General features: G+C 38.6%; 1 long non-coding RNA gene across 1 annotated transcript; it reads left to right on the top strand.

The window, feature by feature from the left end:
- The first annotated feature begins 25,172 nt into the window (after window positions 1-25,172).
- LOC138923218 (uncharacterized) lies at window positions 25,173-58,030 on the top strand. Its single transcript, XR_011436536.1, has 5 exons — window positions 25,173-25,328; window positions 40,510-40,550; window positions 42,628-42,678; window positions 52,875-52,993; window positions 53,528-58,030. It is a non-coding gene; the product is annotated as an uncharacterized lncRNA (long non-coding RNA).
- The last annotated feature ends 14,059 nt before the right edge of the window (window positions 58,031-72,089 follow it).

Genomic DNA, 72,089 nt, shown 5'->3' with positions numbered 1-72,089 from the left:
TACCAACCTAAGAAAGGACAACAGGCAGCCAATGTGACATACATTACTGCTATATCAACATCTTACGAAGACAAAAGTAATGTCATACAAGTTCCTTCCATCCCAATTTGCCATCCAAAAACTGATTGGTGTTACAAACATTACTCAGTACAGTGGTCCCCTTGCCATACAGCGTATCCAAGGCAGGGCAACCTCTTTGGGGCCAACGTACTGAATTAGGGACCTCATGGACATCTTTTGAGTGACAGTCATACTTGGGCCTTCAACAGATCAAGTCAGAAACCTATAACATGGAGCGAACACGGCCTATCTGGACCCCTTTTACAACTATCTCACAATGAGACAGTGTGCAGCCCCCTCACAAAGGAATATGGAGGATCGGGTTGCCTTTTATATCAGGACAATTGTCCCATGGCAAGTATGGGAATGAAACTGGCAATTATTTACTAACATTGGTCAAAAATGTTTCTCATACCCTTATGATTTGTACCACCCATCCTTATGTGTTATTATGGGGAAACAGTGTCCCTGCTATCCAAGAATCTTCTGGTATGTATGTGGTTAATATTTCTCCCCCATATTGGCATTCTGATTGTTTAACACATTATAATGTAACCTCATTGAATGTGACCTATGTAATGGTGTTAAAAAGAAGAGCACATATTTGGTTACCTGTTTCTCTAAATCGGACATGGTCCGAAGAGCATGATCTACATATCCTCCTTGAGTCCATGAGAAAATTATGCCCTAAGCAGTTTTGGCTACGCTAATCGGGTTCATTGTGTCCGCGGTGATTATCATTGCATCAGCTGCTACAGCTACTACTGCCTTGGTTAACAGTGTTCAAACAGCCCATAAGGTGGAGTCCGTCTTGGTAAATATCACTCAAGAATTACAGACACAGGTGGATATTGATAAAGGGCTAATGTCAGGATTGTAGGCATTAGAGGCAGCAGTAGAGTGGCTGGGAGAGCAGCAAAATGCATTATATATGCATATGAAACTAAAATGTGACTGGCAATTTACCATGCAATGCGTTACCCCCCTACTGTATAATAGCTCGCTGACATCTTGGCAAGAAATAAAAAAACATTTACAGGGGGCATTTAATACCTCCCTGGCCAATGACATCACTGGGCTACAAGCTCGGTTAGAGAGGCAGTTACAAGAAGTACATAAGGTGTTCTCTCAAAAAATACTTTAAGACATTGAAAATGGGTTACACTGGCTAGAGCCCTCCAATTGGTTCTCAGGCCTCAATTTACGCATATTTGTTAATGCTGGTGTGATTTTGATATTATCTATGTTAATAGTTTATGTTTTACATCTGCTGTGCTCCCTGAAAAAACAAAGTCAACAAGAGCAAGCATTGGTTATGATGGGCCTTCTGGCCTCAGCACAACATGATGCCTTCCTTGCTTTAAAAAACAAAAGGCGGGGAAATGTAGCTGCCCCTGACATAGGAAGGGTTAATAATCACTGGAAAAAGCTTGCCAACAAACTGTGACCCGGAGGTGAGAAGGCCGGTTAGCCAATGACGGGTAAGACCCCCTGGGGGGGCAACCTAAGCCAGGCGGCGGCCGCCCGGGGGCACAGATGGAGAAACGATATCGATATCGGGCGCAAGAGGGACCGTTGCCTAAGAGACTTTGCCTGCTCTGAGATAAAAATATAGGAGCACAGCAACAACATGATAATACCAAAACAGAGGCCAAGGGAGGGCTCCTTGAGAAATCACTAAGAATTCTTGGCATTCGCTAATTACTTCATCCAGAACACCTGTGTATGTTTAACAGATGTAAGCTATGTATATATTGAAACGCTGGTTATAATAAACTCAGAGTGGCCATCAGCCCTCTCCGCATCTATCCTGATGTGTACATTGGATTGCGACACCGACACTTCTTTAGAGCAAAATGCCCAATAATAAATGTAGGAAGAATGGTTGTATTATAAAAATAATCATTTGATAGCCTTCATAGTAATAATTGATTCAGGCAAAAAAAATGAATAAATTTCAAAACAGGAAATGAAATGAGAAAAAAATATTTACATAGTTTCAAAATCTGTCCCCACAAAATACTTGTTTATTTCAAAGAGAAAAGAAAATAATTGTATAGAGGAGAAATCTGAAAGACACAACTTTAACCAAGTAACACCAATGTTGACAGCACTAATGATGTGACAAACACATAGGGAGTAGGACCAAACAGAATTCATTGAGAACATGGAGTCATTTCTATGTTATTTGGGACAAAAATTATGGAACCAATCATGAGAAAACTCAAATTGAATATTGAGTAACATTCGACAAAATAACTTGCATGTAGTCCTTAAAAAAAAATCATAAAAGATTAGAAAAAACTTAGAAACTATTACAAAAACACTAAAAAGACATGACAACTAAATTAAATACATTATCTTGGACTGGGTCATTTGTAAAAACAACAATACTGAACACTTCTGGTTTCCAGTTCCACATAAGAGGATCTTGGAAGTCCCCACTCCATCCTAACAAGTAAAAAGCTGAACAGACTGAAAAGGTAACAATTCTTCTTGGATTTATGAGGGAAAGAACAACATAGGACAAACCACTGACCCCAAGATTGTAGACATAGACAGCATATACAGCGAGTCACAGCTTACTGGAGCCAAGACTTACCAGATGGAACTGCTGTGGGGACCAGTACCTGCATAGGAACACGTGAGCTGTAGTTGATGAATTACTGGAGGCTCAGTGCAGACACTCTGATAGTTAAAGAAGCCCCGGAGACCCAGTCATAGGAGGGGCCCCTCAATTTTGTGAGATTTACCCCAAGGAGCTCAACCAGGTTCTCACAGTAAATATCAGGGAAAAATTCCCCAATGCTTCCAGAAGGGAGTGGGGAAAAGGAACCATTTTCAAATGATTCAGAGCTCTCAGTTCTTTTTAACAAGGCCTGTCCTCAGAGGAAACTAGTTAACCAGAGCCTAACCTACTGGGGAATTAGCAAAGCCTCACATGCCCAATGGAAGGGAAATTCCCAACTCTAGCGCCTTCTAGCTGTCCTGTCCCATGTAAAGGGGTAGGAAATACCAAACAAACAGAAACATGTACTCCCTAAGAACTGAGAACTAATCATAGGACTATAGACTCCTTCCTCTTCCCCCACACCTCACCACTATATTACTACAGGCCTATTTACAGCACTTACTTTTATCTGGTTCATCATGTCCAGCTATCAAGCAAAAATTACAAGGCACACCAAAAGGCAAAAAACACAGTTTGAAGAGAAAGAGCATCAGAACCAGATGTGGCAGGGATGTTGGAATTATCTGACTGGAAATTTAAAATAACTGTGATTAATATGCTAAGGGCTCTAATGGATCAAGTAAACAGCATGCAGGAACAGGTGAGCAATGCAGAGAGATGTAAATCTTAAGAAAGAACCAAAAAGAAATACTCAAGATCAAAAACACTGTAAAAGAAATGAAGGATGCTTTTGATTTGTTTATTAGTAGACTGGACACGGCAGAGGAAAGAATCTCTCTGTTGAGGATATATCAATAAAATCTTTTTTTTTTTTTTTTTTGAGATTGGCACGTGAGCTAACATCTGTTGCCTATCTTCTTCTCCTCAAAGCGTCCGCACACATAGTCGTATATTCTAGTTGTGAGTGCCTCTGGTTGTGCTATGTGGGATGAAGTCTCAGCATGACTTGATGAGTGGTGCTATGTCTGCGCCCAGGATCTGAACCAGCGAAACCCTGGGTTGCCAAAGTGGAACATGCAAACTTAACCACTAGGCCATGGTTCAGCCCCTATCAATGGAAGCTTTGAAAAGCAAAGAGAAGACAGACTGAAAAAAAAAAAAAAAAAAAAACAGAACAGAATATCCAAGGACTGTGGGACAACTACAAAAGTTGTAACATATACATATGATAATACTAGAAGGAGAAGAAAGAAACAGAAGTAGTGTTTGAAATGACGTCTGAGAATTTCCCTAAATTAATGTCAGACAACAAACCACAGATTCAGGCAGCTCAGAGAACATCAAAACACTGACAACACCAAATCCTGGTGAGGATGTGGAGTAACAGCAGCTCTCTTTCATTGCTAGTGGAATGCAAAATAGTACAGCCACTTTGGAAGACATCTTGGCAGTTTCTCACAAGACTCAACACACTCTTACCAGAAGATTTGGCAATTGAGCTTCTTGGTATTTACCCAAGGAATTGATAACTTACATCCACACAAAAAACTGCACAAGGATATGTATAGTAGCTTTATTCATAATTGTCCATACACGAAAGCAACCAAGATGTCCTTCAGTAGGAGGAATGAATAAACTGTGGTACATCCAGAAAATGAAATAATATTCAGTACTAAAGAGAAATGAACTCTCAAGTCATAAAAAGACACGGAGAAAACTTAAATGCATATTGCTAAGCAAAAGAAGCCAATTTCAGAAAGGCTACATTCTGTATAATTCCAACTATCTAACATTCTGGTAAAGGAAAACTAGAGACTATGAAAAGATTAGTGGTTGCTGGGGAGGGGGAGTAAAACAGGCAGAGCACAGAGGATTTTTAGAAAACACTCTGTGATAATATAATCAGGGATACCTGTCATTATACATTTGTCCAAACTCATAGAATGTACACCACTAAGTTACCCTAAGGTAAACTATGGGCTTTGGGTGATTATGACGTGTCAATGTAAGTTTATGCTGGTAACAAGTGTTCCTCTGGTAATGTTGATAAATGTGGGAGTCTGTGCATGTGTGGCAGAAGGGGATATGTGGGAAATCTCTATAACTCCCCATCAATTTTGTTATAAATCTAAAACTTCTGTAAAAAATAAGGTCTTAATATAATAACATCCACCATGCTAAACAGGAATTTGATGTTTATTTGTGGATTTTTTTTAAAGCGTTTTTTTTGGTCAGCTGTGCAAATAATACAGACATCCAAAATTAAAGGAATACCGAAATAAATATGGTATTTCCTCTGAAAAAGAATATTGGTAAAATTGGCCAAATCATTAAAAGAATTTGTGGATTAGATGGTTGTAATTATTAATATCAAGTTCTTGATTTGATGAGTTTTATATATGTGTAGGAAAATGTCCTTTGATGTAAAGAATGCACATGAAATTATTCAGGTTATTGAAGTATCATGCCTGTAAATTAATCTTAAATGGTTCAAAAGTATTGCACATACACATGGATATTTACTTATGGCAGATTTAGAGAATTATGAAAAAGTGCTAAATGTCGACGGTTTCAGAATCTAAGTGAAAGTTTAGAGAATTCTGTTGCATTATTCTTACAATGTTTCTGTAACTTTGAAATTCTTTAAAAGTAGGAAGCAAAATAAAAGTTGTTAAGAGTGCTACCATGTTGATAACTGACAGGTTGTTCTCTTGGAGAAATATTCATGGGACAAAATACTTCAAGGAAACAGCATCTTTTTTATTTTTTCCTGACAAATCACAGCTTCTTAACACAAGCTGCCATTTTCTGGAAGGCACCAGATGATAGATGATGCATCACTAAGGGAAAGCCCACCTTCTTTCCTTGGTGACGGTGGCAAAGCCACCACTCTGAGACTAAAATAGGGTCAAGCGACACTTTAAATCTGTACTCTAGAGAACATTTTCTTTATTTTTTTGGTGAGTAAGATTTTTAACCCCGAGCTAATATCCATTGCCAATTTTCCTCTTTTTGCTGAAGATGATTAAGATTGGCCCTGAGCTAACATCTGTGCCTATCTTCCTCCACTTTATATGTGGGATTCCTGCCACAGCATGGCTTGATGGGCAGTACGTAGGTCCACACCTGGCATCCGAACCCACGAACCCCAGGCCACTGAAGCAGAGTGCACGAACTTAACCACTACACCACCGGGCTGGCCCTGGAGACCATTTTCATATGTGTTCATTTTCTAGGAATGCTAACTTCTGTGTCTGAGGATTATAAACCACTAGAATACAAATTTAAGAAACTTCTGCAGAAATTTCATAAGAGATTTTGAAGTGTCACTGCTACATAATTTAGCTGTCTGAGAGGACACGGGCCTAGCAGGAAATCCCTTGCAAAGCTTTTAATTCTGCTTTAACTGTCTGGCACTACTTCATTTTATCTTCGTAATGGCCATCTTAGATATCAATATATCTATTAATTAACCTTCAGAAAAGAAAAGGTCTTCCAATTTTTTAATGATGATATTTGGGATCAACCCTAACTTCTCAAGGCTATGTTGAAACCTCTTTGGTCCTTTTCCACAATTGCGCTGCTCTCTTTGTTCATCGCCCCACATTTGATACATGCTATAAGCCTGATTAAAAAGGCACCTTCTACCTTCCAGAAGAAATCCATCCCCAATTCCAACAATGATTGCCCTTTGTTGATTCTTATCCTACGTGCTTCATTCTACAGTTATTTATTTACATCTTATCTTCTTTACTAGACTGAGATTGTAAGCTTCTCAAAAGCATATTGGGGTTTGTTCATCTCTGTAGTCTCCACTTTGTTGAGAGAAGATCCCAAAATATAGAACTAGTTCAATGCATTCTTGTTAAATCAAAATAATATTCCAAATATCAATAATTTAATAGTTGTGAAAGATTTTAGAGTGACTTCCATCATCCTTGCCTCCTAATATTTACACTCTTGTGTAATTCTCATCGCTAGAGTACAGGCAGATCAAGTATACTTGATTTTAACCAAGAGAATATGTCAAAGGTGACAGAGTATATATAATTATGTACACTTGAATACAATACATAAGATTATAACTCCCATCAAAAAGGCAGACACTTTCTCTGCCTGGCTTTAAGGAAGCAAGCAGTCAGTTGGGAAGGCTTTGTGACAAGGGGTTGAGGTTGGCCTCTGGCCAACAGACTGCAAGAAAATGAGGACCTCTATCTCACAGCCTGCAAGAAATAAATACCACCAAAAATCCTGTAAACTTGGAAGAAAATATTTTCTGAGTTGAGCTTCAGATAAGACCGTAGTCCCACCTGACACCATGATTACAATAAAGCCATTAGAGATGACCCTTTGTTTTCCATTTCTATGTTTCTTGTCCCCTAATCTCCTTCATGAGGTCAAGGCCTTCAACCTATTTTCCTTTCCTCATCTCCCTACCCCAAAGTAGCAGTGACTCCAGAATCCAGACTAATTATAAAATGTGCTTTGTCATTGAAACTGAATTTCCAGGCAAAATTCTGGGAATGTGATAGATAACCTCCCACTCTTCTGAGTCTCAAGCACTGTCTACCTTTGAAGCACTTTTCTTTCATATGAAATATCTATTTTCTATCTTTGTCCACTCTTTAGTTTTTCTACACGCTACTCCGTCTCTCTTCAGAAATGCAAGGTGACTCCTCTGGCTTAAACTCAGTGTCTGGCAGGAGAGTCCTCCATAAATGCTTTCCAGGTGAAAATTCAGGGGCCAAAAGCCTGGGAATCACATAATGGAGTTGCCTAACCAATCCCTTGTTACAGAGACAAAAAACATAGTCCTGAAGTTAACACCCAAACTCTGCAGCTTCAAGAAAGTTCCCAGAATTGCTTACTGACAAATAGAAAAATAATATTCTTTTTTAACACATCAGAAAAGTAAGGAGACCCAACCATCCATGTACAAATCCAGACCCACGGTATGCATAAAGCATTTGCCAGCTAAATGGTTTGTGCGTTGTTCTTTATGGTCCTCGATCCAGGGCCAAGGATGAGCTGGGAGACTCAGGAAGTGCCACTTTTCCCTAAGATGTTTTGTTCAGTCTTGCAAGGTCAGCGAGCCTGCCTCAAGTATAGTGCTCAGACTCATCCCTGAGTCTATGGGGCAAAGGGATTCTCTTCTCCTAGTAAAAACACAGTAATGAGGATCTAAATAAGTCAGCCATTCTACTTGTGTTTCATGTAAGCAAATAGAGCTACATATGTCTCTCTGTGGTGAAGGTAAAAAGACATAATGTCAATGTGCCTGGTAAACCTTAGAAGAGTAGACGCATACAGAGATTGTTGTTAATGTTAATTATCATTAGTGAGCACTGACCAGGTGCGAGTACTGTGCTGGATACTTATGCATTATCTCACTTTGTCTTCCCCAAAACATTATGAAGTTAAGTATTATTAGCAACATGTTACAGATGAGAAAACTGAGGCTCAGAAAGCTTGAATGATTTAAATCTTTCCAAGATTCAGTAAATACCAGAGCCAGGATTCACACTCAGCTCCCTCTGCTCCCGAAATCCATATTCTATAAATCGTTCATTTATTTTGTTCTTCTGTTATGCGGCTTTGGATTCATACTTACCAGGTAAGAAAATCCATTAAAAAGAGTTTTCAAATTTCCAGTAAAGTTTTAGGAATGAAATCAGTATCTCCTTGCTTGGGTCTTCATGACAATTCATAAAATAAAACTATGACTATGAGAGTCTCCTTGAGCTGTTGCCAGGAACGGACCCCATAGCTTACTGAGATAGGGGACCCAAGACATACCAGGGAGCAGTTGTGTTGACTAAGAAGGTGTCAATTTTTCATGGCCCCATCTTGGACTGTAACTAAACTGCCTACAGTGCTTTCTCATTCCTCACCTTTGAGAACGTGGGAGTGAGGAGAAATTCATTAATATAAGCCACTGCTCCTGCCTGCTAAAAAGATGACACTCATAAACCGCAAGCTAGGTCCCTATAAAGAAATGAAATCAAAGATCATGACTCCCCTGACAAATCTGAGGAACAGGTCTCGATATTTTTATTTGAGAGACATTCAAACCATTTCAAGGAAATTTCCTTTTTTGGCCAAAAGCTACATTCTCTGCGATGAGATGATCACGTCTCTTTTAAGACACACATGAAAGTGTGTGCATGGGCACACAACCACAATCACACACCTGTCATCCCATGTACATGCACCCTAATTTTACCTTGGAAAAAAGAAAGGGCTGACAGGCAACATCTCCCGGGACGTGAGGATAAAAGAACCAGGCATTAAAGCCTGGGGAGTGGGGTCCAACATGCTGGAATTCAATCTCTAGATCTTTTAAATAGTAGTGAAATCTCTGAAAATGATTTTTTTCTCTCTGATCCTTAATTTACCATCTATAAAAATAAGGGCAAAAAATATCTACCTTGAGCTGTTGCCATGAGGATTTAGTTAAGTAACAAAATGCATGTTAAAAAAAAGAAAAGAATTTAGCACACAGGCTGGCATGGAATGAGCCCTCGACAAATGCTTTCCTTAGAGAGTGTGAGTTTCGAGATTCCCAGTGAAGAGACAGGCTTCTACAGTGTGAATAGAAAAAGGCTGGACTTTTGGTTCAAAATAGAAAAATGGTGGCAAGGTACCAGGTTGCAGGTTCCGAGACATGAATCCTCTCTTGCATTCTGAACCAGCTTTACTTCAGCAAACAGTTCTCGAGAAGCTACCACATGCAAGTTATTGTTTGTATTTCTTGCATTTCTCTTCTTCAAGTCTCCCTCCTGTCTGTCTCCATGAGCACATTTCTGGTCTTTCTGGGGAAATCCCATTTGTCTCCTTTTCAGGGAATTAGACAGACAGCACAGTTGCACAAGTAGATACATCATAATATTTTTCCCCAGACATATGCTTTATTTATAAGGCCCCATTCACTTCAAATTGGGATACCATAAGGAGGAAGGAGAAATCCAGAGAAGCCAGAGGACAAGATAAAAAGGAAGGGAGAATAAAACAGGGAATAAATGGTGGAAGACAGAGATGCTCAGAATCAGTATCCTTAATCAGTTCCATGAAGACAGGAACTACATCTATTATGCCCATCCCATTCCCTTAGTCCCTAGGGTAGAGCCTTACAGATACCTGTTGTATGAATGAATAAAGTTGAGAAGAAAAAGGCACTACTGGAGATTGGAAAAAGTAATTTCAGTAAACTAAGTTATTTTTCAGCAATTAAAAGCATTGTGATTATTTTCTTTTTCTTGAGAAGGATCTATGACTTGAATTTGAAGGCAAGGATAAGAGCACAGGGGTCCCCGCTCCAGGCAGGTGATACCGTGCACAGTAGGGGACAGAGAAAACTGGAAAGTCATAATCCCAGTCATCTGCCTTTTCCAATAAGTCCTCACTTCCAGGGACATGTCTCACCCAGGGGCCAAAAATCTGGATAAAATTTGCATTTCTTTATAGTTCTTCTATAAAAATATGCATAGTGTCTTCTCTTGCCCATATTTTATTATGTTTTTTGTTTGTTTCTAAAGCAAAGGCAGAGATTTTGAAGAGCAGGGGCTGCAGAAAACTGGTTGCCGCTGGATGCAAAGAGAAGTCTCCTGAAGCTAATATGTCCCAAAGTGAATGAATCATAAAACTCAGTTTACCTCATCAAGTTGTATTCTCTAGACCAAAGAAGGGTTTTATTTTAATAATTATCTCATGGTTTTCTTTGCATAGGTGTCTTCTGTGAAATACTTCAGTATGAAGGCAGGAGACCAACCACACTATTCACAAAAACAGGGAACCCTGAGTTTGCCATGACTAATGTCAAACAGCCAGTTAGCTTCCTTGACAGCCCTCAGTGCCACGTGCTATGGAAATGAACAAAATAAGTATAAAACAGAATTTCAGCATCCTGTACATTAACTTGCAAATTAATTCTGCATGAGATATCCATGGCCTTTTCCAGGTTCAAATCTAAGCTCACATCCTTTACCAGGACTCATAACTACCAAAGCTATCTTGCATCCAATGCAAATTAGTTCAATAGTCCTGAACGTCAAGGGTAGGTGGTACCTCAGTATCAACCAGTGACCTGTTGTCAGATAGCTGGATAATGACTCAGGAAGTGTACAGAGCAGCCTTCATTTTAATAACTCTCTAAATAATTTGCAACATTCCTTCATCTGCAACTTTTTACCAACTCCTAAATCTACATTTTCTTTGTCCTATAATTTCCACTGAGCTTTGTATCCAGCTTCTCTTCACTTTTCTGTGTTAATTCAACTGATGGGTGTTGGGCATCTAACATGCTCCAGGAACTGTGCTGAGTGCTGGGGCAGAGTGTTAGAAAGACAGCCACAGTTCTTAGCCTTTTGGACTTTATATTTTAGGAAGGTAGGTAGAGGGAGGAGGGGAAACACTGAAATACGGAGGGGTAAGAAGTATAAAAATCATGTAATTAGTGACAAATTTTAATCAACTCCAGTTACATCTTGTCTTAGGCTTCTTTAAAGTTGTGATTTATTTCGTGACTACTTTGAACCTGCATTTACAAATGGTAGTTCAATAAATCCAACCAACATCCCTAGGAAGCGATTGCCTTTCCCATTTTATATATGAGACTGAGTTTCAGGATATTATGAAATAATAACAGAAATGGCAACAATGTTAATAGAATCTAAGATGTGCCGAGCCAGTAAGATATGACAAGCATTTACTCACACTATCTCATTCAACCTCATGATAATCTTATGAGGCAGTAATATTATCCTCATTTTACGGCTGAGGAATAAAGTTCTGAGAGTTTAGCAACTCTCCTGAGGTCACAAATCTATCAATTAGAAAAGCCAGAACAGAAATTTAAGTGAAACTATTCCAATGTCTCTACTCTTAAGCACAGATGAAAAAACTGAGGCCTAGAAAGGATAGATCTTGCCTTATGATCCACAAGTGGAAGAAGATTTGAAACCAAACTCATCTGACTCTAAAGTCCCTGTTCCTCCCCTTATGCATGAAAGGTCAATCTCCTCCCAATTCTAACATACGCCCTGAAGATATCCCTACTTGGTTAGTTCATACCCTGACTATCTCCAGAGTGGAGCCTTGTCTCCCAGGCAGATAGAAAACAGGGGTGGCTACCACCTGCCTCAGCCTTCTTGCCCAGAAGACAGCCTTGCCTCCTGTCTCTGCCAGTCTGTCTATCTCCTTGCCTCTGAGCCCTTTCTCTTCTGTACAGCCTTCTTCCACTTTAGCATGTGGTGAGGCACTCACTACTCCACAACCCTCTGCTCTCACCAACTCCTGCAGTACCGTGTTCATCTGCATCTGTGTATGCTGCTCTGGCAGTGCTCCTCGGTTGTGTTCATATGTGTGTATACGCACACAAAACAAGCCAGAGCAAACGGCCACAGCTAAGGACAAAAGATGGGCAGATAACCAGAGAGAGAAAGGGGACAAGGACATATCACAGAGATGAGAGGAGACTGTGGGAAGTCATCAGAACCAAGGGACAAGAGCTTTCTAGAAGCAAGAGACAACAAGGAATGGTTTCCTCTTACTGTGCTAGGCACCATGCCAACTACCTTAGGAACTTTTACTTTGGAACCCATGCATCCCTCCTGCAGGGAAGGTACTATCATTTCATATTCTATTGAAGAAAAAAATATATAGATGTTGACCAACTTTTCCAAGGTCATACAGCTAATAAGTGAAACAGTTAAGACTATCCATATTGCTCTGGTGTCAAAAAACATTTTCTAAAAAAGTTAAAAATAAAAGTTTTCTGCACCAATCTTCTCTACTGTGGCATGTATGAAAGAATGTCAGTGAGATTGAGGACAGAGCAAGGGCCTCAGTCATTAGTGACTGAGACTTAGGCGATCCTTTAGGTTATTATCTGCACCAGGATACTTTCGAGACCAAAAGCAAGTGCTGTTAATAATTACACCAAGACAATAGGTGTGAAAGGGGATTTATGGTCACCCTACCAAGAGGGCATTGGTGACCTTCTAAAAAATAGTAGAACGCTGAAATGGAAAGCAGATAGCAGTGACTAAAGAGATAAGAGAAGACAAAGATGAGCAGAAAATGAGAAAAGTAGGAAAGAGCTTGGCCCTTTGAGGGTGAGATTTTAATTTTGTAAAACATTTTAAGGTCACTTGTAATCATGTCAGAGATTAAACTTGAGGATGTTGCTCTTCTTCTGAATCCAACTGTAACTATGCAACAACGGCACCATTATTCTTCATTCCTTGGAAGCTTCCAATAAAAGAAAACAATGCCTAGGATTAAACTCATTTACCCTAACTGTTTTCAGGACTTTATGAGACTAAGAATCTGAGCAAAATGTAAACTTTACTCTCGGGAGCTTGCAAACCCTGAGGGAGCATAGCATGTAAATATACAGTGAGTGACTGTAATTGCAGTATTAAAATTCCTCCTGCCTGACCCAGGATAGTTTATGGGCTGCTAAATTAAAAGCTAACCTAGTTCGGTGTCAGGGGCCTCTGGAGACTATTTTTCATTTTATCAAACTACACCTGCACCTGTGGATGGAAGCCCAGGGACAGAGACTTTTGCCTTTGTGATGCATGAGGAGAACAGAGGTGCCCTCTCAAATAACTTCCCCTGCCCTCCCCAAAGAGGTCAGGCCTGACACTCAGCATTTGCTCTCACTTAATCCTGCTACAACCCTCTGAGGTAGGCACTTCTCTTATCACTATTTTAGAAATGAAGTAATCAGAGTTCAGAGAAGTTTAGGCTATTCACCAAAGATCACATGGCTAGTAATTGTTGGCAGTTCTGCACACTTTCACCACTATTGTATTAATATATTAAGTACTTTATTCATTAGTTTTACTAATCAAAAATATTAATTATCTTCTAATGTCAGACCCTGTGAGATGTCTTGCCTTGGTACTCAAGGAACGACTATGGTCCCTGGGGAGACTTGGAAATGCGAGGTGATGATAAAATGGAATGGCTGATTAAGATTCAAAAGGGAAGTAAACGCTAAAGAGATTTAGGGGAGAGAGTTCCAACTGGAGCAATCAGGAAAGATTTTAAACAAACAAGTGAGATTCGAACTAGACTCAACAGGAGGGATTTAGAAAGATAAGAAGGAGTAGGTGGCCTTCCAGGAGGAGGATTAGAGGCAGGGAGTGTATCTGCTTGCAAGGCAGGCTTTGAGAATTTTAGGGCTGAATAAGCATCACCTCCTGTTGCAAAGAGTACTGTGTTCAGTACTAGTTTCTTGGCTAGGAATCAACATGACATTGAACTACATCTGCAGTCCTGATCTCAGTTTTCTCATCTATAACACAGGGAGATTGGCTGGATGACACATGGGGTCCCTTCCAACTCCAAAGCATACTGTTGTTTAGACCAACATTGTTCTGGCTTGAAAAGAATCCCTTTGCTCTGAGACAAGATCCATTATGGTCAGGGTATCATTTCAAAGATATTGTGATGGAAACAACAAAGTCTTGGTCACCACCAACCACTTCAGGGGTCACTGTGGCTGCTACTTGATAATAATCCACTTGTGTGGAAAACAATCACTCAGATCATGTGTAACAGGCCTTGGGGAAAAGGAGGTGATTAGGCACCTCCTTAACAAGCTTGCAGTCTAAGAGGTCATAACCTGCAGCCATGGGCCAAATTCAGGTCATGGATTATATTACTACACTACTCAGTTTTCAAAATGCTGATCAGTTACCAACACTTAAAAATTGCACAATTTCATGGGGCTGGCCCAGTGGCATAGCAGTTAAGTTCACACACTCTGCTTTGGTGGCCCAGGGTTTGCTGGTTTGGATCCCAGGAGCGGACATATGCAGTGCTTATCAAGCCATGCTGTGGCAGATGTCCTACATATTAAATAGAGGAAGATGAGCACAGATGTTAGCTCAGGGCCAATCTTCCTCAGCAAAAAGAGGAGGGTTGGCAGTGGATGTTAACTCAGGGCTAATCTTCCTCAAAAAAAAATTGCATAATTTCTCATAGAAAATCCTGTTACTCTAGCTGGAGAAGCAGTAGCTAAGAAGGAGTTGGGGGTGGGGCAGTCTGGTGTCACAGTGGTTAAGTTCTCACACTCTACTTTGGCAGCCTTGGGTTTGCAGGTTCAGAGTTCTGGGAGTGCACCTAGACGCTGCTCATCAAGCCATGCTATGGCAGTGTCCCACATACAAAATAGAGGAAGATTGGCACAGGTGTTAGCTCAGTGACAATCTTCCTCAAGCTTGGCAATGGATGTTAGCTCAGGGCCAATCTTCTTCATTAAAAAAATAAAAAAGAGTTGGTGGCAGAACCCCTCTCTGGCACATTCTTCCTGGATGGTAAGTTTTATCAGAGGCAGAGATGATTCCCCAGAAATGAGTAACTGGTATTTTGAAGGAATGTATCCCCATATCTGAACCTCTTTGTGAAAACTCACTTCAATGGACATAAACTTCACAAGGATAAAGAAAACAAATCAGATAAATAAGATCCACCCCCTAGGGTTACTCTCTAACTTTAGTTAGCACCTACTTCTCCCATCCAAAAATTTGTTTATTTTGACTCACATTTTTATTATCCAATCTTCCCTCTGTGCTCTTGCAAAATCATGTTTTTATTCTGATCCTCAATCTTTATGGGGCCATGTTGCCTGGTTTATTTCTCTTGAACTTAAATGCCAAAAGCCAAGGCAGGCGCAAGCATAAAGCTTCAGACTTCAGATGCCTGGTAATTTTTGTTTCTTGGGCTTGGCCAATTAAATCAAACTTTGCTCTGAAAGGTGCCTTGAGAAGTGACAAGCTTAATGGCCCAGTGAACAAACACTGGAGTTGCCGTCACACTTGAGTTAAGGTCTGCTTAAACTACAAATGGACTGCAATTCATAGCCTCCATTTTCTAAGACAGAGAAACCTTCAGGCTATCAGAGGAGATAACAGCTGAGTTCTAAAGAGGAGGCCCCTAGACTTGTTGGGCGTGGGGTTGGGGGGCAGTTGACTAATGGATGAATGACGATTGCTAAATGTCTAATCATTCAAGGAGAAACCATTATTTTAAGCCCCTCTTATGGAACATATTAGAAATACAAGCAGTTGTGAATCAAAGGCATTTAAGAATTGATTTCTAGTGAATCAAATATATACCTCAAGTTTGAAGTATCATTTCCATTCTTCTTTGTCCTGGTCACAAATGTAACTGACAACTAGCTCTGAACCTTCCTTCCACCTACATAGCAAATTGAAATCAAGGATTCTTCGAAAGAGAAAAAAAAATAATAATAATTTTGGCTAAATTATTTTAAGTATTTATGTAAGATTAATCTCATACTATTAGCATAACCAACATTGCTTCCATAATTCATCATGGCTTTGATGATGCACTTGATCTTCAGAACATAAATACAGCATTTCCCTTGTGTTTTCAGACTTTCTGGACATTCTTTTGGGTACTTCTAGTACTTTTCCACATTAACAAACTTGCTTTAAATTTAGAAATACCTAAAAGGCAGAAGTTGAAAAAAAAGATATTGAGCATATTATTTCAAAGTGTAACATGCTGTTTAAAAATTCATTTGTCCCATATTTCCTGATTTTTGGACTTCTGGTTTACTCAGTTTGTTTCACTTTCTGGGCCTCCAGCTGAAGCAAGCAACAGACATGGCCAATGCTGCTTTGGTGAATGACCAAAGGTTGGTTTTGGTTTATTTGTGTTTTAAAGTATTTCAAATTAAAGATAGAGTTTAAAGTTTAATGAAGATAGTCAAATAAGTTTATATAATGGAATTGTCCATAGTCATCAAATAAAATGAGGTAGGCCTATATGTATCAATATGGAAAGATGGCTAAAAAATAATACCAAGAAAAAATCAGATTGCATAAATATGTATATTATGATCCCATTTGCATGTATGTATGTATAATTTTAACCTATATACTCACATGCAATATGCATATTCATGAACAGAAAAAATCAGAAAGGACATGTAAGTTATATGACAATTATATTAAAAGTTTTCACATGACACTGTGTGTATCATTTATTTTGTATAGGCATATTGTTCTTTCTAATTTTATTTTTAAAGTTATGTCAAAACATATTTTTGGTGGACAGTTCTATGAATTTTAACACATGAATAAATTCATGTAACCATCATCACAAAAATATATAGCAAAAAGTATTCACCAAAAGTTATTTTTTATAATGAATAGAAAGAGAAGTTACAAGAAATCCAAGAGAAGTGCTGGGATTCTCGGCCTCTGCCCAGAAAACCCCCTGCCACTGAGGCTTCTTCAGGAGGCCCCATCAGTAGCAGCTGCTCCAGCTCTTCCAGCCCCCAGGCCTGGAACCAGCTCACCTGCCACACAGACAGACAGCTCTGTGGGAAAGAGGGATGAGAGGGAGGGCACACAGCTCTGGTATTTTCATTTATCAATCATAACTCTATTCTCATGACAATAAAGACGTCTTGAATGCTATACTCGCAGCTGGAATTTGATCATGTGAGACACTGGCTGCTTCGCTGTCATTGGCCAGAGAACCCTGGCTTTTGGTGGGGGCAACACCCCTGCCTGAGTTTTCAGCTTCATGGGGTACATGCCTTTATTGCAGTGACATTAGTTTTGGATTATTCTCCAACAATGAAAAGAAGAAGGAGGAGATCACAGCAGTGCAAAAAATACTACAGAGGTTTGAGGGTTCTTCTTAGAGTCTGAAAAATAGAATAATAACAACAGCAAAAAGGAGGATGTAATAGAGAAAGAAGAGGAAGGTTAGAAGATGTCAGGATGTTGAGTGTTTCTTCCTTTCCCCAGAGCATATTCTAAAAATGAGAGGTGCCAGTGATGTCTGGAAATAGGCTTGGTCTCTAATGAGGCATTGACAACTTCCCGGTGGCCCTGGTTTTGCAGTTCCTTCCTGAGTATGTCTCTACAGGAGAGACCCTAATTGCTGGGTCTGACACTGGAGAGGGGCAGACAGCAGATCCACTATTCACTACCCCATCTTTACTGAAAAGTCACTGCAGGTGACACACTGAGAACACTGGCTCTGAAGTGACCAACAACAAGGAGTCCAGATCCCAGGGAGACGTCTGACCCAGCTCTGCCACCATTGTGAGCTGGGTAAGCTGGAAGAGTTTCGGCTGGGAGACTCCATGCCACCCTTACTGTCGGAGGGAGCCAGTGGAAGTGTCCTCCTTACTCCTCATGCCTCATAGGCAGTTTTACTACCACTCAAAAGGCCCAATCAGGCACCAATTGAGGATAAATTCTCACTTTAAAAAGTGTACAAATACTCCTGGGATGAAGCAAGTAGCTGCCTCATACAAACAGATTTCATTATTATGTCATTTTTCCAAGAGTATCTATTTACTCGGCTCTCCTCCTTTAGTTACTGTCAGACATTTGTTTTTCCAGGAGTTTTGACCACCTGTCTTGCTCTGTCATCTGGAATTAGTGTCCATATGGCCCCTGTCTGGCTGATTTGGGACTCAGCTTGTCTGCCCTGTGCTATGTGCATCTCTCCAAATCGTAACCCACGGCTCTGATCTAACCTCGAGAAAGCACCTTTGTGATCCTTCGAGCCCTGCCCCAGGTCCCTGGAACCCCTCCTCTGACATCTGGACACTTACACATATACCACATAATGGAGACCAAGGCTTGGCTGCTAGTCCCCTGGCTTTTGTTTGGAAGGTCTTGACTTCCCCTGTGAGGCCATTGTAGCTATCAGACAGTACCGGTCCCTGTTTCTCTTCTTGTCTGTGGAAGAACCGGCACATGATGCAGGACTCTTACTTCTCTGTTCCTAAATGCTTCACAGAACACAGGAAGATTAAGACACTCTCTTAGGTACAGTGTCAGGAGGCCCAAATGTCCATCTGGCTTTTTGTATAAAGTCACATCTTGCTATTTTTGCTACACACGCTCAGTGGAGCTGCCCACAGGCATCTGCTCTGTTGCACCTGACCACTGACCACTCCTAATTGCAAAATTTAAGAGTTCCATATTGGCTAGAAGAGAAAGAGGCTCCCTAGATGATGGCCCAACAAATAAAACATACTCTCATCCTCATGTGACTATTATTTTTAATTGATTTACTTGATCCTTTAAATTTAAAAAATGAGAATGATGTGGAGAATCATGCCTCCCTTACCCACCACAACCCTGCTTCCTGTACCTTTCCTCTAACCTCTTTCTCCATAAGAGAATCCACCTCTATCATTGTGTTCTGTATTGGAACCAAAGTTAGAGATTCAAACACCAGAATTTTCTGATTTTTGAAAATATATAACGGAGTAAGAAGTAATAGGTTATATGGCTCTTTACCACAATTAACTACCAAAAACTTCTGTTTACTAGGATGAACTCCTCTCAGTACTAATGCACAGAGGACAGGTGTAAATAGCAACCAACAGAGGATGTTTCACCAATTATAGAGGGCATATGAGGTACGTGATTAACACAGCTAATCACATTATCCAAAGATGCTGCTCCCGTGTTACCAGAAAACATGGACAATGTGTGTGTAGGGGTTGATGCACCAGGACCAACAAGATGCATATCTACCTGTGCTGAAGAGAACGTACAGGTGACATACACATACCTGAGCCCCAGGGCGATCTTTGTTATTGGTTCCTAAGAGCTATCTAGAGTTAAACCTCCAGAAGTCTATTTTTTATTTTAAAATTTACCATGCACCCTGCCTTTATAACAATCACAGCTCCCCAAATATACAATCAGCTCCCTCCTGAGGCAGCACGCTCCCCACACAGGATGGCATTGTCAGAAGCTAGAGGCTTACTTGTCCAGATGCTAAGGACTCTGTTAGATGACCTCTAACACTACTTCTACTTCCTCAGATCTAAGTTTCCAGAGTAATGAGTTGTGATTTAATAGCCACTGCTAACAACATTATCAGCAATAAGATAGTGATGATGGCACCCATCATTTTGAGGAAACTGAGGTTCAGAGACAGTAAATGACTTACTCTAAGTCATACACAGTTAGTGGCAAAACCCAGGGCCAGCCCACACCTTGCTAATTTCAGCCTAAAGCTCTGCCTGCCAGTCCTCAAGCAAAAGGCTATACATCCAAAGCCAAGAGGTACATAAAATAAAACCCACAAATGTTAAGAGAGACAGCACTGGCCCAGCATTGAAGGACAGATACAGAGGACTGGCAGCACCTTCATTGGTCCCTCAGACTCCATGTCTGATTTTTTTCTCTCCAGGATCGTGACCTTATCTTTCATCCAACACCATAATTTCTCAGAAAGAAGACACTGCTGAGGCCACATCTCATTCTAAGTTCCTGGAAGATTTTCTCAGTTCAATCACTCTATGCAGTACCTCCCCTTGCCCTGGCTGGGTCTCAGGCAGACTAGGGCCTAACCCAAGGAGGGAGGCATCTGCTTCCATGCCAAATTATGAAAGAGTGCATTCTATGAAGTGGAAGATGATCCTGGCATAGGAGAAACCACCTACCTTTGGTTCCATTTGGGAAGAAGTATTCTGCACTCATAGCTGTGTGGACCCTGAAGATACATGTGTGATATTCCTTTCAAAAAAATCCACAGGGCCACAGTTGCATATCAGAGAATGGATCTACCCCATCATCATCATCATCATCATCATCATCATCATCATCATCATCTCCTTCTCCTTTCCTCCCTTCTCCTTCTCTTTCTGTTTCTGCTCCTCTTCCTTCTCTTTTTCCATTTTCTCTTCCTTTTTCTTTTCTTCCTCCCAGTCCATCCTCTGCATATACAGTATTTATAAAGTGTTTTCAAGTATTTTGCTCTTCCACACAGATAATCATGGAACAAAACAAAACACAACACTATGAGAGAGATTTCCCTAAATCTTCTAAAAGGGGACTTGGTAAAGACAAAACTGTCTCCTATATATGACCCCATGGTACATTAAAGCTTATGGAAGATTTTGCCTTGGATAAACTAATTTGAGGAAACAGAAATTGTATCAACTGAGATTTCTTGATTACTCTACATGCCACACATTCTGGTAAGTATTTTACTTCTATCAGTGTATGTCTTCCTCAAAACAACCCTATGAGGTAGGTATGATTATTATGCTCCGTTTACAGAGAAGGAGACCGATGCGCACCTAGCTTCCGTCCTTAACCAAGGTTACATAGCAAGAAACAGAGCTAGGATTCAACTCAAAGTCTCACTCAGAGTACAGCCATACCACGCTGAAGGTTACATGGTTATTTGCCAAACAAGGCATCAATGTGCCAGAGAAGGTTATCTGCTTTGCTCAAAACCACACTGCTACTGTGGAGCAGAGTCAGGACAAAACCGTATTCTCCTGAATCTGGTCCAGTGCTCCTTCCTCAGCATAGAAACACCATCCCAGACACGAAGCCCAGCCCTTCTGAAATACTGGTTCACACATATAGCTAGAGACGGGCTGAGAAGCACAGATTTGCTGTTTGCAAACATGAGCTCTCCTAACTTGCCTGAAAGTACTCTTCTGGAGAAAAAAAAAATTACATAGAGATTCAACCTGCAAACACTGTGTACCTAGTGCAGGCAGGAAATCTCCTGTGCCAGCTGCTCTCAAATCTTATGACATCTTGCAACCTCCTGAGGAAGTGGATAGTAGTTCTCATGTTTTACAGATGGGAGGAGAGGAGGTCACAGAAGATAAGTGACTGACTCCAGGTCACAGAGCAGGTAAACAGCAGACAAGACCCAGAGCCAGATTTCCTGACTTCTGTTCAGGTTTCTCCCATTTCAGTCTGGAGCACATCAGAATCTGAGCAGTGTATGCCAGTGAAGAGGCAGGTACTAAACATACCTCAAGTTGAGTCTATGATTAGGAAACTGGATTTGAAAGAAGAATAAAGGGATTTTTGTAATCTGGTCTAGATAACCACACAGCAGACAGTCCTTCGCTTCACCCCTCGTTATGGAATAGAGTGTTCTAGTATCAAGACAAAGGTGGAAGCTGTTTAAACTTGAATCTTAACCACCTCGACCTTAACAGAATGCTTTTACAATTTCCGTAAATGGCTTACCTTTTAATAATTAATTATACAGACCTCATAAACTGGATAGGCCAGACCCCACAGTAATAAGCTGCTTTACTGCCCTTAATATAATTTTACTGATTCCTACAAACTTGTTTTATAATATTGATGCTCTGCTAAAGAAAGCAGAGTGAGTTCTGAGGTTTTGCCCCCATCTTGCCTTCTGTAGGCTTGGCGGGGCTCCCAAAAATACACAATCAGGTCACAATAGATATGACGACTCTTACCAAGAGAAAAAAATTATTTTTTAAGTCAAAATTAGCCTCTTTTGAAGAAAGAAGAAAGTAAAATTAAGTGTAAACTGCACTGGGTGGCCCAGTGTGGTAGAAACGGACTCAGCCAGCCTCTGACACACACTCTTGGGTTTCAATGGGGAACTTGTTTCTTGGAAGATACTGTCCCTAAAGACTATGTGGTTGGCACTGATAGCTTCAAGTCAAAGTAAACAGAACTCTGGACTGGAGAAAGTGGACTAGAGCTGTAATCTAGTTCCTGGTTTCATGGGCAGGAGGCATTTATGAGGCAGAGGCCCTGAGCACACTGCATGCTGTACCATCACTTCCAAATTCTGCACCCCCATTCCCTGCAACAGAAAGAATATTTTAGCATTTTTATATAATTTATACATGAACAAAAGTTCATACAATTACCTAAATGACCCTAATATTTTTAGTTGAAGCTGTTACTATTAATAATAGAAGCTTATCCATTCAATGACTAAGCTGCAGTTTTTACGGAATTGATTAAACTCAGTGCTTAATTAGGATCTCCATTAGCCACAGTGCTAACTTAACATTAAAAGTCATAGCCCTGGGCCACTTGTCAAAGTGCTCACGGTCAGTCACACATTCTCTTTTCCTTGCTTAGTTATACACCTGTTCTTTTTATCTGTCTCTCAGTGGCTTTCATATCAAGACCCATTTCCGAGCCTAGATTCTTCTCCATGATCCTATCAAGGCAAATGACTGTGAAAAAGCAGTGTGAGAGGAAAGGAAGCAATTAAGGGACAGTCATCCATTCTAGTTCTTTCATTTATTTCATCAAACTTGAATAAATAAATCCTTCACTTCACGAGGATTCAGGACGATCGGGAAATGAGGAGCCTGACAATTGCTTTTACAATTGTTCCTATAAGCTTGCTTTATTTAACATGAAAGCTCTCCTCACTGGGAATAAACAATTATGTCAAATAATCATTTGTGGGAACAGAAGCACATCTGTGGTATTTCAACAAGATGATTAGGGTTTACAGCAGGCCTGGTTCCCTTTCTTGTTTTGATCAACTAAGTCGATGAGGTCCACCTCATCTAGGGACAGAGCCTCAAAGATTGGCCCAAGAAATGCAATTAAACTTAATTAATTCAAGTATTCTTACTCTCCTACTATTCAAAGAACCAGCCAACTTATCTCCTCAACCAGATGGTGAGCTCAAGGGAAAGAGTGATAGCATATTTCTTTATATCTCCATCAATACATGCTTAAATCAAATCAAGGACTCAAAAAAGAATTGTAGGACCTACCTAAAAAAAAAATAGAACTGAGCTAGTTTGTCATGGGAACCGGGAACAAAGAAGCCCAAATTGCAAATCCCTGTCCACGTGTTTCTGGAAGTCCCAGGCTCCAGGCAAAGCCTGCAGCTCATTCCTTCAGCCCTGACCCCATCAGATGTAACCAAGTTGTTTTCCAGGCAACCAGATAGGATATATGTGAATTTTTTTTCCACTCTGACAGAATGATAAAATTATTTTAGTCTGCTGAAAAGAAGTGAGTCACAGATACTTTCATGTTAGAGTACGTTTTTCAAAATTTAAAAATCACTTTTAAAAGTGATCCTCTTTCCCATACTATTTTGCACATGATGTCACTGAGTAGGTATGGTGAGTACCACAAAAGACAAAAGAAACAGAAAGAAATATCATGCAAATATTAACTCAAGAGTACACATTAAATTAAGCTTAACTAATGAAATTAAAATAAAATAGTACAAAGTATATTATTGTATCAACTAACATCATCTCACACACCATGGTGGTGCATGTACCACACTGGAAGAACACTGAGCTTCATGATTTCCACAGGCCTTTGGCTCTAAATTATCACCTCTCAGTAAGAATTCAGCCTAATAGACTAATTCAGGTAAGATGGCTGCTCCAATGTGGCAAGCATTTCTGGGAATCTGTCTAACCAGACACTCTGTCCTGGGGTTCCAGAGATAAGGTCTGATGACAGAAGAGCTGAAAAGCCTATGGAAGCACTCTCAGCCGCCACAGGAGGGTGGGGGGTATAGAGCTGGCCATAGAGGAGATACAGAATTTGAGGATGACCTCACTGGTGGAATAGATGGCCTTTTCTGCCTTTCCCTTAGGAAAATAGTGCATCAGGCTTTAAAATCACTCAAAAATGACTTATAAAGACCACCTGCACTTTGTATATATGGCAGTCAGATGAAGTCAATCAATAGGCAGCAGTATAGAACTGCGCTATTCAATATGTTGCTAGCCAATGACTACATATGGCTATTAATATTTAAATTTAAACAAGATTAAATCAAACTAAAAATGAAATTCCTCTGTTGCACTAGCCACATTTCAAAGACCAATAGCCACATGTATCTAGGAGCTACTGTGCAGGAGAGAACAGAGGTATATTTCCATCACTGCAGAAAGTTCTACTTGAAAGGACTGTTCTATCGTCTTACTGATGAAGAGTCTTGAGAGGAGCCATGTACTGGGAGAGAATAAAGTCATGTAAGACGCTTTAGTCCAGCTGAAATCATATTCATGCTCATGCGGACACACACACACTTATACATATGACCTCCATATCCCAAGGTCTCTATCTTTATGACAATCAAAGTAAATCTAAAGGAAAGGTCATGCCTCATTTTCTTGCTCCCCACTCCTTTCCTCAAGTCTTGATCCCCTACTTGTGTTTCTATTATCCAAAACTTGTGTGTCAGAGTCAGATATGCTCCAAGTAAGGAACTGAGAGCAATAAGCATACAGATTGTTTGGGAAATATCAATAAAAAGTTTCCTTGCCTACAACCTTTTGCTCCTTCCTACTTCACCTAAAATCAACCATGCTAGTAAGTCTGAGAGTAAGACTAGGCAGACCACTAACCCCACCCAAAAGTCTGAAAAATGGAGTCGATAGCCAATCAACACTAAATGTAAATATCCATTGAGTATTTGGATTATCATAAATACATTTGTCTTCCCATTACCAGCTTCATTGGCTTCAAGATACCTGGGGCCCTTAGAGGGGAAGGCACTGTGCCAGTGGAACACCAAGTTCCCTCCACTAAAAGATGAGGAAACTCAGGATAACTTGGTTCTCAGCTGTGTGCTAAGGAATCTTAAAATGATTTAATGGATTCTGTCAGGAAATTAAAAAAAGGTCTATGTACTTTACTAAGGATGACTGCACAGTGAATTGGATCTTTTGATCCCAATCAAGGAAATTTTTAACCAACAAATGAAGGAAATTGCCAACAAGTGAACTCAGTAACTCAGACTTTCTGGCCACTCAGACAATATTATGGCAGCAAGACTGGGTTTCAACAGAAGGATAAGTGTGCTGTGTCCAGTCTCTCATGGAAAGCAGGTAATCACCCAAGCTCCATTGACAAGAGATTTCCTACACTTGAGACACAGGGAATACTGAATGCTTTAAGCATTTACTGCAGTTTGAGCCCCTCTGTATTTTATGTATGCATGTATTTACTACCTCCCAGGAATAAGCTTATGTGCCACCAAGCAGCTATTGTACGCTGAGTATCACCAACAGAATTTTAAAGTGGGTTATTAACCGAAAGAGCTAACTTTTATTGACTTACTATATCCTAGGCATTGTGCTAAATGCTTTATTTGGATATCTCATTTAATCTTTGTAATCACCCTCGATGCAGATACTATTTTTTGCCCCATTTTACAACCCAGAGAACTGAAGCTTAGAAATACTAAGCAGTTAGTCCAGAATCGTATTGTTATTAAGAGGGAGAGCCAGGACTTCAACCCAGCCTGTCTGATTCTTGAGGCTGTACTTTTATATACTGACCCATAAAGTTATACTTGTTGATAACAGCCTAGCTTAAATGGATATTTTTTGTCTAAATTGTCCAGTGTAGAGAGGAATGAAGTTAGTAATTTGTTAATAAGAAACACTCCTCTCTTTTTAGAAGCTAATCAGAGGGAGGTGATTTTGAGGAGAAAATGTAGAATGTTGAACAAGTGTTCTTTTTGTTTCATCAACATGTTGAAGAGGGTCAGTGATTCTGGTTACATGTGGCCTCAAATTCCCTGACCCACCAGACTAGGAGGTGACCCCATAAGCTGCCTAGCATGCTTAACTCAGAGATTCAACGTTTCTCCCTGAGCAGCTTCACCCTATCAGGTTACTTCCTTCAAATTACTATAATAATACAAATTATAATAATACTGTCAGTTTATTTCTTACATAAAGATCTGTGAAGATTACAATGCTGAGAGATATCGTTTGATTTAATATGTACAACCACTGCCCCTTATTTACATATATAACCTAGTTGACTAAAGAGAGCACAATTCAGGAAATAACATAAAAATGGTTGTGAACCAACTTGGCATAACACACTCCATCATGTACTTCAGTTTGGCCTGATTGACCATAAGGTGGTAAAAAACATCCATGTTCCCCTTCTTTAAAAGCAGAAACCCATTGAATAATTGTGGAGAACCCGCATCACAGCCTAAATAACCAAATTCTGCTATAAATGAATCGATATATATATTTATATTTGTCTATCTACATATAGATTATATATTTAGTGTATATATATTTATATACACACATAATACAAAGAAAATGCTCAAGATAAGCTTTAGTTTGGGGTTGAGGGCCACATAATATTTAGAAAATGAACTAAGATTGGTACAGTTGTTTCCAAAACTCTCTCTTCTCTAATCAAAAAATCCTTCCTAAACAAAAGCTTAGTAGCTCCTTCTGCTGGCACTTCTGGAAGTGAAAAAACAAATGATCTTGCTGCTTTACAGACATTTCTCTATCTGGATGTGTATGTATCTAGCCACATGTATCGTATAATTATCGATCTCCTATGCTATGCCAGATATTCTTTTAGTACCTGGAATACATTGATATGGACAATGCAAACTCTGATACCTGTCTTGATGGAGAGTAAGTTTACAACTTTTTGCTTATTTTTTAGCTTGATTGTAGTGGGTACTTACTCCACGTCAATAAACATATTTCTCCATATTGCTGCACATAAAGCTATCATATGCAGGACAAGTTCATCGGTCGTTTATCTATGTGAAAGTCAATTTTTCACCTTGTTTTAAATGAAAGCCACCCTGAATTTTAAATTTGAGGAATTCCTGTGAATAGATATGTTATTAACATTTGGGAACCATTGTTCCCTAACTGTACTAGGGCAACATTGTGTGTGAAATATTATGTGTTATTATTGTTACACTAAAGGTATAGATCACATGTCATCTCTGTACCTAGTGTACTTTACTTAAATGTTGTGGGTGCTCAGTATCTGGAGACTAAAAACTGATCCACTGATTTATACCTGGATGGCACAATATAACATGTTAACGTTATAGAACGAAACTGAGGCCAAGAAAGACTGATGTGCTATGATTCCATGCTAATCTGTATGTAGAGCCAGAACTAGACCCTGCGGCTCCTGTCTCACAGTAGAAAACTGTTTATTCTAATAAAAATGAGTATCAACTAAATACCTACTATGTATTAGCACTTTAGACATATCTCACGTCATCTTAAAATATTTAGCAAGTCACACGGGCAAAACCCACATATTTCAAATTATGAAATCAAAGTACACAAAAGTCAAGTAACTTATTGATGACTACATAGCTAGTAAGAAGGAAATCTGACATTCAATACAAGATCTGTGTGCTACCAAATCTTATGCTTCATCCAAAGCAGTGTCCTGCTTTCTTTGACACATTCCACTTCATTTATGAATATTGCCAGAGCCTGGAAAAGGAAAAAAATATGGTCTCGCTAAAGAAAACTGATCCTTCCTTCTTATAAGAAAAAACCAAAAAGATGAAAAGACCGTATCAAAAAGCATCGAGTCAAATGTAGATTTCCACCCTCTCCAGAGAATCAAATTCACTGCAATCAGAATTCATTGTAAACTCTGAGAAGGACTCTAATCCAGAAGAATGGCAGGTCTGTTAAGTGGTCTGCTGAATAACCTGAACGATCGCAGGTTACCTTGTGCTCCAAGAATCACCAGGTGCAGATTCCATCACTATAAATGAAGAGATGGGTGGGTGAAAGAACCACTCAATCACCACTTCAGGTAAAGAAAGTAATGTGGCAGGCACTTGTGCTTTCTTTTCCACAGGGAGATGGAGTATCTGAACCAAAGACATATTTTGCTCCTACCATCCAGTGGAATCTACCCAAGATTTAATTATTTAAAATACAAATTCTTCCAAGTCCATTTTCTTTTTGTTTTTTAATTTTTATTTTTAAAGACTTTCCCTGAGCTAATATCTGTTGCTAATCTTCCTTTTTTCTTCTTCTTCTTCTTCTCCCAAAGCCCCCCAGCACATAGTTGTATATTCTAGTTGCAGGTCCCTCTGGTTCTGCTATGTGGGATGCTGCCTCAGCATGGCTTGATGAGAGGTGATAGGTCTGCGCCCAGGATCTAAACTGGTGAAACCCTGGGCCGTCAAAGCAGAGCACCTGAACTTAACCATTAGGCCATGGGGCTGGCCCCTTCAAAATCCCTTTTCCTCCATCCTATATTAAAAAGGCAAGACATTCTCTAGGCTTTGGTAACAGATCAATTGGATTTCCTGTAACTGTTTGGCTCTTTACCTCCTCTATCTCCTTGGCCAAGTCACAGAGCTTTTCTAAGCCTCAGCTCTTTCTTCTATGTAATGGGAATTATAACACCTATGACACAGGTGGCTGAAAATTTAAATGAGGTCATTCATGTAGAGTAGCTAAAAGATTAAAGCAAAAATTGGCCCATGTTGGGCACTCAGTTGAATGGGAAAAAATTGGGTTGAAGATGTCAATTCAAAGAAGGGGTACATGAAAAATAACCAAACAGTCATGCTTTCTCATATAAACACTAAGAATAGAATATTATTATTAGGAGTCAAGAAAACTATCTGAGATGATTCTCTTTGGTGACCATAAAGGCATTGCCAGTGAAAAACGTTGAAATTAACCCTAGCACAAAAATGTGAGAAAGATATACTGAGACACTAATGATTGCCACCTACCTAATAAGAATTTTGAAAAGATTAATGAGCTATTGATGGTGTGGCACTTTCCAACTCCTAGAAGTAAGGATATACTAAATATACACACACACATACGTGTGCATCAGCACACTAAGTATCACTGTATACAATTGAATCCAGACACAGCACAGTCTGCCTGAGTAGGCAGAAGCAAACAGTCTTGCTCATGAGAGAGACTGAATACACACTGCCTTTCAGGCCAAAAGATTCCACACACGTTCTCCTAATCCTATCAACAGTTCCCAATGGTCCAACTAAGCCCAAAGAATAAGGAAGTCACAGTACACCCAACACATTACTTGACAAAACTGTGGTCAGTCTACCTATAAAGGAACAGGACAGAAAATGGAAGGAGGCAAGACTACCATCCAGAATTTCTGACAAAAATGTTGGGCAGCTTATCATCACTATACATGCGCATCTCTAATGTTACTGAAATCAGTAGTTCTTAGCGAAGCCTTTCAAATTTGAAGTCTAGGCAGATTCAGTGGGTGTGTGATAACTTGCCCCTAAAGATGTTGGGAGATTTACTTAATAAGAGAGGAAATCTAAATGTGAAATCATAACAGCTAAGCAGGTCCTCAGGATTGGGGTTAGTGGAGGGAAGAGAAGTGCTGTACCATACGTGTGAACAGGATTTTGCAGTATCATTGGATTTTTACTCATTTGAGGGTGTGTGCTTCTCAGTAAACCAATCAGGGTAGACATTATCCCTCTTTACAGAAAAAGCTTCAGGCGACGATTATAAGCAAATTGCCAAGCTCACACATACAACAAATAAGCTGAACTCGAATTTACTTTGATTTTCATTTTGTCAAGTTGCTTTCAAAGAAGTCTTATTCACAAACCCAATTAAATATATATATATATATATATATACACACACACACACATATAAATCATATAATTTCTCCTAAAACTGGACCAGATCAGGAAGACTGAGGAAATTGCACATCTTTGTTTTTCAAGACCTGGGTAATATCTGTTTTCTCCCTTCTCAACTTGTATGTAAATACTGAAAAAGTCACCTGCACATGTGTGTGAGGAGGGGCAAGTTTTGAGGAGAGGTATTTTTTGGTGAATGGTTATCTTTATAAAGAGCTGTTAATAGGTTATGGTACTCAAATAGTTAGAAATCACCACTTCTGCATTTACTGCATTCTCCTAGACTTCTCTGCCTGCCACTTTATAAATTGTAACTCCAATAAGCCCCACTATACTTATAAGCAACCAGGGATGGGCAAAGATGGTAGAAATTGAGCCAGTTCTTAAGTGGTATTATTGATTAGCCAAAGATATACTCTTCTCACTCTTTCCAAGATCTTTCAAGAGATGAACTAGATGAAAGAAGTTCAATACTTGAGTGATATTTTACAATTTAAACAATATAATTTGCCAGTCCTTTGCTTCTTGGTCTGATGATAACTACATGCTTATTTTTAAAGCTTCCCTTTAAAGTCAGAAGCTTTGAGTTATTTAAAGCAGAGAGAAAGTTATTCAATTAGTCTGGTAAGATTCAAGTTCAAATTGGGAGGATTAGTTATAGTGGTCGTGACATGAGAACTACAACAGTTAAGGTAGGAAGTGAGGGCAAAGTCTTCAGTACCTGAAGAGAAAGAATTTTTGCTTCATTTATTTGATTAATCCATTGTTGAGAACCACTATAAAATCACAGCCCATGTAATGAAAGCTGAATAGTAGGAGAAATACTAAGGATGTTGTCAAGATATAAACTTCAGTAATAAATGCCTTATCATGATTTACCTCAACACAGTCTATATCTGCATCCCAAGAGAATACATAACTTGTACACTATTATTTTTAAATGCCTATGACTTTTATTATTAAAAATATAGAACTAAGCACAACCTACTAATGAGTACGTCTCTGGGAAGGTCTCTGGCAATTAAATTACATTTGTAAATGTTATGAAAGGTAGTAGGCTGGATAATCATTGCATATGACAAACAATAAATTTCCCAATTTGACTGAGTTTCCAATTTTTTATTTTTAGTCATCCTTAGTTTTCATGGTCTCTTGCCTGCTGTATGACAGTCTGGAGATCTTTTTATATTTTTAAATGGTCTTGAGCTTTTGCCATCAAAGTTATTTCCTTACTCTTTGGGCAAGTTAATTTCCAAGTTTTGTTTAAACTAGAACAGCTCTCTCAGGTTCCAGACATGCAGAATTTTCTGGAAAATCTAAAACATTCCTGGGAATAGGCAAAATCACTGGCTTTCACTCTTAACTATGTGCTTTGTTTCCAGCAGAAGACTGCCCTCAAACCCGTGTCAGCCTCCTGTAATCTAGCAATTTCTTTTCTCCCTCCTTAAAGGGGAGGTTAAGTGTTTTTTTGTGCTCTTTACTAGAGGAGCACAGGCATCAGGAGAGAACAAGGGTTGTTGTTACTGGGATATCTGATCTACCTCGGACTGGTCACAGCTCAAAGGATGGAAAGCTCCGGCTCTATACACACACATACACATACATACATACTGGGTCTGTTAGAAGATGCTGGAATGTCCTGTCGCAAAACATACATTGACAAATTCTCTAAAACAAAACAAAAACAAAAAACAAGGAATACACTAAGGGCACATATTGCAGATTATCTAAAAATGTAACTCTTCCACCATCAAATCCCAGACACTGTAACTTGATCCCTTCCCCCTCAAGATTAGTCTAGTGACATGGGTATTTCAGAGAAAGACCACAATGGTAAAATGCTATTTTCAAGGGTACATACCGTCGACATGATCCATCACTGCTTGATCATATGGTTCAGGTAGTGCTTATTAGGTTTTTCCATTGTAAAATTACTCTCTCCACCCCTTTTTCATACTGTGCTCTTTGGCAAGAAGTCACTAGGTGAACAACACAAGTGAGAAATGGGAAATCATGCTCCCATCCTCTAGGGCAGAGTATCTGCCGAAATTATCCCAAATTTGTCTGCATTGGAGATTTATCTTTTTCCCCTTAAACATTTACTTGTATCAGGATGGACTCTTGGATATAGATTTTTATACCTTAGTTTATAAATAAATGTTACTTTATTTTGTTGCTTAAATTTTTCCAGCTTTGACCATTGGCAGCTCTTTCATTTGACTATGTCCATTTGACATATTTCCATCACTGGTAGTTTTTCTTTAAGCACTTTTTGTCTCTATTCAATACTCCAGTTTATTTCTTGCATCAGTATGAGAATCAGCCAGTTTCTCAGGGATTTCTGGCTCTTTTATTGGAGAATGTATTAGAAATCAAGATCTGGGTGTTAGGTGTTCTCCTTGCTACTGGAGTCTTCTTTCTTTAGGCCCTCTCAGCTGACAAAACAAGGATTTATATTTGTGCATACTAACCCATGTATACACGTATCTATAAATATTTTTGTATGTAACCATATATATTTATATTAAACTAAAGATGCTTCCTATTGATGTCTCTAACTCTAATCTACAATCATATGTATTATTTTAGCCTTCTCCCATACTTATCTATAACTCATATTCCAACAGTGAGAAACCTGGCTCCCATTATCTGTCATCCATTTACGTAGATGTTCAATTTCAGTCTACATATATAGCAGTCTCAGAGTTGTTACTCATACTACCGTGAGAAACAACCTTTTTTTTTGAGGAAGATTAGCCCTGAGCTAACATCTGCTGCCACTCCTCCTCTTTTTGCTAAGGAAGACTGGCCTTGAGCTCACATCCATGCCCATCTTCCTCTACATTGTATGTGGGACACCTAGCACATCATGGCTTGCCAAGTGGTGCCATGTCTGCACCTGGGATCCAAACAGGCAGACCCCAGGCCATTGAAGTGGAACATGCGCACTTAACCACTGTGCCACTGGGCTGGCCCTGAGAAACATCCTTATCAACTAGATTGCAGTGTTTATGTGCAATTTCCTTTTCCTTTGGTATGACAGATTCCATTCATTTCCAACAATGCCGTATATATAGTTTATATTTGGTCCTATAACCATCGTTATAAATATGGTCATTTCCAACAATGCCATGTATATATATCCTTAACATTATAAAGCTATGTAAGAGAAGAAACTGCATAAGAAAAAAAAATGAAAAGACTACACATATATACTATAATTAAAATTGATCTATTGGCATCTTTAGCTACTTTTACACATTTTATAAATGCTAATTGAAATATTCTTAGCTACAAATCCTCTCTCAGTTGAGAAGTTTGGATTCACCTTTATTGTTAACTTGACAGCAGAGACCCAGATCAGACCATAGAAATAGTGGCCTCAATCACGGTGTTTTCTCATGTTACCAAGGCAATGTGAGAGGACGTAGCTTCAAGTTTAAGGTTCTCAGGGACCTCATAAGCTCAGTTACAGTTAAACACAACAAACTGAGGATTTAATACAAGCTAAGTACTTCAAAGATTAGGATATAAATGGGTAAGAACAATTCCTGTGCATACGGTACCTACAATCTACTGAAATGGGACGGTGTCACAGAAGTCAAAATAGGTCAAGCTTCAAAACAAGTAAAATATTTGAAGGAGGCATAGGAGAAAAAGAAGTCAGTCATTTGAGAGAGAGTAATCAGGAAATGCCCAATGGGACAGTAGTATTCAGAAGATAAACATCAAAAATTGTGTTAGTTTCAATTCTACGAGATGATGACAGAAAGCTCGAGTTGTATTTGTATTAAATAGCATGGTATATCTGGTAAACAATTAGACTACTTCTTCAGTTTAATTTGGTATACATGAAATAGAAGTAATAAGTCCAGAGACTTATTAGAATACTTTGCGTATTTAAAGAGTTTTCTATAAATAAATGGTTAGTCAAAACTTTAGTTCTTATAATCCATGCAATGATGATTAATATGCAACCATATAAGACTATGATGTATAAAGCTGCCTCCTACATCATATGATATTATAGAAAAAACTATGAGTTCAGTGCTCCACTCACATATCAATATCATTAAAAACCCTAGAAAGTAAGTAAACAGGCTTTTATTACTTTGCAAAACTAAATACTGTTGACCCAGAATCAATGTCTTGTTCAGGTATTTGCAGGAATTTGAGTAGCCCTATCATGGTCACCTGGATAATAATTGGCAACTATTCAGGCTGAGAAGCTGGTGAATCCAGGTAGCAATGGCACTGACCGCCAGGGTCTCCTCTAAGGCTCACATTCTACCTGAACATGTGAACTAACCACAAAGATACACAATGAACTCTCAAATGTCTGATCACTTATGGAAATTATTTCCTCATCATTTGGTCCCCATTATTTGCACAGCAAAGGTATTATCTTCGAGGGCCTGAGGGCCAATACATTAGGCTGGGTTGCAGAATATCTATTTAGAGCTGATTTGCAGTGAACTTTATGAATAGATGTGTCAATTTTGCAGTGGCTGGCACAGAGAAAGCTATCAGTAAATGAGAACAATACCCCTACTCACTTTTTGACTCCTCTTACCATGGGCTCTGCTGACTGTATTCATTTCTTCCATGAAGTCAGCAATCTATAGCCATGAGTCAGTGTGCCCTGTTGCCTGTTTTATATTATAACATGGCCATGTTCCTTGATTCAGGTATTGCTTATGGCTGCTTGCATATTAGAAAGGCAGAGTTAAGTAGTTGTAACAAATACTGTATGGCCTGCAAAGCCTAAAATATCTATTATCTAGTAATTTATAGAAAAATTTTGCTGAACTCTGCTTTATTATCATGGTGTTCAACAACTTCCCATTGGTTTGGCTTGATGATTTGACTAAGAATTGTCACACAATATTATGAACTCCATGATGACAGAAAACATTTTTGTTTTAACCCTTATTACTTTATCTCCACTTCCTATCACAGGACCTGGAATACAATTAGAAAGTTTCATAAATCATTTTCAGTAAAGACACAACTATTCAAAATCTACAAACAGTTTGATAACTGTGGATATTGTGAGAAAGAGAAAAAAATATTTGTAGGAGAAAAAGGAAGCAGCAGAGGCAATATGATTTAAAGAGAAAACAAAAAGAAAAAAAAGCAAGTAAACAGTTTCAGTAATCCTTGAAGGAAAGGCTCCTGACATGTTCCAATTTAAGCCATGCCTATGACTGACTAGGTATTCATTATTTCCCAGGAATCGAGAATTTATTGATGTAGTCAGCCCTTTCATTGAGACACCAAAACAGTAGGGAAGTTGCTAAGAACTTGGTGAAATTCATCTAAAAATATTTTATTCATTTAACAAATAGGTTCTTAGAAAGATCCTTTTATGAGGTAGCTATATTCTGTAAGGAACAGCAGGAATGGAGAGAAATGATACAGCCAAAAGATATAATATGTTCAAATGGCTGTTGGAAAGTGTTACAGCTTAGAATTATTTCTGCCTCCTAAAAAGTGTGTAGAAAACAACACTTTTCAGAAAACTAAAAAATCTCCTGATAAGGGATTTAAGGAAATGTTTGCTTGCGCTAACTTTGATCACTGGAAAGCAACAATTTGAGTGTCTGTAGCCACAATTTACTAAACAGTTGAGAAATATGTGTCATCTATCTTAGACATGGCATTGTAAATATTTCATGGCTTTACAGTTTTACTATGATTACAAGTGTAGTGTTAGCATACAGCTTAATAATGTTTTAAAGCAGCAAAGTAAAAATGCTCACCTCAGCCAATAGCTAATTCTCTCTCTCATACAATAGGATCAAGACTAAGCCATCCTTATGACATTAGAATAGCCAGAGTCTTGGTCCCCTGGTCTCCCAATGCCATAAAAAAATGGCATAAAGTTCTCAGCTCATGAGACAAATTAGTTTTTATATTAGATAGTAACAAACCACTACTCAGTATTTTAAATAGCTTAAGTTGTGTAAGCATTGGACTCATAGTGAAATAAAAAAATCATACTTAACAAATACGTTTATCCTCTTACTCTTTAATAGGTTCTTTCATTCCCAACCATACCTAATTCTTTAGAATATCATTTGGGGTCTCCTGGCCTTGTGGTAACCCAGATAAAATTGCAGTATGTGCTATATGAAGAGGAATGTAGAGGGTTAGAGAAAGCCAGATCATTGACGGCCCTGAAAGCAGAGATAAAGATCTGCCATTTATTCTGTGGTCCAAAGAGAAATTACCCAGATATACCGTAACATAAAGTCTTTTCCTTAACCCCTGACATCAAAGTTAAAGCAACCTTTATTCTAAGAGGGAGCTATAGGAGGATACATGCAGGTGGGTTCAAAGCCCCTTCATAGGATCTCTTGGTCTATAAGAACCAAGTTAAATGTGTTCCCCATAGGAGAGCAGAATCAACAACTGCATGAAAATGAGAAGTCACACACACATTCCAGGCTGTGTGGTAAGAATCATGTTCTTTGTAGAAATGAAGAGGTGTGAGGGATGGACATGTTTTCTCCAGTGCTTGACTATACATGTCATCCTGGACAGGTGACAGAAAAGCATGGAGATTAAGGATGTGAGCTTGGAATAAAAACTTCTCTGGTTTGCATCCCATCCCTCTTCTTACTCACTGCATGTACTTAACCTCCCTCTGCCTCAGTTTCCTTGTTTACAAGAGGATTTCACAAGATGGGAGTGGGATTCAAGATGACCCATGCAGCACACTTACCCGCTTAGCTCAGGTCTCTACACATAATAAACCCTCAAGTCTTATTATGAATGTACAATTGCTGGTTAGCATCTCAGTATTAACAGTTTTCACGGACCCTCTGGGAGTGGGAATCAAAAGTGTCCTCCGAAAGCGAGAAGCCTGTAGAGGGGGTGTAGCTCTGGGGCTAATGAGGAATTCCTGTAGGCCAGAAGGCCAGACGCTTTCTGCATTTGCTCAGAATTACCAGACTGCTTGTGACAAGATAATGCTTCCTAATACTTGTGACACACGGGAACCTTGCTCTTCCAGGCAGGACTATCTGTACTCATTTCCACAGATTTTATGAAGTGCATCTAGTACATGGTGGTGATGATCTTCCTGTCATTTTTAACTTAATGACTAAAAATCTACATGGATAAAAATGCCAGGTTAAATTCACTTGAACACAGCCACCTTAGCAAGGGTTATAGCCAACGCGCTCCTGGAAATGACTCTGCATTTCACCCAAACAGCCAGCACATGACCTTATACTTCAGCTGTTCCAAGGAACGGAGGATAATATTGACAGGCAGTCCTCGCTGGGCTGTGTCCATGGCACCCTGGACCATCTGAAAGATACAAACCTGAATCACTCATCAGCTTCTCAAGATGGAGGGGAGGGGAGCACATCACAGGCATCTCAGTCTAGCAAATGAGGCCTAGACAAATGAGGTCACTGAACTACTACAGTTAAAATCCAAAACAGGGGAACTATTGCTAAAATGGGATACACGGTACAAAAAATAGACATCAAATATATGACGGCTCAAACTAAATCAACATTTCATATTCACATAACAGTAATGGGCTACTAAACAGTTTAGTGGCCAGAATCTCCTCCACACAGTCATTTAGAAGTCTGGGATGATGGAGGTGCCACCATTTTCAACAAGTGGCTTTCAGGATTTTCTTAGTGGTTTTCTGGATTCCTACTAGGCTCAGAATGATAAGTGTATGGAGGACCATGCTTCAGAAGGTATTTTGTGGCCCAATTCCAAAAGTCTTTCACATTACTTTGCTCACATTCCACTGTCGGGTACTGTGTTAAATGGCCACATCCAACTAAAAGAGAGGACTTGAAATGGAGTAATGTGCTCAAGGAGATAAGTACAACTAGTATTATGCTAGTGTTTTTTGATAAAGTAGCAGAGCAAAGAATTGTCTTTTCCAGTAAGACTTTTCTCCATATTGGAAGGTGAAGCTATAGCTGGAGCTTATGCTTAATCATTACTGTGTCACTTAAAATAATTCACTTCACCTTCCTGGGCCTCCATTTTCTCACCCACAAAATGGTGATGAATACAAGCCTGATCACTAGGGTTATTATCAAAGTTAAATGAGATACAGTGCTTGGTGCTTAAGACACTTGATAAATAATATGTATTATGAGAGGCACATGAGCACAGAATCCATGTCAGAGTCTTATTTCAATCTTGGAGAAAAACATTTTCTTTACTCGTAATCCACTCAAAGATTTATATTACTTTACTGTCTCCACAAGCTACATTAATGCATATGTATGTCATAGATGGAATAAGTTCTTAGACATAATTCATTTTGAACATCCTTTTTCCAACCCCCAAGGAAAAATCTCCTCCACCTAAGAATCACTATTTAAGTGCACTAATTTGTCACCTGCAATTCAGAATAACCTGACGTTTGCAAATTAAACCAGAATATAAGTATACCAATGTCTACATTTAGGGTAGTCCTGCTATATTAACAGCAAAGAATATTGCATTTTGGTCTGCTTTTAAAACAATAAACAGGTTCAAAGTTTTTGAAATGAATGGTTATTATCAGCTCCCAAAAATTCAGGAGAAAGCAATATATCTTCTTCATTTCTTCGTGCTTTTGCTCAAACTTCTTACCTAGTGGTTAGCGAAAAATACGTAATCATCATCTCATCAACGTATTAGTCAAAATTCTTCAGAGAAACAGAATAGGATATATATACAGAGAGAGATTTATTATAAGGAATTGGCTCATGAGATTATGGGGGCTAGCAAGTCCCAGGATCTGCAGGGTGAGTTAGCCATCTGGAGATCCAAGAGAGCTGACGGTTTAGTCCAACCTGAGCATGAAGGACTGAGAAGCAGGCAAGCCAATGGTGTTGTCCAAAGAGCGGCAGGCTTGAGACCCAGAGAAGCTGATGTTTCAATTTGAATCCGAGGGCAGGAAAAATCCAATGCTCCAATTTGAAGGCAGTCCTGCAGGAAGACTTCTCTTACTTGAGGGAAGGTGAACCTTTTGATTCCGTTCAAACCTTCAAATAATTGGATGAGACCCACCCACATTAGGAAGGGTGATCTGCTTTACTCAGTCTACCTATTTAAATGATAATTTCTCCTAAAGACATCCTCAGGGAAACACCCAGATAAAAGTTTGACCAAGTATCTGTGTACCTTGTAACCCAGTCAAGTTGACCTCCGAAATTAACTATTACAATCACCAACATCGTCACCATAATGACGGTAATAAAATACTATCAGAATATATCTTCCAAGACACACTGTTTTGGGTAATATCTGTAATTTATTGATTTAACAACAAGAGAAGACATACTTACTTTCTCATTTACAAATACATGGTATCTTTTTTCAAAAACATTCTGCACGTATGGCTTAGATGTCAAAATATTGCATAAATTTTACCTGGCTTGTTTATAGATATGGGATTTAGGAAGCTGAAATCCAAGCCACTTCCACCTGATCTCTTACTGAAGGTCAAAACCAGGAGAAGGGAAGAAAACTTGTTTCACTAAATCTTTTCTAAAATATAAGTCAATTTGCACCTTTATTTTAGTAGTCAATCCTATTTCATATGTTAGACTACTTATTACTCCACAAAAGTTACATTTATATAATTTGGCAGAAGATAAACTGTCTAGTGCTGGCTGTCACTGCGCTACTTTAAAACAGGATGGGAGACCAAATTACAAAAGTTGCCAGTTCCCATGGACTTGTTTTCATTTTTTATGAAATAGTGAGGGTTTATTATGCATCAAGCCTTTCTCTAGTGTGAGGTTGCAGGAATGAACAAGACAGAAAGATAATCCTCCTGATCTCTGACAAATAAAAATGGCAAGCAATAGGATATATTGGAGAATATGAGGAAGCCATTTGGTGTAAACCTAATTGGGCCTGACCTTGTCTTTCCAAAAGGGCCTGACCTTGGCTCTTGAGCATGCATTGTATATCTGCTTTAGATATTCCCTATGGCAAGAACAAAGGCTCTTGAGGTAAAGCTGCAACTTCCCTCCCCCTCCCAATGTTGGCATTCCCTTAAGGGTTAAGCATCTTTCCTTAGGCTAGGAACTGATTTCTGCGATCACCTGCTTGAGACAATAGACTTGCCTCCTGCTATGCCCCCCAAGATAGCAGACCCACTACCTGTTGTGTCCGTCAAGCGCTGTGCCAACAGGGCAGTCTTGTGACTATTGTGGGAGGGACATTTCAATCATATGTGAAACCTCCTGTTTGGGGGTATATAACCACTCTGTATACCTCACTTCTTTGGTGCCCTTTCTTCCTTCGGGAAGAAAGGCCCTGGGCCACGGTCCTCAGATTTCAGCTCAGAATAAACTCTCCCAAATTTTCATTTACAGATTCGTTATGGATTATTTTCGTCGACATCTCATAGAGCTTACGTTATAATCAGATACATGTGATTACTCAGCATTACTGTGTTACTTAGCATTGAGTGAACATGCCCACCCCAGTCCTGAGTTCCATGCATGCTTGTGATTCTCAACCATTTTTTAACATTCAATTCCAATAGCACTTATGAGTTACTCGTCTTGGGATGACATAGCAAAATACCATAGACTTCTTAAACAACAGATATTTATTTCTCACAGGCTCTGGAGGATGGGAAATCCAAGATGACAGTCCCTGCAAGGTAGGTTACATCCTGAGGTCTCTTCCCTTGGCTTGTAGGTGGCCATGATGATACTCTGAGTTCACATGACCTCTTCTTTGTGCACATGTGAGGAGAAAGAGCAAGCTCTCTAGCCTCTTCTTGTAAGGGCACTAATTGCACCACGAAGATCCATCTTCATGAGCTTAGCTAACCCTAATTACCTCCCAAAGGCCTCATCTCTAAATACTATCACATCTGATGCTAGGGATTCAACATATAAATTTAGAGGGGAAATAAACATTCAGTCCATAACAACTTAATTCATGAACTATTTCCTGATGCCTCTGGAAAGAAATTACAATCTCCCTGCAAAACATTTCTCTTATGTTCATAGTTAATTTTTACCAAAGATATTGTAAATTTCTTGCAGTAGGATTATAGTAATTATTTCTGACTACTATACAGAGCCCAGCAGAGACACACACACATACTGGATATTCTACAAATATTTACTGAATGAATGGATTTCAAAAAAATCTCTCAGCAGATTCATCTTTAGGTCATTAGGAATTCCATATCGTCTATCCCGAGTTATAGAAAGTTTCCTCAGATTGGCATTAACGTCAAACGTACTTTCCCCAAAAAACGAGGCTGTCATGATTTCTACTTGAATTGCATAGTTTTCACTGATTTTCAAATTATAAAAAATATGCTTGCCTCCTCTTCACTTTTTCCTACCTAGTATTGTGTACCAAGATACCATCTTAGACCGAAAAAAATCTTAAGACCACCCTTCTCAGTAGTTCTGAAACCTAAATATCTATGACCAGGCACTGTCCTCCAGGGATTATGATTATTTTGTTAAACGTAGGCATCACTTTAACAATTAGCAGATTATTCTAATATACAGCCAGGTTTGAGAATCAAGAATCTACAGCAGTTTCCTTGAAATATATACATCAAAAACTCATTATCTGCTACAGTGGAGAAACTCAAGGTTAGAGATGTCAAGTGATTTAAATGGTGGGGGATGTCACCCAGATGATCTAAGTAGTTGACCAAGTTTCCTGGCTCATATTGCTTTTAACCAATTAGTGCATTCTTTCTTCTCTCATTAACAAGTAATGACATACCCGGTTAACGCTTTCTAAGGGCCCCACCACACACACACTCACCACCTCCCAAGAGAACAAATAAATGTTCTCCCAAACTTTCTGCACGGCTTTCATTAAATATTCTTTGATTTGGTTTGAGGAACAGCATTTGTTTCCATGACAAAACTTAACCATATTTCACAGCACAGATGCACTCACTGGTCCAGACTCTAAACAAGCTGGCCATAATCCCAATCCCAGTGTAAACCTCATGGAAATGTTCTACGAGGACAAACCTGTACTAGATTTTCTTCCTCTCAAGGTTGTTACAAGGATTAAATAATAGAATACATATAAAATCTTAAAAATGCATCATAAGCATTATGCTGATCATTGTTCAATAGCAACAATCACTTTATTATAAGGTGTATAAGTATTTTTACTTTTCCTATGATGATGATCAGTGATGTATTTCAACTCTGATTGACAGCAATGTAGATGCACAATGTCAAAGTGAGGAAGAAAATCTCTTTCACTTAAAGGCTTTGAGGAACTATTCTGGGGACTTTGAATTTAGAGTTTCACTTAATTTTCACATTGATGTAGTATGCTTTATTTTCTCTAGTTTATAGCTGAAAATATAAGTGTAGGTAAGTTAAATGACATAACTCATATATCATGGATCTGGGTTTTAAGCACCAAAATAGGTCTCCTCAATGTTTATATGCTTTTTTCCATACCAGACTCTCATTTTTGTTACAATATTTTGCATAAGAGATCAGATTAAATGCATGGGCATCTAATTGTTAATAGGAAATTAGGCTATCGTTGTTGCAATCTGACCTTTGAGGTCTACATGACAAATGGCAACAAGCATGATCTATAACAATACGAACATTTCTCGTGTTCTAGATACATGAGTATTCACATTTGTAGCACAAAGTCAGTCAGTCACTTAGGGCTGTTATAACAAAAATGCTATAGACTGGGTGGCTTAAACAACAATCATTTATTTCTCACAGTTATGGAATCTAGGAAGACCAAGATCAAGGAACCAGCAGATTTTATGTCTGGTAAGGACGCTCTTTCGGTTTGCAGTAGGCTGCCTTCTTGCTGTATCCTTTCATAGCTGAAAGACTATCTCCCTCATGTCTAGTCTTATAAGTGCATTAATCCCATTCTTGAAGGCTCCACTCTCAGGACCTAATTACCTCCCAAAGGTCCCACCTCTAAATACCATCACATTGGAGATTGGAGCTTAAACATATGAATTTGGGGGGGACGCAAACGTTCAGTCCATAGCATAAACCTTCTGTATAAACCAGACCGGCCGTATAGTCTCTTTGCTTCAGATCATGCTGCCCTCACTACCTGCAATGCTGACTTTCCTCCTCTGGCTGTGTGAACATTCCTCAGACCGAAGGCCCCACTCAAGTGCCATTTCTCCTTCAAAGTGGGCTGTATAGACTTCTTTTTTCCTCTCTCTGAATTTCTCTTTCAAGGCTGGTTTGAAACATAGGGCCATGAATTTTAGTGTCTTTTATCAGATCTCCTTCGACCGAAACATGTGTCACTGAAAATATCTTAAGGGAGGAGAATGTAATGGAAGGACAAAAGGATACTTCTGGAACCCAAAGACAAGTCACAAAGCTGGCCTTAGGAGGAACTTGGACCAGGATCTGGAACACTTCAGAAGCCATAGATGCCTCTCTGTCTCTTTTCCCTTTCTCTTTTCCCTCTCTTTCTTCTCCCCGCACTACCCCCTCCCCCCAATTCTTCCCTCGCCTCTGCTCTCCTCTCCCCTCTCCCTCCTCTTCCCTTTCTCCCTCTTTCTTTCTCTCTAGGGGCTCATCTCTGCAGAAAGGGTCAATGGAGATCTGGTTTCAGCGATGCCAAGTGACAGTCCACCGCTACGTAAGGAGGATTGAACCAGATCTTTTAAATTTATCTGACTATTGCTCTTCAGGTAACTGCCTTTTGCCATCACCACACTGACATATATGCGCATATACTGTCCATTTTCATTGTTTCATGGCTATTCAATTCCATGCGGCAAAACTGTCAGTGTAAGGTTTATATTTCAAGTTCTAAAATCCAATCTGAAGTGAATACACTTAAAATCAATCACCTCTTTGTAAGTTTCTTTGCTTTTCTACAATATACTACAAAGAGGTCTCTTTATATAGAGAGCCACTGGCTAAACTGAAGGAAAGAGAGGAGAGAGAAAGAGAGTGGGAGAGAGGGGTAAGTAAAAACGCAATCAGTCTTGTTAGCTGTGCCTATTTAGAATAGGAGAGAGGCAAAACTTGTCTGCACCAATGGTGCTGTCATCTACTGGTTGCCTGAAGGAACTCAAGGGTCGGTTTGGAAGGCTTTAAGGGTTTATCCAAAGTGTTTTTTTCCCTTTTGTTATGTTAAGGAGGTGCAATCACCTACCACCTTGAACCAGACCAAGCCTCACCACAAGAGCTACGCCTATGACCTTTGCCTTGTTTTTAATGCTAAGATCTCTCCAGGAGGAGCTTAGGCCTTATTACCATAACCTGCTGTGTGTGTGGAAGCATGTTTTCCAACTGAACCTGCACAAGGGAATATCTCCCTCTCCCTTTTGAATATTCATTCCCCATCCCAAATAAAAGGTCCCTGTTTCTCTTTGTTTGGGGATGACTTTGGAAATGAATCTACATGGGCTCCTATTTGCTGCAAGTATGCTTTACTTTGTGAGACAACTTACTTCTGGTGGAGAGTCTGATTTAACTCACCAGAAGGTGAATCCATTTTGGTTTCAGTAACAGTGCCAAGAGAAGACCTGTGAGAGCTCAGCTATACCAACTCAAACCCAATCAGCCCTCCCACTCCAAAACCATCTTAAATAAATCCACAATATACGTAATAAAAATGTCCTTAATATTCAGATACAGTTTCAAAACAAGTTTTTAGCTTCCACTTCCAAGATCATCCAAAATAAGACCACTGACTCTAAACAAGAGACTGTATACTCTCACCAGACTCGGAAATATGATAAAAGGTCTGAGCTGATGAGCTAATTATTGCTCAAAGGCAACTCACTCATACATTTACACCAAAGGAATCTGGTCCCAACAGTGATAATTGTAAATTGACCATCCTTCTTTATTTTAGCCCTGGCTTAGTATGCATATGATCAGAGCAAATTGGCTGGTTCTCCTTTCAAATGAGAGAGAGGAGCAGAGAGAGAAATTGCCAAACAAAACCAGACTTTAGAGGACAGTCTCTTACAGCTTACAGGGAATCATGAAGTTCATTAAGCTTAAATGCCCAACACAATACTTGAAACCCATGGTAAATTGGTGTACTTCTGCTTCAATTACATTTGATTATTCTTGTGATATGAATTCCATGATTACAGCTGTTGCAATTTGCTATTGGAGAGATACTTCTGCCTCCAAAAAGTGTGACTTGGAATTAAGAATATCCCAGATGATTTGTTCTGAGCTCACATTTGAGGGAGAGCAGTTGGTTTGGTGCCACTCTATTAAAGAAATTCAAAGCAGTGTGATAGGTGATGCGGGGTCGGTGAGCCAAGGAGTCGAAAGAAAGATTTCTTAGACTCTTAAGATCTGGCAGTAGTGCTCTTTTATTTAGAGAGTAGAATAGCATGGGGACAGGACCCATGGGCAGTCAGAGTTTCTGCTGCTGCTGCTTCTGCTGCCCCTGCTGGCATGGGGACAGGGCCCATGGGCAGGCAGAGCTGCTGATGTTGCCCCCGCTGGCATGGGGACAGGACCCATGGGCAGGCAGAGCTGGTGCGTGGGGACAGGACCCACGGGCAGTCAGAGCTCCTGCTGCTGCCCCGAGTTGAGGGTTAGGGCTAATTTTATAAGGCATGGGTATGTGAATCATCTCTTTACAAGACAAAGGAAAGAACATGAAAAAAAGTTAAAATGGTATCAGTCGCGTTGGGTGATCCCATGACTTTTAGACAAGAATCAAATCGGATTAAGTAAAGGTTAGAAAGGTTAGACGCCACCACCCTAAACCAGTTACATGAGATTGCCAGACAGCAACCAACAGAGGTTCTTGCCTCCCCCATTAAGAATTTCTAGGGATAAGGTCATCTCTCTTCTTCTTCCTGGTACAGAGAGGGAGGCACCTTTTACAGATAGAGATTTACCTTACAAATGTAAATGTGTCCCAACAAGGGCAAGTTCCATTCCCCAGAGCCTCCTTCCCTGTCCCAGTTTATCGAAAGCAATCAGCCCAAAACAATCCTGATGCCAAAGAGACATATCCTGGGGTGGCCAATTTCGGGTCCCTACAAGGTCACCGCCTCTTCCTTCACAAACGCAAACGTCTCTCAGAAGGGCAAGCAAAATTCCAGTCCTCGGAGCCTGCTTCTCATCTGTAGTTTTAAAAGTAACCAGCCTAAAATCCTCATCAATAGGCAGAGCCCAGAGATTTGCAAGTGGAGAAAAGGAATGCTGTGGAAATTGTAATAAACTTGAACCCAAGGTCTACTGTGCAATAGTTGCATGACCTTGGAAAAGATGTGTCACCCTCCCATGAAGTTATATGAAAACACAATATTACAAACTACTGAGTGCTGACATACTTTTGTACAAACGGTCCCTTTTCCTAAGAATTTCCTCCTCCTTCTTGACAATGTTTTCTGAGTAAATTTATCTTTTTCCTTTACATTTCAACTCAAGCATTACCTCAAAAGTATACACTGTCTCTTGACTTCCCCTATTAGAGATGACTACAAACATAACATCCTAAATAATAATGGCAACTTCTAACATTCATTAGTACCCTGCATGTAAAATGGTATAGTGTCAGTGGAATCTATATATCACATTTTAATTTAATTATTAGTCCACATGTCTGAATGTCCTACTAGATGCAAGTTTCTTACATACAAGAATTGTGTTGCTCAAATCTATACATGCAATATGTATATGTGCAATATACAGCACAGTGATAACACATAGTAGATACTCAATATTATATTTCTATCAGAGTAAAAGGAGTATAGTGATTATGGTGAGTATAGTGGTGCTTGTGCCCTCCATTTCATATAACTGTTATAAGTTCTTAAAATGATACCTATGAAAGTTTTGTGATAATTCTAACATGCAATACAAATGTTAGAATTTATTATAATCTCCCAACCAGAATAATCAAATCTACATGAAAATTCACATGGCTTCTCATTAAATCTTTGTGGCATCTATGTGCTGTTTATTAAAACAACAGGAACACATGTTCTGAAAATCTTTAATTCAGCTGATGAATAGAAAAACTTCTTTTATCCTAAGTTGAACAGTGAAAAGAGTGACCATATTTGGTTTTGGTAGGATGTAGGGTGTGGAGTGTAGAAAGATGAATAAAATGCTTTGAATCAAAATATACTTTTAAAATATATTTACATTGTTTACTCTGGATAAATTTGTGTTTTACGTAACTGAAATCCAGACTCTTCACCCTTTCCTGAAAAGGTTCAGCCCTACTCTCCTCTCAGAGCTCCACTCGCACAGCTTGCCTTCAGTCACCACACCTATCAAAGAAAAGATCTCCTGCTTTCTGATCTTGCTTCTACTGTTATAAGATACATCAACAAAGGTGAAGGTAGCATCCAGCTGCCTCCTTCATAATGGTGCAGGAGAACATAAAGCATCAGGAAAATCAGAGAAAAGGGGGTTGGTTGGGGGTGGGGAGCACAGGGAGAAAAAGCCTCTGCTACTGCAGCCCCAGAGCCAGGACACCTATGGTCATCATGCCTTACTACCCTTGCAAGCCTCAGAGACTTGGGACAGACTTTTTTCTACCATGCTCCACACGAACACACAGATGAAGAAAAAGGAGAGTACACACTGCCAAAAAGAAAAAAGATGAAATCCTCAGGACATGTAGATAAGGGATCCAGTCTTAGCACTGGTCTTCCAAGGATTGACTGAGGATTGTCACAATATCAATCACCAAATATTTACAAAAATGACTCATTTCCAGAGTTTTATTTTTGTCATTTGTTAAAGATATATTTTGTAGGAATAGACATAGAACTAGAAAAAGACAACTATTTTCTTTGGTGAGTATAAGCTCCCTGAGAGGAGAGATGGAAGGATCATTTACTTGTGTAAATAAGTTCTGTACCCTAGAATAGAACTTGGCACATAGTAGGGCATCGATAAATATTTGTTGAATAAAAATCAGTGAATGTATACCATTAAGAGGAAGACCATCATTAACTCAGAGACCAATTTCTCCCAGTAAAGAGCATCCCAAGAATCTATTTCTATCCGAAGGGTCAGGTTAGAGCAGATGGGGTCAGGCAGACTCCTCTCTCTGAGTTCTACCCAGTAACTCCAGTGTTGATCTTCAACCCCAGTGTGGATCAGAAGGACCCTGGAGTTGCAGAAGGTAGAATCTTTCTCTGGCTCTGTCATTCCCATCTACATGGCTCAAGTTTTCTTGGGTTTGAATAGGGTTCCACTTTCCTAACCTCAAAAGCACGAGGAGGCAAGCAGCTCACTCAGTGATTCTCAAACATCACTCCTTGGCGTATATCTGATGGCAGGGAAGAACCATGGCAAATGTCTGCAGGCTGCTGGCACAGACTTAAGTTAAGTATGGCAGTCAGTAGAGTTCTTCTGACATATTAACTTTTACTTATCCAAATCAGGCAAATTTCTTGTGGGATATTGTAATACATAAGTATTTGTTTAATATCAAATAATTCTTATATACAAAATGTCTAAAAGCACACACATCCTCCTTGAGGCTGAGAGATATAAAGTCTCCTAGCTTGCTGCTTCATGTCTAGAATGTTGGGAAGCTCAGTGCTAAATCATCCCTCAAATCTCTTCTAGATCCTAAATTTCATGATTTTGCTTAACAAATTTGAATCAAATAACTTCTCTAATTTTTCCTTCAAACAGATGGATATTTCCTTCTATCTTGATATTCTAGTCTAAACATTGTTATTTGATGAGTTAAGGACACACTGGAATTATTCAGACTACTTCAGTAATTCCAAATGCAATAACCATCCTGCGTTGATAAAATTTGTTTCTTCCTAGCCACCCTGCCTTCAAATGCCTCATCTAAGGATCAAATCTTACTCTAAAATGTCAAATGGAAAAGATTTTCTCCAGATACGTTATTTTCCTTTTCAAAAAATATACCATTATTATTATATCTCAATATCCATATCAGCTAGTCCATTTATTCTTTACAGTAAGATGTTTTTAAAAAGTGTGGATAGAATTGTTATTCATTATTTCAAATTATCTTGGTTATACTAGCTATAGTTATATAATCACTAGAATATTGACTTTTGAAAATAAACAAATGTTTTCCATTTGTGAATTAATCCTCTATAGCTGAGGATTAAATGGTATTTTGCAATTGATATTATGCTGATATTGTCAAGTTCTACAAGTATGTAGCACTAATAGTGTATTTTAGGACTGGAGTTCCTAGAAATAATTATCTGGCATTCCTTATTCCATTCTTCCAAGTTTAAGAGTGGCCTGGATTACTTTGAGAGGCCAATGGGAGAGACTGTTTCAAGTCATTGGGGCAACTCTTTTGTCCCCACAGATGTCACAGAGAACTCGAAGTCAGAATAACCATATGAACTCTGGGACATAAAAGTATGAGCTAAAGCCTCAGACAATTGAATTCACCCAGACATTGTTAAAAGTAAAGGTAAAAACCCCACATGGAAGGATCATCTCAAGGATGTGTCTCTTGGGCATTACATGTGACAACTCAATTTTACAGAAAACAAAGTGCTAATAGTGGAACAATACTTCATCAACACACTGTCTTTCAGAGGAATAATTCCACAACAGATATGGAAATTAATCTGAAGGGTAACATAATCTCCATCCTTAAAACTGGCTATTCATATATTTTTGGCACTGCATGCCAAATTAAAACATGTTGAAACAAGACGTCAAAGAAACTTTCCCTAAACGTAACTTCGTTCATATCGATAGATCAATGGTAATCCAGTGCTTCCAACTACATGAATAGAATATTTCTTGATGGCAAGAAAGAATTAATACAACAAGCTTTGGGGGGAATTTTTAAAAAATAACATAAAAACAGAGGAAAACTTCACATATCTCTGGGCCTCAAACTACTAGAACACTGTACTTGAAAATAATTAGAGGGAGGTAGAGAAGCACTTCCCGAATGGGAAAGTGAAAACATGAAAAACTTTTCTCCTCCATAAAATCAGCAACAACACTGGAAAAATTATAAACTTTTCTAAATCTCTTTAGATTAACCATAACCTTTCAACAATCCGAGGAGCCTTTATCCAAGAAAAATGACTGAGTTGCATTTTCAACAAAAAAATTACAAGACATATAAAGAAATGAGAAACATAGAATAACATTCTCTATTCTCCACAGGAATAAAATAAGTCAACAGAAACTATCCCTGAGGATGTTCTTACGTTAGACTTACTAGAAAAAAACTTTAACTCAGCTGTCCAAAGAACTAAAGAAAGACATGTCTAAAGAACTAAAGGAAAGCATGAGAATGATGTCTTTACTAAATAGAGAAGATCAATAAAGTGATGGATACAATTTAAAAGAACCAAAAAGATTCTGAATTTAAAAGTACAGCTAAGATTTTTAAACATAATAGGGCAAATTTGAGATGGCAGATTTAAAAAATAGCAAACTTGAAGATAGATCAATAGAGATTATCCAATCTGAGACATAGAAAAGAATGAAGAAAAGTGAACAGACTTAGACTGTAGGGCATCAAACATCCCAACACTTGCATGATGGGAGTATTAGAGGAAGAGAAAAAAGGGGAGAATATTTGAAGAATTGCTGAAAACTTTCCAAATTTGAGGAAAAATGTTAATCTCTCAAACCAAGAAGCTTGACAAACTTCGAAAAGGATAAATTCAGAGGTATCTACACCTAGAGACATCATAATCAAAGTGTCAGGAGAAAAAGACAAAAATCTTGAAAGCAGCAAGAAAAACACAACTCATTACGTACAAGGGATTCTCAATGAGATTAACAGCTGGTTTACGAGAAACCACGACATATTCAAAGGGCAGAAAGAAAATTACTGTAAACTTAAAATTTTACATCTCAATAACCATCTTTAAAAAATGAGTGAGAAATTGAAACATTCCCAGATAAACAAAAACAGACAGTATGGTGCTAGCAGACTTGATCTATAAGAAATATTAAAAGAAAATCCTCTAGACTGAAATAAACGAATGCTAGTAACCACTCAAATCCACACGAAAAAATAAAGACCACTGGTAAATAAGTATATAAATAAATACAAGAAAAGTTATGAATGTATTTGTTTGTTTCTTCTATGTTATTTAAAAGATAGCTGAATATAAAAAAAATTCTAATACTATGCTGATATAGTTATTTATTTATTTACTTTTCTCTCTTTGTTTCTTTTTGAGGAAGATTAGCCCTGAGCTAACATCTGGCACCAGTCCTCCTGTTTTTATCTGAGGAAGACTGGCCCTGAGCTAACATCCGTGCCCATCTTCCTCTACTTTATATGTGGGACACCTGCCACAGCATGGCTTGTCAAGCGGTGCCATGTCTGCACCTGGGATCTGAACCAGCAAACCCCAGGCCGCCAAAGACGAATGTGAAAACTTAACTGCTGCAGCACTGGGATGGCTCCTAGTTATAATTTATTAAGATGTAATTTGTGTGACTATAATAACTCAAAAAAGAAGGAGAGAATAAAGTTATGTTAGAGAAAGGTTTTTGTATACAATCAAAATTAAATTGGTAGTATTCCAAACTAGATTGTTTTAAGTAAAGAAGCTAATAGCAATTTCTAGGACAAACATTAATTAAAAAATGAATAAATACAGTAAAGAAAAAAAGGGACTTAAAATGGCACTCTAGAAAATTTGTATTTAATATAAACAAGACAATAACGAGGAATGAGGAAAAAATGATAGACGCAAAAAAAGCAAAAAGCAGAAAGACAGAAATAACTCCAACCATATCAATAACATTACATTTGAATGGGTTGAACAATCCAATCAAAGGGCAGGGATCATCAGATATGATTTTTTAAAACAATTCCAACAACATGCTGTATAAAAAAGACACACTTTAGACTCAAAGACAAAAACGCATTAACACTGACGGATGGAAAACAAAATTTATATATAAAATGTAAATGATAACTTTAAGACAGCTAATGTAGCTATATTCATGTCAGTTGAAGTACATCTTAAGAAAAACAAGTGTCTAGAGACAAGGAACACATTTTATAATGATGAAAAAAGAGTCAATCTATCAGTAAGTAAGACAGAAATTATAAACGGATATACACCTAACAGAGCCTTAAAATATATGAAACAAAAACTGAGTTGTGAGAAATGTGAGGTTTAGCAATAATAGTTTGAGAAATCTATATCTGCTTTCAACAACTGATAAAATATTGGTCAGAAGATCAACAAGGAAATAGAAGATTTGAACAACGCTATAAGCCAACAAGACCTAACAGATATTTATAGAAAAATTCACCTAATGGCAGCAGAATAATTCTTCTCAATGGCACATGAAACTATCCAGAATAGACACTATGCTAGCCATAAAACAAACCTCAATAAGTTTAAAAATACTGAAATCATAGAGGCCAGCCCAGTGGCGCAGCGGTTAAGTTTGCATGTTCCACTTTGGTGGCCCAGGGTTCACCGGTTCAGATCCCAGGTGTGAACACGGCACTGCTTGGCAAGCCATGCTGTGGTAGGTGGCCCACATATAAAGTAGAGGAAGATGGGCATGGATGTTAGCTCACGGCCAGTCTTCCTCAGCAAAAAGAGGAGGATTGGCAGCAGATGCTAGCTCAGGGCTAGTCTTCCTCAAAAAAAAAAAAATACTGAAATCATAAATGTTCTCTGATGACAATGAAGTTAGAAATCAATAATGTAAGAATTTGGAATAGCCACAAATCTGAAAATTAAACAACACCACACTCCTACATAACCAATGGGTCAAAGAAGAACTCAAAGGGAAACTAGAAAAATATTTCAAGATGAATAAAAAGGAACACACAACATACCAAAATGTATTAGATGCTGTGACATCAGTGGTTAGAGGGAATCTGATAGTTATAAATGCCTATATTAAAAAAAAAACATAATATTTGAGATAACTTAACCTTCCACCTTAAACTAGAAAGAGAAAATTAAGGTCAGAGAAAGCAGAAGGAAGAAAATAATCATGATTAGAACAGAAATAGATTAAATGTAAGTTTTTTCTCTTTTTAGTGCCTGAAGCTTTCCAAGTGATTTTAGCGTGTATCCAGCAAGAACAACTGGCTATCCAAGACCTATCCTGTGAATACGGTCAACACTCTATCTATTCAAACTCCAAAGGCTGAGAGCAGGTAAGGGAGGACCACTCAAAAGTCAGATGACTATTCTGTCACATCAAGGATCAATTAAGGCCTTGTGAAAATGACGTTTGTCCATTGTTTCAAGGTAACAAATTGGACTCCTCTTTCCTCTTGGTATACTTGCATATTCCACCCGATGGGGGCATAAGGAAGGATAAGATCTCCCCTGGACTCCAACTGACAAATGATTCAGAAAGTCAAATAGCAAGTTGGGAATCTGAACCAAGAGAACAATTTAGTGGCCACCTCCCACTTGCTCTCAAGAAGTTATCGTCTCTGTACTGAACATTAGATGATGGAGAAAGAGGCCTTTACTCCAGGGTGTGCCCTGATAGTATATCTTCTGTCACAGATTTCTCTGTCTATGAATTCACATCGTCATCAGGTTCTCTTGAATTAGAATATATTTTTAATGTCAACTGGAATATTTTTTCTAAAGCAAAATGCATTTCCAGCTTCATGAATATATACATTGGGACATTAAGCCAAAAAGTTTACTTTTTTTTCTCTTTTGTTTCCATCTAGTACCCTGACGAGTATATCATGAAGAGAAATGCTTCAATCATATTGTATAATCACGCATTTTCCAGACATCAGACGGTATTCTAGGACTGCTTTCCTAATCATTGGCACATCCATTTACCACCTCAATATGACTTGAAATATCTCTGATTTGTAACCTAGCAGTGTTTTATCTAGGAAGTCATGAGTTTGATGTTCTATTTATGCAATTAAATTTTTTTCTAAATTCACGTGTTTATATAAATACACCTGTACCAATAAAAATACACCAGTAACCCACTCTCCAATTGGGAAAACATCAGTCTTGCCCCTATTTTATGTCGTGTTCTAAAGATCTAATGTCATGCTCCCAATGCAAGGATACTCTAATATGGTCAATCAAATTTGTGGATTTCTTCCAGCTTTGCCACTCACTCTTGCTTTGACTTTGGCTCTGCCTGGTCAGGCCAATTTCCATCCCACTGACTTTGTGTTCAGACTTTTTCTCTCTGCCTCATCCCTATGAGCTGTTGACTCTATTGAGCAGCTTGCCTCATTTTTTTATTTGCAACTCCTCATCTTGACTATGAGTTCCATCCACTTAATTTTATTCCTAGATCTTGCTCATCTTGGTGGTAAAAATGAGAGGAAATCAGACACATATCACTCACAAAACACCACCAACTATGAAAGTCAGCTAGGCACTCACACCTGCCTGGCAGCCATGGATAGGGCTTAGGAATCAGACTTTGTGTATAGAAGGTATTTTCAAAAAGATGCTTAAGTCATCTAAGAATCAGATTTATCATGTGAAAAAATGAAGACATCAGTACGTGCTTGATGGGGTTGATATAAGATATAACTGAGCAAGTGTGCTATGTTCATACTACACTACTAGTCACAGGAAAGAATAAATAATAAAATTATGTATTGTTATGATTAAGATGGATTACTCTATTATTACTTTTACAACTAGAACGGGATGATTAAATCAGTCCCGAACACTTTATCTAGCTCATTCTGGAGTATATAAAGAACTTTCCTGCTGGCTTGCTCTGTCCTGCCCTCTGATTTCATCTGGGATCTGCGTCTATTGGTTGTGGCTGGAGAGCCATGGTTTTTTTGTTTGTAGTTTAATAGAATGGCAGCAATTTTCCCAAAAAGTCATGAGATCTGTTTCTGAGATCTGTTTTTAAGAACATCTTAAAGAACACCTTAAAAACAATGGAAAAACAAAAGCCATTTTTTGGAATTTTTCCATCTAAGTTGAACATTGTTAACCAGGACCTGAAACTCAGGAAGTGAGCCTGATGAGACAGACACCAGTAAGGAGCTGAAGAGATATCACAAAGTAAACCAGAGACACAGATCCTACCGATGAAGACAGACTTGAAAGGTGACAAAGAGAGAATAAGCTCAGTGACAGAGGCATAAGGAGCAAAAGGAGACTCGGCCTTGAAGGCTACTGAGAGAAGGACTTAAGATCTTTCTAGAAGCACCTGTTTTCTCCTGTGCTGCTACTCACCTAACTCACAGCATTAATTCCCTGTTCACTAATCTGTATCTGTTCTACTATCATTCCTTATTGATCTTATTGTTGAGGTCTGTGATGATTCCCTGGCTTTGATATCATCTTATTTGCCCATCTTTTTTCACCTAACAAATAAGGAATTGTTTATATTCCCATATTCTGCTTTCTCAGAGCACATACATATCCTTAGGTGCCCTGGTCTGGGAGAGAAGAGGTAGATTACACTAATAAAAGCTGGGGTCAGGGGCCACCCAGAGGCACAGCAGCTAAGCTCACATGTTCCACTTTGGCAGCCTGGGGTTGACCTGTTCAGATCCCTGGTACAGACATGGCACAGCTTGTCAATCCATGCTGTGGCAGGCATCCCACATATAAAGTAGAGGAAGATGGACATGGATGTTAACTCAGGGCCAGTCTTCCTCAGCAAAAAGAGAAGGATTGGTGACAGATGTTAGCTCAGGGCTAATCTTCCTCAGAATAAAAGAAAACTGGAGTGAGAGGCCCCTGCAAAGTGAGTAAGCAGAATGGATAAGGTCCTTGATGATCAAGTGAAGGGCTCATTCCTTAAACCCAGAGGCATAAAGTCCAAGAGAATTTGCCTGAGGACTTCCCTGTGAATGAAAAATTGCTTAAAAGTAGAGAACAGCAATATATGTTATCTCTGTGGTTATTTGGCTGGCACATACAGAGGCAGACAAGGTACAAGTACTCAGGGGGTGGGTATTTACCATGTTAAATTCATCATCCAGATGTAGAGGCTGAAGCCCTGAAAGCAGCTTAAGAAGAGCAGGGTAGCCAACGAAGAACGTGGGGCTCTGGAATCGACAAATCGAGTTTTGTCTTAGTCTGACACTTACCAGCTTTGTGCAAAGGAGCCTACTTATTTATCCATTCTGAACTCGTTTCCTCATGAGTATTACTAACTGCATTTTACTAAATTGAAGATATTAAAGGAGGAGATATTTGTGAATATGCTTCATAAACTGCAAGTATTAGGTACATAGCATATTTGGTTCATAAAAGAACAGGTATTGTTGAAATTTCAGGGAGGTTTATCTTTCTGATGATGTCAGCAAAGGAGGTCTTAATGCCTTTCCTTTGGTCTTACAGTCCTACCCCAATGTAGCAATGCTTATATTTCACATTTTCTTACGTTAGGCAAGTGTTTTGTAATACTTTACAAGGCTGGTGTATAAGCAAACACACAGCCAAGAAACCTTTGAAAAACTGCCTTGACATTGTAATGGGGAAAAAAGTTTTTATGGAGATAGAAGCTTTGCCTTTTGGCCAACAGAAATGATACCGAGATACTTTAGAATACGATGGGTAAACAGGTAATTTCACAAAATATTAGCGAGACCTACTGTTCTATTTTCAGACAATTTTCCTTTTGCTCACGGAATAAGGGGCAGCCCAAGAAATAAGACCACAGATTACGCCACCCAGAATTCTGACTTTACTCATGGGACCAAGCTGTTTTTCTGTTTTGCTTTTCTTTTAAGGGCCTCCCCAGTACCCCCTCCTCCTCGTTTGTTCAAGTTCCTGCTCACTTTTGCCACAGAAGACCAATGGATCTTGCAGACTATAGATATAGCCGATTTCAGCAGGAATTAAAAACTCAGCACAGAGAAAAATTAGAGATAAGGAGGAAGAAAAAAGTTTTTCTTTCTTTTGAAATGATCTTTCTCTTCATTCCTGTTTCGCTTAAGTTGGGGAATTCCCAGCAACCCATCATGGAGGACCGCGTCCAGTTGAGTTTTAAAATTTCAGGAGATGGGCCTCTTACAATTCCTTGTGGGACCTCATTCACTTATAGAAGGGAGCTAAATGTTAGGAAGTCTTCCTTGTTACAACATTTCTGTGTTCAATTTCTTGATGTAAATTTTTCTTTACTCGATTTCACCAAATAAATCAGTTAAATTTTAAAAAGTGAGAAAAAGAAATTAAGAGGTGGGGATTTTTGTCATTGGGAGGAAAGTTTAGGAGTGGACAGTAGCAGAATATCCTTAAACAAACAAGAGGAAGAGAGGAGGAGAAAGTGACAGTGAGTATGAAGAAGAGCTAATCAAACCGAGGAGGCAGCAGTATCTAGATCAACAGCAACCTTCCGCCCTTTCTCTGGGCTCTCCCTGAGCTGAAATGTGCCTCAAGGTAGTGATGGCAGTAATTTGAATTTTCAGCTACTTGATTTCAAATTGATATTTAATCCATTAAAAATATCCATTGCTACCTATGTTATCCACATAACTAAGATTTGAACAAAAGTCCAGTGAGAGGGCAGTTGGGGGACGTGAACAAAGAAAGTAGTTTGACTTTGCTCCACATTATGAAATAGCTGTTGCTTTCTTGAAGACTCTACACACCCTGCCCCCACTTCTGCCTCCCTCTCTGGAGATCAGTTGAACACTGGGTCCTCAGAGAAACGGATGTCTGAAACTAACAAGAAGAAGACAGGCAGCCCACCAGAGTACTCTATAGTCTCCAGAAGCAAAAGAAAATCAGATTTTTCCACTTCCTATATGTCAAGATGGTCAACAGGAGAAATTCTAGATAGATAAGTTTAAAAGCGTAGATGCCATTTTCAGGTCTTTTGGGAGATGGGTTCCAAAAGAAGAAAAGACATTATCATTATTACTTGCTCCACATCATAAGACCTCCATAGTCCTTACCCTTTATAGTAGTTCTAATTAAACACTTTCACACAGGTAAATATGTCATTCCAATTAGACTGTGAACTCTAAGAGAATGGAAACCTTTTCTCTTTTGTGTACTATTATATCTCAGGCACCTAGACCGGTGCTTGGTACACAGTGGATATGCCATACAATTATGTTGGACAAATGACTTCCTATGTTGTTAAAAATAGGCTCATCCTAACATTGTATCAGGCAGTAGAAATGACCAAATGGAAACTGCTCAAATTCAGAAATCTATACATAGCTTTTCCAAGATATTAGAACTATTACCACCTATCTGCTCCAAGATAAATTAAAAAATTTTTCCAAGTGAAATTTAGTTTGTTGTATTTTTTTAAAATCAACATACTCTAAGAGTCTCACAAGTGCCTTTGAATGGGTTCTGAATTTTGTAAGAACACCTGTTTAGAAACACATCCCCCTACATGCACAAAACACAACCTTAAACAGAAATCTAATAATTATTCTTTTCCAGGCCATTCTTTCCATTTTCTCCTGGGGGTTTCCTTGCCTTCTAAGTAAGAGAGAGAGAGAGCACAGAAATGCATATACAGACATAAATAGATGTATATTTGGAAATGCGTACACATCTTTTCAAAGTATAAATTCACTAAGCAGCAATGTATATCTTTCTTTACATTTGTTTCCCTGCAGCAAGTACACTGTTAAATACTGCTTACATAAATACTTAAGAGTAACAACCATAGCAAAGTAAGAGGTCCTCAGATTACCCTTATAGAGCAGGTTTCTAACTATGACATTTAAATTCAAGTCTACTTTTGGATTACAAGAGTGATTTCCTGGTATTGCATAGGTAAGCAGAAGTCACCAATCATTCAGAAGCTGCATCACTCAAAGTCATGAATAAATGGAGCTAGTGAATAGAGAATCCAGTGGTTGCAGGTGTCACTGTAATGAATGTCTAATGTGACTTCTTTTGAATGAAAGGACACTGTTCCTGAGGCACCAAGGGAGAGAGACATATAAACACTGGGAGAAATGAAAATAAATTTGTTGTAATGATGTCCCAAGAGGAAAACATAGGGGCTTAGAAAACATAAGCAGAACTGTAATTATTCTCATTGTGTTAAGGTTAAGTTGGTGAAGTTTCTCACACAAACTAGGGTAGAAAGGTGAAGACACAAGAAAGCAGAATTGGAAACAGAAGCGTATGTTCACAACTTTTCCAAACACTCTGAGTTGAACATCAGTTTCAACCACAGATAACATAATGGCTTAAACTGAACTGCTAAGTTCAAGACCGAACGGGCCCAAGAGGAAGTGACCTGAAAAGGGGAGGAGAGTCAGGCTGGGTCCAGGTGGGCTGGGTGAATCGGACCACGTCTCACCTCCTACCTGCTATCCTTCACCACTTCCTCCCCAAATGCCTGTAGTCTCTTCTCTCTTGAAGTCTAACTGCTCTGTCAATTTCGCTCACAAGGCCCTGAGATTCTATAGCTTTCCGTAATTGTAGTAGATGTCATAATTTCACTGGGAACTAAAGAAGCTGAAACTTTTGTTCCTAAGTTTGTACCTATAAATGTCACAATTTTGTTTAAAATAGGGGTGCCAAATTGAGCTTTAGGCCTCACCAACCCTGAATCCCCTGCTCTATTCCCACATAAAAGCTTTTCTCATAGTGACTGTGGGGAATACAAAAAAGCACCAGAGAAAGTGTCTTCTTGCCCTCCCCTTCTCTACTTCCAGCCTCCCAACTCTCTCTAAGGCCCTTGGAAAGGACAGAAGAAGAACATTAGATAGCTGAGTCCTCATCTTCTCAGAGTGGTTTACTCTATTTGAATATGAGGGAGAATTAGAAGCACACATTAGATTCTTTGGAGAGAGCATAAAAGATTAATATCTTTGCATTCCCATAAATCGAGATAGGACTGCAGGACCTTACTCTTTGGGGGAAAGAGTTAAGTAGGAAAATTAGATAATGAAGAAATTCTAAAAGCTAGCAGAAGAGCAAACAGATGATTTTCCCTAGCCAAAGTTACTGGGATGTTTTAAATGGGCTATAGAGCAAAACACATTAAATTACTGGGCATGTCCCTTAGTAGTCAGCAAAAACTAAAACAAGAGTTGTGTTTTTTTCATTGGTTGTCTGGTTTCTGTTTAAAACAGACAGTTGACAAAAAGAGCTAAGAAAATGTGTAAAACCACTGAGAGCACCAAGACAGTAAACTGAAGGTAAAAACCATCAATTTCAAATGAAGAAATGAGATGAGAGCAGATAGATTCCTGAGCGCCCAGTGAGATGCTGCGATCATTAATGCTGGGATGCTGAGAGAATATTTTCAAAACTTTTCAAACTGTCAAAAATTTTGGCTATGAATTCAAAATACGTACCTGTTGTAGGCCAGTTACTGAGTCCTGAAATTATGAGTGTCACCCAACCCCCATTCCATCCATCCCAGTCACCCTCATTCATCTTAATCTGGGGTGTTGACTTATCAAATATACCAAATTACCAAATAGCAACTTACATCATGGTAAGCACTTGGCTGAAAAGGCAACTTGTATCCCCCACCCTTCCCACAACATGCATGTGCTTATTTTTCCCATGTTTTTTTCATGTTTCTTTTAAAATAATTTAGAATCTTTTTTGAGTTTGTTTTCTACTTTTCCCATAAGTTTGGAAGATCTGTGACAAAAGAACTAGCCATTCTATTTCTTTCACTGTTCTCAAATTAACTCAATTTAATATCTATTGTGCAGGAATTACTCTGTGATCCTTTTTCTATTGTTCTGCTAATGTGATATGTATCTCTTAGTAATGTTTAACTCTTTAATATATTTATGCTTTATCCTTCAAGATGACTCTTCTGCAAGTAACTCTTAAGTGCCTGTGAAAGTCAGGCACTTTCAGAGATGTGGAATTGAGTAGGTCTCAGTCAATGTCCTCAGAGAGGTACGCTTTAAAGGACCCATGGCACAGAAATGTTAAGATATGGCAACTTACTTATGTTTCATGCTCTTACTCTCAGAAGCAAGTTTGAAGCTGCATATACAAATAGAGAAGGGATTGTATTTTTCCCATCTTTATATCTCCAGCATCAAAACAGTACTCTAGTGACTGACACAGAATAGATAATCACAGACTAGACAACAGTAAGTTGTTTTGTCTTTTGCATGTTAATAGAGCCAACTCAGTATCCATACAGAATGCAGTGGGACATCCAAAGTTACACAGGTCATAAACTACATCTTGATGGAGGTAGTGATCTACTCCTAAGTGGGAAAAATACAAGACCCCATACAGAGTTTTAATAAATGTTCTTGGCTGACTTTCTGTCTGCTGTTTGCGTCTCAGATCTGAATTAAAGAAAGGATTTTCCATTCACCTCAAGGCGTGCGTGCTGTTGTAGCTAACAGCCTCCAGGTATCAGCACCTATAGGATCTACCTGAGTTTTTGAGTCAAGGTCATGGACATCCCAGGCATCTCTCAGCCAGTCACGGAGTATGGTGAGTGTACTAGGGCCTGGTCATTTCTGCTCACGTGAGGCTCCTCTATTGGCAAATCTTTGCCCCAGAGACATTATTTAAACAAAGTCTAGCATCAATTTTTTCTTTCATAGATTGTACTTTTGATGTTGTATCTTAAAACTCATTGCCAAAGCTAAGATCACCTAGATTCTCTTAGTTTCCTTCAAGTTTTCTATTTCTGGACTCTATTTTGTTCCATTAGTCCATCTGTCTATTTTATCTTTTACCTTCAGAGAAATACTGAAAGTTCCATATGTACTTGCTGTTCTTTTCTAATTAAAGTTTCGTTGGAGAAAACATACAAATAAAAAGAAAAAATTAATCCAGAAGTGAGTTATATGGAGGTGATCACCATCTTGCATTTCTTCAACATTTGTCTTTTTTGGTTGTTTAGGACTTTATTTTCTTTTTAGAGAAGTCTTAAGTTCACAGAAAAAATAAGAGGGAAGTACAGACATTTCCCATATAATTCCTACCCCCACAAGTGCATAAACTTCCCCTATTATCAACATTCCTCACCAGAGTGGTACATTTGTTACAATCAATGAACCTACATTGACACGTCATAATCATCCAAAGTCCATAGTTTACATTAGGATTCACTCTTGGTGCTATACATTCTATGGGTTTGGACAAATGTATAATGACATGTATCCACCATTATGGTATCATTGAGTATTTTCAATGCCCTAAAAAATCCTCTGTGCTCTATTCATCCCTTCTCCCCAACCTCACAACTGCTTGTTTTTTATTCCTCTTTTAAATTATGTCAATTTTTCTTCATTTACTTTGAAACTATGTTATGGGTTAAGTATACATTTTGGATTTTTTTTGGTCTTCCTGATGAATCAAAACCTACATGTATTATTTAATGTCTTTATCTTTCTAATACTTTGATTTTCAGCAGCTTGTCTATGATGTGCTAGGTTTTGTTTTTATTTATCCTTGGTGACGTTCTAAGATTTCTGAATCTGTAGGTTAATGTCTTTCATCCAATATGGAATATTCTTAGTCATTATCTATTGATTATCTTTTGTTTTCTCTGCCACACTCTCTTCTTCTTTTGTGACTACAATTTTCTACACTGTGTATGTATATATATATATACTGTATATATGTGTATATTTATGTACATACATACTGTATATATGTCTACATTTTGTGTGCATGTATTTTTAAAAGAAAGCAGCTAGATTATTAGCAGATCCTTTTGATCCTGTCAAGGATTCATTTTTGGCTTTGGTAGGTAAAATCTATATTAGTTTTCTCCTTTCTACTAAAGCACAGACTTCATTAATAGGTTATGGACTTTATTCCTAGGATGATGTCTTTCTAGTATCTCAACTGAATGTTCATATTATTCTTTAAATTATTTTCACTCTAGCTAGTTCAAAACTCCAACATATCCCCAGGTATCTGCAACATCTGAAATCTTTGTTCAGCTTTCAACCTGTCATGTATTTTCTCCTAGATCCTATGCAGTCTCACCCTGTCCACATGTCACTTAGGATTTAGTCAAAAACAAAGTGAGAAACTCGAAGAAAATTGTAGGTACTTCTTCTCTAAGTTACCTGCCTTGCAAATTGCAGTTACTTTAACAGCCCTGAACTCTGCTGTTCCTTCTAAGAAGTGAAACTTCAGCTCTCTGTTGGGACTTTAACTTTCTGTACATTTTAAAAATGTCCCTAAGCAGAAATCTGGATTGAACATGGAACTCATCTTATGTGCTTCCTTTGTTTCAAGGATCACTGCCCCACTCTGTCCATTGCCTAATGTCTCACAACAGTCAATCTATGACCTTGGCCAAATTCTATAATTATTTAGGATGTGAAGGTGAAGTCTGGTACCAACCCTATCATAATCAGAATTGTAAGTCACCTGACATATTAGTAAAATATTTGTGGACTCTTCTGAATCCCTTCTAGGATTTTGAGCTTCTTGAGAACATCTCCAATATCTATCTTGGTTCCCAGTTTATGTCAAATATTTGAAATGCATCTAATAAAAAATGAACAAATGAGGTGCCATCCCGGTGGTATAGTGGTTAAGTTCACGTACTCTGCTTCAGTGACCTGGAGTTCACAGGTTCAAATCCCAGGTACAGACCTACAAACCAATCATCAAGCCATGCTGCGGCAATATCCTACATACAAAATAGAGGAAGATTGGAACAGATGAGCTCAGGGACAATTTTCTTCAATCAAAAAGAGGAAGATTGGCAATAGAAGTTAGCTCAGTGACAATCTTTCTTACCACTCCCCCAAAAAAGAACAAATGAATGAATGATGAGCTTATTAAATAGAAAAGACTATAAACTCATCTGATATGATTATTAGGAATCATGAATGGTCATATTATTGATACTTGAAATGTCCCCAACACAACAGAGCATCATAACTTTGAGAAAAACTCAGGGCCAGAAATCAGAATGATATATGTTCAAATTCTCATTCTACTACTGGCTAGTGTATGATCTTGCTAAAGTTACTTAATCTCAGCTCCAGTGTCAAATCAGGAAATTAGTTTTGAAACTGATCTGTGGTTTGGCTTATATAGAAAGTTACTGCTTGCAATACCTGCCTCTAATGTAGGAGCTTAATAATAGCTCATTTTGTTTCTTTATCTCAGTGGCTACAAATAGTGATAGGGTAATAGCATCATCTGGACAGATTTGTAGAGTATTTTGTATGGAATATAGCTAGAGCATACACAGTGTGTTCTGGGAATTAGTGTTTCTCATTGAATTCCCCAGGCAATTCTAACTACAGCCAAAGTGGTGAATTAATGCCAGAGAAGGCATTACCTCGTGTTAAGTAGTCTCTTAAATGGTGGCTTTTTGTCATTGGAAATATACCTAGCTTGAACAAGCATATTCAACAACTTAATTAAGGAAATAAACAATCCTATTTTCATACTACAAACTACAGATACTTCGTTTACATTGATAGTATAGACTTTATCATTAAATGTCAGTGAATCTTGAGGGGAAAGTAGAAAAGACACTAAAACGTGAGATTTGGTCATTTAGAGAAAGCTTTAATATTTAATAAGTCAATTTGTAGCATCAAAATGCCTTTTTATGGGGTGATGAGAGTGTAGCTCACAGGAAGGACAGCCTGGTTTAAATTTTCAGTCAATTAACCATCACGGATTGATAGTCATATAAAAGAGAAGATGTTGTGAATCATGGGAAAGTCATCAGTGTCACATAGCTTGGAATTAGGAATAAGTCTTATAGGTAAGTATGAAATGAAGGTTTCTTGGAGAGAGGGTCCTTATTGAGACCCCCGAGTTAATCAATGACTTGGGAGAGGAGGCGGCACTCCATAACATGGCCCAGGGAGACTAAAGCAACTTCTCCAGGGAGAATTAAGAGAGAATATTTCTAAATTGCTCATGTTAGACAGTCTCTCTCTTATCCAAAGGTCAAGAAACTGACTTGTAAGACCCGTGGACCACGCAATCTGAGAACCCAAAGCTGTCTCTGTACGGTAAGAACAATCAGAAGGAGTTAAGGCCAGTGTCACACGGAATGTCTGTCAAGCTGTCACGAAGTCTAGGATTTTTCAGTTTCAGAAATTAGAGGAGACGGAACAGATGCATGTCTGACAGCTTCCAAACAATTTAAAAATAAAAATTACATTAGATTTGGTCCAAGGTAGTGGACAACTGAGCAATTACAGAAAGAATATGATTTCAGGTTTCAATTCTCTATATCTTTGTGGGTTTTTTTCCTTTTTTTAAAGATTGGCACCTGCGCTAACACTCTCTTCCCAATCTTTTTTTTTTTCTTCTTCTCCCCTCTAAAGCACCCTGGTACCTGGTTGTATATTCCAGTTGTGAGTGCCTCTGGTTGTGCTATGTGGGATGCCACCTCAACATGGCCTGAGGAGAAGTGCCATGTCCGCGCCCAGGATCGGAACCAATGAAACCCCCGGCCGCCAAAGCAAAGCACGCAAACTTAACCACTTGGCCACGGGGCCAGCCGCCTTTGTGGGGTTTTTTTAAGCAACTATTCATTTGCTTTCTTATTTCATTCATCCCATCTTATCCTATCATTCTGAATTCATTTTTTTTCTTCAATCTCCCACCTACTCTTTTCCCTTATCCTGCAAAAAGAACAGAGGTTTGATAGCCAAAGTCTTCTCACGTGTTCCAAAGATTCCTGCATGTCCACCAATTTCAAATGTCCAAACATTCAAGCACCTGGCCATAGGTAAAGGACTCAGTAACTTATGCTTCTTCTTCATCTGAATAAGTACAGGGCTTCTCTCTCTAAGCCTTATGCCATGAAATGTGAACCTATCCTCCCCTTACACCATGTATGTATACCAGCACTCCACACTCAATCATCTGCTTTCTTGAACTCCAGTTTTTTAGGGTCTCTGGGACATTGATAGAAGTCCAGGTGTTCTTGGCCTAGACCATACACTTTCCCAGGAGGGGCTGGGCAAGAGGCCAATGGCTCACTTGAATAGGAAGAAGTATTTTCTAGTGATTCATCACTTCCTGTATAAATTAGGGAGATATTTCTGCTGAGGCTAATGATTTATTAAGAAGCATTTTATGCAGTAAATCCCCTCTCTTCCCATTCTCTGGGCAGTGATGGCAATGCTCAGGTCTCAGAGAAAGAGAAGGCTGCCATTTACAGAGGTGATAACTTTCTAAAAAGCAGTTTTTACTTGCTAAAGCCACAGCGGGAGGCCTTGGGCAGAGCCAGCAACCTGTTTCATTTTGAACTCATGCAGCACTAATGAAGCAGAATGCCCTAGATAAACAGCCTTGGATCCAGTGACAGAGCAATTCCCTTCAGAGTAAGAGGGTCAGTTATTAATTTTTTACCTGTCAGCTCCAAACCCACCCTTCTTTGTCCTGTTCTGTGATAGCAGAACTCAATTCCGGGGACTACAATTTTACTTAGGTTTTTAAATGAAGAGTACCCATACAACCCTTCAACCAGCTTCTCCAAATGCTTAATACTTTTATAACCAAAGAAAATCACAAAAAGCCAAGAGAAAACATTCATACAATCCCATTAAATAATCTGCATGCCTTATTTACATTTTGCATGGAGGTCAAGACTTTGAAAGTGGAGTGGGGCAATGCTGAAGGTCACTTTTTCTCCACCACAATTTCCCCACTGGCAGTCAACTCCTGCGTGAAAAGTAGACAAGAAAGATCACATTTATGATTAAGAGTAATACCTCCAGCTGCTATGATTGTATTTATTTCTCACAGCAGCAATCAACATTTAGTTACTACTGTGTATGGAGACTAGCACATCTGTCATAGCATGGCAATGAGCACTTATTTTGATGATTAACAATTCTTAAGCCATTCATCACAGTAGCTTTAATATGTTTGGCTTCTTTGAGTCAAAGTACCCAGAAGTAATACGTTACTCCCTGGAATTCCACTGCTATTTTTTGTGTCAATAGAAATTTATTACGAAGCTTAAAAATGAAATATTACCTGAGATTGTTTACTGTGTTAAAGAGTACTAAGTTAGAAAAGGAGAATTGTCTTGACTGTAGAAAGCCGCTCTTCAGGATTCTGAAATTCTCTTTGCTGAGAAGACTGTTTTTCATTATTTCAAATGGCAAAATATTTAGCCATTCAACATTTATTGCATAACAGATGGTACTCAAATTTTTCCAGTAGGAGTTTATTGTTTTGTAAAATAACATGCAGGTAAGGCCAACTGGTACTTTTCTTAGAGTAAAATTGATACATATTTCCTCAAACACATAAACTTTTACATTTTGACTGACTTGCTTGGCAAGAAAAAGTTTCAGATAGCAATATTTGACCATTGTGAGGTTTTACAGAAAAAACAAAATATATCTCAGTGTTTATAAGCTAATCCGCACTAAAGAGAAGTTAGCTTTGTTTGCTGTATCAGGGAAACACTCAACCCATGCCTAGTGTCCTATGTAATTGGCACATGTATTCTAGATGTCCGATTCAATACATGAGGAGTGATGGGGACACAGGTAGGGGGCATTTTCTCTTTTTAACGTGTTAATCCTAAAAGTTTATATTTTAATGGTACTTATATCAACTTTACTTGCATGAATTCTGCTTATTGATCAGTTTAACCTTTTCTTTCCCCCATATTTTTCATTTATTCATTTGCGAACTCTAATTTGGTAGACATATAGTACCATGTAATGTCATATTTGCAGGTCCTTTGGAAAGCAGCTGGTTAAGAAACCTCCTAATTCTGTTGGTTGTAAAATTCATCCAGAGTGGCCCAAGATCATGCAGCTAATTAAGAGTAGAGTGGAAATTAGGATTAAATTTTCTAGTCTATTAGTTCTTTTCACTGTTAATTATTGATAAAGGAGTTCAGGCATAAGGTAGATGATCAATCATTTATTTACATTAAAAATACTAGAGAATTACTATGTGTCAGGCATGAAGGATGCAGGAATTTATAAGATAGAAATAATCTCTGACCTCACATTATTTACAATATAAAGTAAAAAGCATTAAAATCTCCCCTGTGATTGAAATCTATTGCATGGTCTTCAGCAAGAGTTTGATAGGATCATGTGGAATATTAGTAGGATCACTTTAGCTACAATGTGAAGAAGGTACTAGAAGAGCAAGACTAGAGTCAAGGAGACAATCAAGTAATCATAATGGGGTGAGTAGTGACAGATTAGCTTCATAAGACAGATTCTGATAGAGACTAACATGCAAGTGATTCATGGGACAACTTGAGTGAGGGAAGCAGCCTTGGGCAGAGGGAGAAATTGAACTCTGATGCTGCCAAAACAAAGATCTCAACTTGTCCTAGAGAGAATTCTGGAGTTGAAAATGCCCTGTCAGAGTAGTTTCATATTGAGGCAAGAGTCTTGGTCTTTTGTATCACACATTGACACGTGATAGGATGTGGGCTGTGCCTGAGGAGGAATTTAATATTGGATGAGATTGCATGCCTCAACTGAGGGCAATTGCTGGAGAGACACTCATATGGGAACTATCTAGCATCAGGCAACACTTCTGGAAGTTAAAGGACTAGTGGCTAAGTTCTGAAGGAGAGACCTGCATGGTAGCCCAAGATATCCACTATTAGTGGAGATGGAGAGAGGTTAGGGAGCTACTTACAAGGTTGAAATCTGGGGTTTTCTTGAACATGCAAAATGAATGGGAAGGAAGAGTCAAGGATGACATCTCATTTTCTAACTTATGCAACTTTGCTCATGACGCTCATATTCACTGTGGGGGGTATATAATGATTGAATTTGTGGTGTCACATGCAAAAAGTGAGATACTTAAGTATTTAGATCAGAAAATAAGTCTACATGGAAACATAGAATGTGGAATCATCAGAATACGAATAGCCATAGAAGCCATGGGAGTGGAGGTGATTCAAGAGAGTTTACAGAGCGGGGAAAAAACACAAACCAAAGATGACTGGTTAGAACAAAATTAATTAAAATAATAAATTCCTTTACAAAAGAAGGAGGAGTGGGCATAGATTTGGACAAAAAACGAAGGCTATTTCAAGAAAGAAAATTCAGCAATGTTAAATGCTAGAGTTTAATGATTAAGAAAAGTCAATTGGAATTTCATAACTCACAATAGGGATATTATTTGCAACCCTGGGATGGAATAATGGGGTGAGAAAAATTAATGGAAAATGATTAATGGGGACCACTAGTAGTCACACCTTTAAATACTTTCTCTACGAAAGGAGTAAGAAGGATCTTCAGGGAAACATGAGACCCATAGAGGGTTGTTTTTTAAATTATGTTTTAGTTTTTTAATGAGTATTTGAAGATATAAGAAAGAGGGAGGCCTAACCGAGGGAGTGAGGTCCCTAAACAGCAGGCTGGAGCGGGATGCAATACATAAATGCTTAGACTTAGGAGGAAAGAGACACATTTTTCATTTTAACAGAAGAGAAAATAGAGACAATATGTGCCAATGGAGGTCAGGTTATAGGTAATAAGTTTTAGTGGAAGTAATGGGCCACTGAATCTAAGGTCAAGATAGCAGCTACATGCGGCTGATAGGGAGAAAATGAGGGCTGAGAATTTAAACTAAAAATCTTAAAAGTCTCTTTCTAATGCAGTCTTTCTGCCCTCTTCCATACCAGTGGTTATTGTCTTTCCTTCTCCAAAGCCAACTATTCTCTGTGAAAGATGCTGAATTTTAAATTACTGGTCTTGGAAAACCATCCAAATCCATGATCACCAAGTACAAGATAAAGAGCCAATAACAGGCAATGAATGTGCTCATTGGCGTCACTCCTCAGTCTCTCCTGTATTGGCTTGCATACAGTTTAATATGCCCAACCATAACCCTGCACATCAGTAACATCTGAGTTAAATCCCCACGTCATCCATTAGGTTTGCGTAAAAAGTCAAGGGAGTCATTATTAATGCAAACCCCATATGCTATACCTGTCATCGCTTTCTCTACATGATTCTCTATGCCTCAGAGATCTGAAGGAAGGTGTCCAATTTACTAGTTACATGATCTTGTATAAGGCAGTTAAGCTTTCTGAATTTCAGGCTCCTCATCTATAGGGCTATTTTTAGAATCAGATTAAATCGTACGTAAGAAAATACCAATAATATACTTTTGGTTACAGTAGAGTTAACCCAAACTGCCTTAATCAAAAGGTAGTCCAATGCTGTCACAGTGCTGTCTCAGGTAATTCAAGGATGGGAAGACTTCAAGACTTCGGGAATAAACAGAATCAGGAGTTGAATACACATCAGCAGTACTTTTTTCCTATCACTTGTCTATGGCCCCCTCTTTATATTTCTTCATTCTATTTCTCTTTTATGCACAATTACCACATATTCAAAAGGAGCAGGAGAGTTCCATACCTTTGTCTTTTGTCCTTTAGCAATGGAGAAAAAAATCAGCCCCACTTTTTTCAGTGCCAAATACATTATTGAGATGAAGGAGTAATGTAATTGGGGTGAGGGACCCCTCTGCGATCAGGGTACAGGTTCATATGATTTAAAATGGCTACTTCCTTACTGATAACCATATAGATTGGGATAGGGGTAAAAGTGATGTGGGAAATGAGAGCTATTTTCCATAAAACTAGGGTTTGAAAATATAAGTCAAATATCCAATATATAAACTCTAAAGTGCATATCAATTACTAGCATGACTGGATCTCCCTGACTCACTAACTAGCAGGAGAGATCAAGAATTTTCCAGCTGCTTCTCTAATACAAGATAAATGAAAAGTATGCTGCAAAAGGTATAAGAATCATCCTTACCAGGGAATAATTCACAAAGCATTTCTACATCGGTAGTCTCAATTCAACCTGCTGTTTCTTGAACGTTTTAAATCACCTCAAGCCCTCTGAATGTGCCTTTAATTAACCTGGAAAATTCTCTCTAGTCCTTAGCATGTCTCTCACCCTCACTTTATTCAAGTTTCTGTCCAAAAATCACCTCTTCAAATATCTCCATCTCCTTTTTCTTAAAAAAGATCTTTTACTCCTTTCTTACGTATTTTTTATTTTCTTTAATTTTTTCTTTGTAGATCACCCCCAATGGAATTTGAGGGTGGCACCTCGTCTTTCTAGTTCACAATCCTTTCTTATCGCCTAGAAAGTTGTCTGTCACTTAAAGGTAGTTCAAAAATCTTATTGAACCAATATAAAATGAGTAAGCAAGTAAATCTGAGATTCAAAGAAACATGATGAAAAACTTCAGTAGGGACTTCATTTTATAAATGAAGCACCCGAGCCTCAGAGAAGTTTCTGGGACAGAGGAAAAATTGCATGGTTGTTAAGCTGAAGTGTGAGGACTGAAATAAAATAAAATAATGATATGCTGTTTTTGCATTTATATACTAATTACCACATAAATTATATTATTGGCACATCATAGAACTCTGGAAAGAAGTAATAAGTCAGAGCAGTTAGAATGCGACCTTCATTGTTGGAGAAACATGAGTTTAAATGCTGTCTCCACCAATCTTGTGACCATGCATTCATTATCTAATGTCTGAGCTTCACTGTCCCCTCCTGTAAAAAGTAAATTCAAACATTCACCTTATAAAGTTTTTATGAGAGCTAAGTGCACTAATGAACGTCAAGCAATTAGCTTTGAGTGGGGACCATGGCAAAAATTGGGAAAGGTTGGCTATTATTGTTATCATATTGTACACCTGGAGAAGCCAGAGCTGCCACATCAATCTTCTTTTCAGAAGCCATGGATGGATCTGACAGACCTTGGAGAAAACTGAAGGCAAAACTTAGCTTCAGATCTGGCATTTGGGTGACACACAGAGACCAGATGATACTCCTTCCAAAACTGAGAGATGATTGCAAAAGCCACCTCCACATGACCCCCCAAACAAAAAAGATGACGTAAATACACACATACATAAGAAAACACCTCTAGCACTGGATACAATTTGAGACAGGCACACAGTAGCCTATAAGGAGATTCTGTCTGAATTAGGATAAGGCATTCCCTCTGAAGCACCAATTAGAAAATGTGTTCCGACTGAGAAGAGGAGACCTTGGGAAAACAACCTGAGAAGCAAGATAACAGGCACACAGAGTATGGCAAATGGAAATTTAAATTGTAGCTCCTTCTACCCGCTACCTTCCTCCATCCCCAAGCCAACTCCCTCAGCTTCCCACCAACATCACAGCAGCTATGCAGATGAGGGAACAGAATTCTAAATATTCTCACTAGTACATTCATTCTAGAGATGCGTGAAAAGCGTATTCATAATTTTCCTCTTTTGACTGAAGATTTGTAGAAATAACTACTGCAAAGAGTGTTGAAACATGGAAAAAAACAACAAAGCTCATTCACTATGAGAGAATCAAGGCTTCAGGCCTGTAAGATAAAATGGGCAAGAATTGCCTCACCCAG

This window comes from Equus caballus, chromosome 1 (assembly GCF_041296265.1).
Source record: "Equus caballus isolate H_3958 breed thoroughbred chromosome 1, TB-T2T, whole genome shotgun sequence".
Taxonomy (NCBI): domain Eukaryota; kingdom Metazoa; phylum Chordata; class Mammalia; order Perissodactyla; family Equidae; genus Equus; species Equus caballus.
Note: the sequence above shows the minus strand (reverse complement) of the source record. Positions and strands in the feature narration are given on the sequence as shown.